Source organism: Pseudophryne corroboree, chromosome 2, assembly GCF_028390025.1.
Source record: "Pseudophryne corroboree isolate aPseCor3 chromosome 2, aPseCor3.hap2, whole genome shotgun sequence".
NCBI classification, from domain to species: domain Eukaryota; kingdom Metazoa; phylum Chordata; class Amphibia; order Anura; family Myobatrachidae; genus Pseudophryne; species Pseudophryne corroboree.
In genome coordinates, this window is record NC_086445.1 from 700,178,457 (window position 1) to 700,250,545 (window position 72,089).

The following is a 72,089-nucleotide window of genomic DNA, read 5'->3' on the forward strand; positions in this document are numbered from 1 at the left end:
ACTGTTCAAATGTGTTTATGATGTGTCCCTTGATATGTTGAGGATAGAATGTAGATTGGGGTTTGTAGTCAGTGTGTTTGAATTCTGGTGTTTTAGCAGTTGGTGTGTATTGTAAATGTGTTTGTGCAAAAAACTTTTTAAGAGTTATTTTCCTAGTGAAAGCCTGTATATCCATGTATGTGTCAAATTTGTTCATTTTTTTGGTGGGTGCAAATTTCAGTCCCTTGTTCAGCAGTGTTTTGTGGTCCTCCCCCAGTTGGAAACTACTTAGGTTGAAAGTCCCTTCTAACTGTCTTGTACAATTTGTGTTGGAGTTTGTTTTGTTTTTTTGGGCCTCCCCTGCAACCTCGTCTGGTTCTGTGAGTTTTCTTTTGTTTGTTTGTGTTTGTGCTGCTGGTGACCGGCAGGACGCAATTCCTGCCTCTAGATCTAAAAAATCTATGTCCCAGCTTATTCCACTTCTTGTGGTGGTGGTAGGGTTGTGGTCTGATTGGTGTCCTGCTTCTGTATTGATCTCTTTCATGGTATCCCTTTGGTTTTCTGTGTGTGTTCCTATACTTGGTTTTGAACCTCCATTCTTTATTGATTGTCTTGATGTGTCCTCGTACTGTGTATCCTCTGTCTCGTGAACAGAAAAGGATGAGTCTATTTCTCTCATGCATGATGTGTCTGTAATGTCTGACTCTGTTTCGGAATCTACCTCATGTGCTGTTGGTGTTTCCGAGTGTGTCAATGTCATATATTGTTGATAGGTCAGGAGTTTACCAGTGTTTGGGTGTTTGTACTTTTTGGGTGCAATGTTGTGATTGATTGTCTTTCTAGTGTGCGTTTTGTTCCTAGGTGTGGTGGTTAACTTGGGTGTTGTTGGTGTGTTTGTCTTACAATTACGTGCTGTTTTCACACCCCACCTATCCCTGAGGAACTTCCTCTTTTTCCTCTCAATGATGGTGTCTTCCCCCTTTTTCAACCTGTTCTTCGTGAGTGTTTCTATTTTCTGATATTCCTGGTCTTGTTGATACTGTTCTAAATGACTGTGTAGTGATATAATGTCGTGATCTATTTTCTCCAGATCTTTCTCGTGTTGTTCTATGATGATACGTATAAGTTGTAAGGAGCAGTTCTTAAGGGTACTGTTCCACTTGTCAATGAATGTTTTGTTTTCTCTGTTATGTGTAGGTACTTTCTTGATAGTGAGTCCCTTAGGTACAGTGTCCTGATCTATGTACCACTGGAGTGCAAACGTGTCCCACCATAATTTGGCCTCTTGTTTCAGAAGATGTTCTAGTTTGAATATGTGTGTGCAGAATTCCTGTCCTTTGTTCAGGGATGTTGCAGTCTGTTCAAATGTGGAGAATGTCTGTTTTGCCCTATCTATGCGGTCATTTCTGTATTATAAGATTCCCATGTGTGATGCCTATATGTTGGGGAATCTGCGTATGATGATATTTGACTGTGTGTGTAAAAGAAGTAGAGGATAGGTTTGGGAAGAAGGATGGGGGAGGGGGGGGGAAGTGTGCTGCAGTCTGACGAGGACAGTATTCGTAGATAATTGGAGAGAGACTGCGCTCACTGGGATGGGAGGTTAGTGCTGCTAGGCCTAGAGGTGTCCTACCTCCGTACTAATGTTAAGCAATGGTGAGGTCAGCGCACTTGTGGGAGAGAAGGAATGTGAGAGAAAGGGTGAAGATGGAAAGGGATGGAGAAAGAAGGGATGAAAGAAAATGGGAAGAAAGTGATGTGACAATTTGATGTATGATAGTGTTCACAAATGACCATATGTCGTAATATAATGATGTTTATTAGGGTGGTATGTTCCCACTGTCAGGTGTGTCATGCAGACCACCCTTTTCAGTGTACCCTCCTGAATGGTACACTTCTGCTCAAAACTTCTAGAATTAATAATAAGAGTGGTGGGTAAAAGTATGTGCCTCTCCGTAAATCTGGCACAATGTCTGTGTCAGTGTTATGTCCTTAGGAGTCCTAATGTTCAGAGGTCCCTTGCGGGATGAATGTCAGGTATGCCCAAGGGTGCACCTTTACCATAGGTATGGTATCACCTATGTGGCTCTGAAACTAGGTAAGTATCAGTCGTGGTGGGGTGTGTGACAGTTTGCGGCGTCCCGCCTGTCAGACCTCCCTGTGTGCACCAAATGAGGAATCGGGGGTACGGGCTTGGTTCTTACACTTACCGCCGGGGGTGCGTTCCGCGCGCCTGTGCCGGCTCAGCTTCCGTTCCCGAGTCCTCCGGTGTCCTTTGATGTCCAGGCCGTCTCGTCTCGGTCCCCGTGGTCGGTCAGTGGCCGCCGCTTTCCTCCTTCCTCCGCCGGGTCCCGTCTGTGACTTCCTGCTTTGCCGCTCACGTGATGTGTCACATGAGCGGGAGTGTTCAATTAGCCCCTGTTGCTCAGGGATACCTCTCTCCAGCCGGGGAGAGGTGTCTGTAGAATGCAGTGTGTAGTGAGACAAGTCCTCCAACGCGTTTCAGCAATCTGCCTTTTTCTAGGATTACAAGTCTTGAGGCCTGGATCATTATATGCTTGTTACATGGCACTGATTGGTTCCCAATGTATGTGCACGCCCCTTTATGTTAATGGCCAGTATTATATAATCTGCTTTCTCCAATGTTGATAGGAAGAGACGTATTCTTTGTCCCTAATTTGGGATGTCTGTTAACACTGATTGATTACTAATAATGGGTAATTCTTGTGTGAAAAAAGATGGGGGATAATGTATGATAGAACTGTCGGTGCATATATTGTATAGATTGAAAAAGTTATGATAATTACGTAGGTGGATGGGATAAACATGGTTTGGGGGGGATAACATGATTGGTTTGGATAGTATGTGATGATATTAGGTAATTGTCTGTAACGTGGGATATCGATGTATGCAATTGCATGACAGGATGAAAGAGATGTGAAAGGAAAAGATAGTAACGATGAATGAAAAATGATTAATGAATGAAAAATGAATAGTAGATATGATTGATATGTGATTGAAAATAAATAAATATAAAAATAATAATAAAATAAAAATAAATATAAATAAAAATAAATATGAATAATGAAAAAAAAAAAATATAAAAAATATAAATAAAAATAAAAATAAATACATTAAAAAAAATATATATATAAAAATAAACATAAATAGGAAAATAAACAAATATAATAAAAATAAATATAAATAAAATTAAAATTAAAAAGAAAAAAATAAATACAAAAATAAATATATTAAAAAAAATAAAAATAATAATAATAATAATAAACAAAAAAAAAATATATATATATATAAAATAAATAAATATAAAAATAAGAATGAGGAATGTATTAATGATCATAGTGTGTGTGAGTACTTTAATGTATATTGGTAGTAAGAGCTCAGGAGGCGGATACATTCCTGATTTAATGATGTTACACTGACCCTAAATGTTTATGGCTTTCTAAGGATGAGTGGATTGCCTCAGTGTAGGACTAATATAATGGTACTGACCATGTGTTTACTTATGAATTAATCTAAGTCCCTAGACGTCTTGTCATACCCCTACATTTGTAGTCCCATCACCCGAGGTATGGGTTCATCATACCGTGTTAAATGAGCTTAATTCGTACGGTGATTATTTGCTAGATGGTGAGTGTCCACTATAATACTGAAGAAATGTATTACTCTATGTTGAGCCCCTTCGGTGTGAGGGTTTTGAGGGTAAAAATCCATCTGAGTTCTTCCCTGTTAATTCTTTTTATGAAGTCACCTCCCCGCCAGTTGTTCGTCACCTGTTGTATGGCCATAGATTTCAATTGTGTCGGATCCTGTGTGTGTTTGTCTCTAAAGTGTTGAGACACACTATGTTTATCGTAACCTTTTTTGATGTTTTGTATATGTTCCGATATTCGGACTTTTAATGTCCTAATTGTGCGTCCCACATATTGGAGTCCGCACGGGCATGTGATGAGATAAATGACTCCCTTTGTGTGGCATGATAATTCTTCTCTGACTTTGAATGTCTGTCCTGTATTTGAGGATGAGAATTCTGTTATGCTTTTGGTTGATCTTGCATTAGTAGTCCTGCACCCTATACATGTGCCGCAATGATGAAAGCCCTGTCTCTTTGTGATACCATCTATTTTAGTCTGCTGAGTTTTGGGTGGTGGTATGTGGTTGTGTACCAATTTTGATCTCAAGTCCGGAGCTTTTCTATATACTATTTTGGGTTGTGAGGGTAGGATCTTAGCTAATGTTTCATCCTGCATCAGTATTGCCCAGTGCTTCTGTATGCTTTGTTTAATTTTTCCGGCTGCAGTGTTGTACTGTGTTACAAAGTATAAGTCGTTACCCTGTTGTGTGGTGTTTTTCTCTTTGTATTTGAGTTGCTGTTGTCTATCAGTGTCTTCCAATTTCTTGTATGCCTTATCCACAATCTGTTTGTCATACTTTTTGTCCATGAATTTCTGTGTCAGATCCTGTCCTTGTTCTCTGTAGTACTCCAGCTGTGTGCAGTTCCTCCTTAATCTAGTGAATTGACCTGTAGGGATGCTTTTCAGCCAGTTGGGATGGTGGCTACTGGTTGATAAGATATAGCTGTTGACGTCTACTTTTTTGTGGTATGTCCGTGTTTCTATCTTGCTGTTATGAATGTGTATGTCCAGATCAAGAAATTCTACTTTATCCTTACTGTATTGTGTTGTGAAGTGTAGATTCCGGTCATTATCATTAATGTATGCAATGAATGCCTGTAGGTCGTGCTCGGTCCCTTTCCAGATGAATATTATGTCATCGATGTACCATCGCCAGAGGACCAGGTGCGCCCCGAAGCCATGCCCCTGGTCCTCTGGCAACGGTACATCGATGATCCAGCATATAATGATCCAGGATTAATGATAATGACCGGAATCTGTTAACAGACATCCCAAATTAGGGACAAAGAATACGTCTCTTCCTATCAACATTGGAGAAAGCCGATTATATAATACTGGCCATTAACATAAAGGGGCGTGCACATACATTGGGAACCAATCAGTGCCATGTAACAAGCATATAATGATCCAGGACTCAAGACTTGTAATCCTAGAAAAAGGCAGATTGCTGAAACGCGTTGGAGGACTTGTCTCACTACACACTGCATTCTACAGACACCTCTCCCCGGCTGGAGAGAGGTATCCCCGAGCAACAGGGGCTAATTGAACACTCCCGCTCACGTGACACATCACGTGAGCGGCAAAGCAGGAAGTCACAGACGGGACCCGGTGGAGGAAGGAGGAAAGCGGCGGCCGCTGACCGACCATGGGGACCGAGACGAGACGGCCTGGACATCAAAGGACACCGGAGGACTCGGGAACGGAAGCTGAGCCGGCACAGGCGCGCGGAACGCACCCCCGGCGGTAAGTGTAAGAACCAAGCCCGTACCCCCGATTCCTCATTTGGTGCACACACGGAGGTCTGACAGGCGGGACGCCGCAAACTGTCACACACCCCACCACGACTGATACTTACCTAGTTTCAGAGCCACATAGGTGATACCATACCTATGGTAAAGGTGCACCCTTGGGCATACCTGACATTCATCCCGCAAGGGACCTCTGAACATTAGGACTCCTAAGGACATAACACTGACACAGACTTTGTGCCAGATTTACGGAGAGGCACATACTTTTACCCACCACTCTTATTATTAATTCTAGAAGTTTTGAGCAGAAGTGTACCATTCAGGAGGGTACACTGAAAAGGGTGGTCTGCATGACACACCTGACAGTGGGAACATACCACCCTAATAAACATCATTATATTACGACATATGGTCATTTGTGAACACTATCATACATCAAATTGTCACATCACTTTCTTCCCATTTTCTTTCATCACTTCTTTCTCCATCCCTTTCCATCTTCACCCTTTCTCTCACATTCCTTCTCTCCCACAAGTGCGCTGACCTCACCATTGCTTAACATTAGTACGGAGGTAGGACACCTCTAGGCCTAGCAGCACTAACCTCCCATCCCAGTGAGCGCAGTCTCTCTCCAATTATCTACGAATACTGTCCTCGTCAGACTGCAGCACACTCCCCCCCCCCTCCCCCATCCTTCTTCCCAAACCTATCCTCTACTTCTTTTACACACACAGTCAAATATCATCATACGCAGATTCCCCAACATATAGGCATCACACATGGGAATCTTAGAATACAGAAATGACCGCATAGATAGGGCAAAACAGACATTCTCCACATTTGAACAGACTGCAACATCCCTGAACAAAGGACAGGAATTCTGCACACACATATTCAAACTAGAACATCTTCTGAAACAAGGGGCCAAATTATGGTGGGACACGTTTGCACTCCAGTGGTACATAGATCAGGACACTGTACCTAAGGGACTCACTATCAAGAAAGTACCTACACATAACAGAGAAAATAAAACATTCATTGACAAGTGGAACAGTACCCTTAAGAACTGCTCCTTACAACTTATACGTATCATCATAGAACAACACGAAAAAGATCTGGAGAAAATAGATCACGACATTATATCACTACACAGTCATTTAGAACAGTATCAACAAGACCAGGAATATCAGAAAATAGAAACACTCACGAAGAACAGGTTGAAAAAGGGGGAAGACACCATCATTGAGAGGAAAAAGAGGAAGTTCCTCAGGGATAGGTGGGGTGTGAAAACAGCACGTAATTGTAAGACAAACACACCAACAACACCCAAGTTAACCACCACACCTAGGAACAAAACACACACTAGAAAGACAATCAATCACAACATTGCACCCAAAAAGTACAAACACCCAAACACTGGTAAACTCCTGACCTATCAACAATATATGACATTGACACACTCGGAAACACCAACAGCACATGAGGTAGATTCCGAAACAGAGTCAGACATTACAGACACATCATGCATGAGAGAAATAGACTCATCCTTTTCTGTTCACGAGACAGAGGATACACAGTACGAGGACACATCAAGACAATCAATAAAGAATGGAGGTTCAAAACCAAGTATAGGAACACACACAGAAAACCAAAGGGATACCATGAAAGAGATCAATACAGAAGCAGGACACCAATCAGACCACAACCCTACCACCACCACCACAAGAAGTGGAATAAGCTGGGACATAGATTTTTTAGATCTAGAGGCAGGAATTGCGTCCTGCCGGTCACCAGCAGCACAAACACAAACAAACAAAAGAAAACTCACAGAACCAGACGAGGTTGCAGGGGAGGCCCAAAAAAACAAAACAAACTCCAACACAAATTGTACAAGACAGTTAGAAGGGACTTTCAACCTAAGTAGTTTCCAACTGGGGGAGGACCACAAAACACTGCTGAACAAGGGACTGAAATTTGCGCCCACCAAAAAAATGAACAAATTTGACACATACATGGATATACAGGCTTTCACTAGGAAAATAACTCTTAAAAAGTTTTTTGCACAAACACATTTACAATACACACCAACTGCTAAAACACCAGAATTCAAACACACTGACTACAAACCCCAATCTACATTCTATCCTCAACATATCAAGGGACACATCATAAACACATTTGAACAGTTAGTGGTCAACGATCTGGATAAGATCGGTGATACAAGATTTAAACAGCAGAATCTGACCAAGGGCGAGGCACAGGCCTTGGAGGAATTGAAGAACATCGACACATTAATTTTCAAACCGGCAGATAAGGGGGGAGGGATTGTGCTACTTGATAAAATTGATTATATCCATGAATGTAGGCGTCTTTTGGGAGACACACACACATACAGCAAACTAAAGGGTGATCCCACACAGGAATATAAACACGAATTACAAACATTACTCAACGAAGGCATATCCCTGAGGATCCTAAACAAAAAAGAATTTGATTTCCTTAACCCTACAAATCCAGTAATACCAGTTTTTTACTACCTACCTAAAATCCACAAGAACAAGGAGCATCCACCGGGGCGACCTATCATTTCAGGCATCAATTCACTGACTTCGAATCTATCCAGATACATTGACTTCTTCCTTCAACAACATGTGACCAAACAAAAGTCATACCTCAGAGACACTACACACATACTACAACTTTTACAAGACATAACATGGACAGAAGACATGATATTGGTAACGAGCGACGTGACATCTCTCTACACAGTCATAGAACACACACAGGGCACTGAAAGTATTAAACATTTTCTCTCAGGGGACGACACACTTCAACAAATACAAACAGATTTTATTATAAAGGCCATCATATTCATATTGGAACACAACTACACCTGGTTTGATAACGACTACTACAAACAACTGACAGGGACAGCCATGGGGACCAGGTTCGCCCCGAGCTATGCAAACCTGTTCATGAGTACGTGGGAGGAAGATAACATCTGGCAGGGGCATGGCTTCGGGGCGCACCTGGTCCTCTGGCGACGGTACATCGATGACATAATATTCATCTGGAAAGGGACCGAGCACGACCTACAGGCATTCATTGCATACATTAATGATAATGACCGGAATCTACACTTCACAACACAATACAGTAAGGATAAAGTAGAATTTCTTGATCTGGACATACACATTCATAACAGCAAGATAGAAACACGGACATACCACAAAAAAGTAGACGTCAACAGCTATATCTTATCAACCAGTAGCCACCATCCCAACTGGCTGAAAAGCATCCCTACAGGTCAATTCACTAGATTAAGGAGGAACTGCACACAGCTGGAGTACTACAGAGAACAAGGACAGGATCTGACACAGAAATTCATGGACAAAAAGTATGACAAACAGATTGTGGATAAGGCATACAAGAAATTGGAAGACACTGATAGACAACAGCTACTCAAATACAAAGAGAAAAACACCACACAACAGGGTAACGACTTATACTTTGTAACACAGTACAACACCGCAGCCGGAAAAATAAAACAAAGCATACAGAAGCACTGGGCAATACTGATGCAGGATGAAACATTAGCTAAGATCCTACCCTCACAACCCAAAATAGTATATAGAAAAGCTCCGGACTTGAAATCAAAATTGGTACACAACCACATACCACCACCCAAAACTCAGCAGACTAAAATAGATGGTATCACAAAGAGACAGGGCTTTCATCATTGCGGCACATGTATAGGGTGCAGGACTACTAATGCAAGATCAACCAAAAGCATAACAGAATTCTCATCCTCAAATACAGGACAGACATTCAAAGTCAGAGAAGAAATATCATGCCACACAAAGGGAGTCATTTATCTCATCACATGCCCGTGCGGACTCCAATATGTGGGACGCACAATTAGGACATTAAAAGTCCGAATATCGGAACATATACAAAACATCAAAAAAGGTTACGATAAACATAGTGTGTCTCAACACTTTAGAGACAAACACACACAGGATCCGACACAATTGAAATTTATGGCCATACAACAGGTGACGAACAACTGGCGGGGAGGTGACTTCATAAAAAGAATTAACAGGGAAGAACTCAGATGGATTTTTACCCTCAAAACCCTCACACCGAAGGGGCTCAACATAGAGTACAACATTTCTTCAGTATTATAGTGGACACTCACCATCTAACAAATAATCACCGTACGAATTAGGCTCATTTAACACGGTATGATAAACCCATACCTCGGGTGATGGGACTACAAATGTAGGGGTATGACAAGACGTCTAGGGACTTAGATTAATTCATAAGTAAACACATGGTCAGTACCATTATATTAGTCCTACACTGAGGCAATCCGCTCATCCTTAGAAAGCCATAAACATTTAGGGTCAGTGTAACATCATTAAATCAGGAATGTAACCGCCTCCTGAGTTCTTACTACCAATATACATTAAAGTACTCACACACACTATGATCATTAATACATTCCTCATTCTTATTTTTATATTTATTTATTTTATATATATATATATATATATTTTATTATTATTATTATTATTTTTTTAATATATATATTTTTGTATTTATTTTTTCTTTTTAATTTTAATTTTATTTATATTTATTTTTATTACATTTGTTTATTTTCATATTTATGTTTATTTTTATATATATATTTTTTTTAAAGTATTTATTTTTATTTTCATTTATATTTTTTATATTTTTTTTTATTTTTTTTCATTATTCATATTTATTTTTATTTATATTTATTTTTATTTTATTATTATTTTTATATTTATTTATTTTCAATCACATATCAATCATATCTACTATTCATTTTTCATTCATTAATCATTTTTCACTCATCGTTACTATCTTTTCCTTTCACATGTCTTTCATCCTGTCATGCAATTGCATACATCGATATCCCACGTTACAGACAATTACCTAATATCATCACATACTATCCAAACCAATCATGTTATCCCCCCCAAACCATGTTTATCCCATCCTCCCACATAATTATCATAACTTTTTCAATCTATACAATATATGCACCGACAGTTCTATCATACATTATCCCCCATCTTTTTTCACACAAGAATTACCCATTATTAGTAATCAATCAGTGTTAACAGACATCCCAAATTAGGGACAAAGAATACGTCTCTTCCTATCAACATTGGAGAAAGCCGATTATATAATACTGGCCATTAACATAAAGGGGCGTGCACATACATTGGGAACCAATCAGTGCCATGTAACAAGCATATAATGATCCAGGACTCAAGACTTGTAATCCTAGAAAAAGGCAGATTGCTGAAACGCGTTGGAGGACTTGTCTCACTACATACTGCACTCTACAGACACCTCTCCCCGGCTGGAGAGAGGTATCCCCGAGCAACAGGGGCTAATTGAACACTCCCGCTCATGTGACACATCACGTGAGCGGCAAAGCAGGAAGTCACAGACGGGACCCGGCGGAGGAAGGAGGAAAGCGGCGGCCGCTGACCGACCACGGGGACCGAGACGAGACGGCCTGGACATCAAAGGACACCGGAGGACTCGGGAACGGAAGCTGAGCCGGCACAGGCGCGCGGAACGCACCCCCGGCGGTAAGTGTAAGAACCAAGCCCGTACCCCCGATTCCTCATTTGGTGCACACACGGAGGTCTGACAGGCGGGACGCCGCAAACTGTCACACACCCCACCACGACTGATACTTACCTAGTTTCAGAGCCACATAGGTGATACCATACCTATGGTAAAGGTGCACCCTTGGGCATACCTGACATTCATCCCGCAAGGGACCTCTGAACATTAGGACTCCTAAGGACATAACACTGACACAGACATTGTGCCAGATTTACGGAGAGGCACATACTTTTACCCACCACTCTTATTATTAATTCTAGAAGTTTTGAGCAGAAGTGTACCATTCAGGGGGGTACACTGAAAAGGGTGGTCTGCATGACACACCTGACAGTGGGAACATATCACCCTAATAAACATCATTATATTACGACATATGGTCATTTGTGAACACTATCATACATCAAATTGTCACATCACTTTCTTCCCATTTTCTTTCATCCCTTCTTTCTCCATCCCTTTCCATCTTCACCCTTTCTCTCACATTCCTTCTCTCCCACAAGTGCGCTGACCTCACCATTGCTTAACATTAGTACGGAGGTAGGACACCTCTAGGCCTAGCAGCACTAACCTCCCATCCCAGTGAGCGCAGTCTCTCTCCAATAGTCTAGAGGGTTACACGCTGTACAGGAGAGACAGACTAAATAAACGGGGTGGAGGGGTATGTCTTTATGTAAAGCCATTTCTAAAACCTGTTATACGGGAAGATATTCAAGAAGGGACTGTAAATACTATTGAGACGTTATGGGTAGAAATTGCATGCGGGGGTAAAGGAATAAAGAAGTTATTATTGGGGTTATGCTACAGTCCACCTGGTATTAATGTGTCTGATGAGAAATTGTTACTGAACCAAATTGAAAGAGCAGCAGGAATAGGAGACATAGTAGTGATGGGAGACTTTAACTATACCGATATAAACTTGAAAATCAATTCATGTGATACTGCTAAGGGCAATATGTTTTTAAACATGCTAAATGATAATTACTTAGTTCAATTAATCGAGGAACCAACTAGGTACAATGCAATCTTAGACCTGGTATTAACTAACAATGGGGAATTGGTATCAAATATTGAAGTAGGAGAGCCCATACGTAACAGCGACCACAATATGGTCACAGAAATTGCATGCGGGGGTAAAGGAATAAAGCGACCACAATATGGTCACAGAAATTGCATGCGGGGGGTAAAGGAATAAAGAAGTTATTATTGGGGTTATGCTACAGGTCGCCTGGTATTAATGTGTCTGATGAGAAATTGTTACTGAACCAAATTGAAAGCGCAGCAGGAATAGGAGACATAGTAGTGATGGGAGACTTTAACTATACCGATATAAACTTGAAAATCAATTCATGTGATACTGCTAAGGGCAATATGTTTTTAAACACGCTAAATGATAATTACATAGTTCAATTAATCGAGGAACCAACTAGGTACAATGCAATCTTAGACCTGGTATTAACTAACAATGGGGAATTGGTATCAAATATTGAAGTAGGAGAGCCCATAGGTAACAGCGACCACAATATGGTCACATTCAATATCAGTTTTCATAAGCAGTCCTATACTGGCTCAACTAGGACTCTAAACTTTAGCAAAGCCAACTTTGACATGATGAAGGAAGCGTTAAGGGACATTGAATGGGAAATTCTGTTTCAAGGAAAAAATACTACAGAGAAATGGGATGTATTAAAATTACTGCTAATTAATAATACTCGTAAATTTATTCCCACCAGCAGCAAAAAAAGGAATAAAAATCCCAAACCAATGTGGTTTAACAAAAATATAAAGGAATTAATGGACAAAAGACGAGCATTTAAAAAATACAAATCTGAGGGGGATGCGGAGTCTTTTTAACACTATAAGGACTGTAACAAAATATGCAAAAAAGGAATGAGTGGCTAAAGTAGAAACTGAAAAACTAGTAGCAAAGAAAAGCAAAGCGAATCCCAATTTTTTTTAAGTACATCAACAGCAAGAGACTAAAGAAGGAAAGTATAGGTCCTTTAAAGGACAAGAGGGGAGTCTTAATCAAAAATTATAATGACATAGTAAACAAACTAAACAAGTTTTTTCAACGGTAATTACTAGAGTGGACCAAATGCTGGGTCTAACACAAAATCTCAACAAAGATAATGTCCCACTGCTAAATGCTTATTTATGTGAGGAGGTAGTTTGTGACCGATTAAAAAAGTTAAAGATTAATAAGTCACCTGGTCCCAATGGAATTCACCCGAGGGTTTTTATGGAGCTGCATGCTGAACTAGCAAGACCTCTATTTTTGATCTTCATGGATTCAGTTAAATCGGGTATGATTCCCAAAGACTGGCGTATAGTGGAGGTAGTGCCGATATTTAAAAAGGGGAGCAAAGCTGAACCAGGTAATTATAGACCAGTTAGTCTTACATCTATTGTGGGGAAAGAATTGGAAGGTTTTCCAAGGGACAGTATTCAAAAGTTCCTGGAAGCAAATAAGGTCATTAAAAGGAACCAACATGGATTTGTGAAGGAAAGATCATGTCAGACCAACTTACTTGGCTTTTATGAAACAGTAAGTGCGAACCTGGTTCAGGGTAAGGAGGTGGATATAATCTTTTTATACTTTGCCAAAGCTTTCAACACTGTACCACACATGCATCTTATCTACAAGCTACAAGAAATAGGGCTAGGAGAACAATATGCACTTGGGTCAGTAATTGGTTAGATAATAGGGAGCAGTGCGTTGTTGTCAATGGATCATTTTCAAATTGGACTAAAGTTCTAAGTGGTGTGCCACAAAGGTTTGTACTTGGACCACTTTTGTTCAACATTTTCATCAACGACCTAACAGTAGGTCTAGAGAGCATGGTATTAATTTTCGCAGACGATACCAAATTGTGTAAGGTTATAAATACTGAGGGGGATGCTGAGTCTCTTCAGAACGACTTAACTAAACTGGAAGCATGGGCAGCAAAATGAAGAATGAGATTCAACGCAGACAAGTGTAAGGTAATGCACTGTGGGGGCAAAATAAAAAATAACATTAACACCTACATACTAAATGGGGTAATATTAGGGGATTCTGTACTGGAAAAAGACTTAGGGCTTCACATAGATAACAAACTAAGCAGCAGTACCCAAAGTAGGAATGCAGCAAAGAAGGCTAATCAGATATTAGCATGCATAAAGCGGTGAATTGATGCAAGGGACGAGAGCATTACACTCCCATTATAGAAATCACTAGTGAGGCCTCATCTTGAATACTGTGTGCAATGTTTGGGCACCATATTACAAAAAGGATATCCTGGAGCTAGAAAAGGTTCAGAGGCAGGCGACCAAACTAATAAAGGACATGGAGACGCTGGAATACGAGGAAGGCTTGCAAGGCTAGGCATGTTTACATTGGAAAAAAGGAGACTAAGAGGGGACATGATCAACATCTACAAATATATAAGAGGTCAATACACAGAGCTTGGGAGGGACCTGTTTTCTATAAGATCAGCACAGAGAACACGTGGTCACTCGCTTAGGTTAGAGGAGAGGAGTCTCCGCACATTGAGGCAAAAAGGTTTTTTCACAGCAAGGGCAATACATGTTTGGAATTCCCTGCCTGAGAGAGTAGTAACTGCGGACTCAGTCAACACCTTTAAGAATGAGTTAGATAAATTCCTATTGGATAAAGATATTCAGGGTTATGGTGCGTAGGCACGCATTATAGTTAATATAACTAGTCCTAACATAAAAATAACTAGTCCTATAATTAGACTGCATAGGAGACCACAAATAGGTTGAACTCGATGGACAATTGTCTTTTTTCAACCTTAGTTACTATGTTACTATGTTACTATGTTTAATATGCTGTAGAAAAGCCATCGGGCCCTGGAATTTTGCCTAAAGGAGAAGAATCAATGACTTTAAATACTTCCTCAGTGAGAAAGGGTTCATTGAGATAATTCACATCTTCCTGAGAAAGAGTAGGAAAGTTCAAACATTGTAAATAGGTGATCGACGTTTGATGGGTCAAGTCGTCAGTTGCCCTCTTTCCTCCTGATAGATTATACAATTTAGTTTAGTAGGAACTGAAAGTCTCAGCTATTTTTCGTGTTTCATGGTGTGTGCGGCCCTGATCGTCTTTTATGGTGTGAATGAAAGTGATCGCTCATTGTTCCCGAAGCGCTTTGTTTAACAGTCTAACAGGCTTGTAGTAATTCACAAACCAGAAGTAGGTAAAGAATTGTGGTAGAATGAAAAACAAAAAGTAGAGTTGAGCTGCAATTGGACCAAGAGAGGAATCTAGCCTACTCCCGGCCCAATTACATACCAGGTGCAGCATATAGTGGGTATGAAGGGGGTCAACAATGGTTACAATCCATACTGTAACAATAGTAAGTGAATAAACCAGGATAACTGAGCTAAACAGTATGCGCACAATGAGAATGTGACTGATTTAAAGTCAAAAGGTACAGTGTTAAGGCTAGAGAAGTTACAATGTAAGACATACTCAGGTCGGCAAACCTGTGAGGGATTACCACAGACAAATCTAACAAATCACACAAAGGAGAAAACAGGCATATAAATGTCAGTAACATAATCGGGCTACGTACATATCGGGAAGATAATAATACATATAAGAGTAATGCACTACAGCCCAACAGGGTTAATATGTAATACAAAGCACAATATGTAAGACATCTTACCAACCCATATAGAATTTAAGAAAATCAAGTCACTGCGGAGGTGGTTGGCTGGAAAGACGACCTGGCACAGCGTCTAGAAAAGTGAGCTTGTTGCCAAAGGTTGGTCTGGAACCCGAGGGTGGGCATCTCTGGCTGGTTATGATAAGCTTCCCAATCGGCAAGGGCTATTGGAGACATGCCCAAAGCAGTGAAAAAAGCTGGTATATCCGCTGGTTTACAGAGGGCAAACACTTTACCGTTATGAGCGACCTGTAGAGAGAATGGATAGCCCCAGCTGTATTTTAAGTCGAGTTTATGAAGGGCATCAGTAAGGGGTTTGAAGGCCCGTCGATGTTGCAGAGTAGACCATGCCAAGTCAGGAAACAGTTGTATCTTATCTCCATTAAAGTCGATGCCCTCAAGTCAGCGAACTTTCCTCAAAATGTCCTCCTTTTGATAGTAGTAATGGAGACGACAAATTATGTCTCGCGATCTCAGGAACGATGTGCCCTGTCAAATTGGATTTCGGTATTTGGGTTTAGGCCTAAAACTTTACCAAAAATCTTGGTGAGGATGTCTGTCAGACTAGACTGTGGGATGTCTTCCGAGAGACCTCGAGCTCTGATATTATTGTGTTTACCGTGATTGTCCAAATCTTCCAGTCGCGACTTTAACAAAGTAATCTCATTAGTTTGGTGAGAGATCACATCCTTGAGTTGGGTAAAAGCATCAGCTATTTCCATCTCGTGGTCCTCATTCTGGCTCCAAGCTGGGACATGTCAGCCTGTAGAATCAAGACTTCCTGTTTGATTGTAGATAAGAGACAGGATTCATAAGCCAGGAAGTCTTGGGTAGCGACTTAATATGGGTCAAGATTTCACTTATCTCTCTGTTTAAAGAAGGGGTCGGCAAAGACGTTGCGTCCCCAGTGGCAGACATGCTGTCAGATGGTATAGATGGGGCAGGTGAAGAAGGTTGGGGGCTGTTGAGAGGTATGTCCAGAGTGGGAGTTGTAAAATATTGCAGCATAACAGACATAGGGCCCCCCCACTTATTTCGGAGACCTCTTGGGCTTAGTTTTGGATTTGTGAATGTGTCAGGCAAAAAAAATATGTGCAATAATTCCGAAGATAAAAATATCAAGGAGTAGCACGGACTCTAATCAGTCTCCGGGACATGATGTGATCATGTGACTGTAATGAGATGAAATTAACAACTATAGGTCAGTATGGAGTGGATGTGAAAAACATATACATGTAGCATCCATTCGAGGGCGACCCCGTCACATAAAGGAATAGCAGGAGTTCCAATATTATACACTATAAATCAAGGGAGGTATGATGAAGTCTGTAGTAAATGTTTGAGCAAAAAGTATCAATACCACATTATCAGGGCCGTAGCTAGGGCATGTGCCCCGGGTGCAGGATTTGAGGGGGCGCCAAGGAGTTACAGAGGAGCAGTTTTTTTTTTGTTTTTTTTTACTGGCAGTGCTGTGCTGCTTAAGTGAGACAGCAGACGGCTTCCAGGGCAATGTATCTGACCCACCTGTCTGCCTGCAGCTGGTTCTGACGCTGTGCGGGTGAGCTCCAGTACCTGGGATCTCTCCCATGTTGGCTACTGTCTTAAACTCTCTTCTTTGCCATGCAATGCTGCGACTAGCATGCGGTGCACCATACAAGCTACTATAGAAGCGCACTGTGCACCCAGTTAGCAGTATCAACCCCCGCCTTGCCTCCCAGATGGGGGGATTAGGGTATGTAGTGTAATCATGTATTGCAGTATATAGGGGCATGCAGTGCACCGATGTGGTGTAGCATATAAGGGGATGTAGTGTAGTGATGAAGTGTAGCATATAGGGTATGTAGTGAAGTGCATAGGGGCATGTAGTGTAGTGATGTAGTTCAGCGTGTAGGGGATGTAGTATAGTGTTGTAGTGCAGTGGATAGGGGAGTAGCGCAGTGATGAAATGTTATGATATAGTGCAATGTATGAGGACACACAGAGGAGCAGGTAATTGAACACGCTGGTGGGGCATGTGACGCATTGGGCATTTGAGGCACAAAGGGGAATATTGTCCAGTAGTATCCCCTTTTTTTCAAAATGTTTGATAATCTGATTATGTTAGTCTGATAGGGTTTTTGTGTGTGTGTGTGTGTGTGTGTGTGTGTGTGTGTGTGTGTGTGTGTGTGTGTGCGTGCGCGCGCGTGGGGGGGTTCTCCAGATTACTGCCTTGCCCCGGGTGATGAAAATCCTAGTTTCGGCCCTGACATTATAAGCTAAATGGCAGAGAGGAACTTGCTGTGCAGAAGACTGCAGTCTGCAGCTCCATTCAGAGCCTGGGCTCAGGATCAGGGTGATGCATCCACTGGGAGTCACTATAATGGGAGAGCAGATCACAGGACGCACATGAACTACAGGCTGTATAGGACCTGTAATCAAACTGCTTCCTAATCCACAGGGTGCAGCAGACACCAGAGCAACACAAGGGGTCCAGTTGCAGGCGGGAGATCACCCATGGAATATACACATATAAGGGGGCAGACACTGAGGGGCTGGCTACTCTGCCGCTGACAGCTGTGTGTGCGGTCCTGGGAGGCAGCGGATCACTCTGAGAGCGCAGCTCACCTCATTTATCGCGGCCACGTGGGACCCGGAGATACTAGTGCAGCGGGCGTCTTCCCGGTATCGCAGGCGGATGCAGGAGGCTCTGGGCAGGCGGCACGGTGAGTAGGGCACCAGGAGGGAGCGTGCAGTGTGCAGGGGTCGCATCTGCTTGATGCTACCATGACCCACAGGAGCAGGTGGTCCAGAGGTCCAGATTGGGTCTTTAATCAAGGTCCCGACGTGAGAAGGAGGGTGAGGCCACAACCCGCAAAGAGGCATAAATCCTCCCTGGGCTCCACAATCCTCAATCCCTACCAACAAAGCAATGCAGAGTCCCAGGGGGTACTAGTGAATGGCAAACTGAGCATGGGCAGCGTGGGTGGAAGCAGGGCCGAAAGTAGGATTTTCGTCACCCAGGGCAAGGCAGTAATTTGCCCCCCCAAAAAAACAAAAAAAAACAAAACAAAAAAGGGGATACTACTGGACAATAGTCCTTTATGTGCCTCAAATGCCCTAAGCGTCACATGCCCCACCAGCGTGTTCAACTACATGCTTCTCTGTGTGTCCCCATACATTGCACTCTAGGGGTAAATCAGACCTGATCGCTAGGCTGTGATTTCGCACAGCGGGCAATCAGGTCTAAACTGCACATGCGTATGCACCGCAATGCTCAGGCGTGTCGCTCGGGTACAAAGCGGATCGCTGCTCAATGCTGGGTTTGTGTGAAGAATCCATTTGCACGAGCATTCGGAAGGAGATTGACAGGAAGAGGGCATTTGTGGGTGCCAACTGACCATTTTCAGGGAGTGGTTGGAAAAACACAGGCGTGTCTAAGCGTTTGCAGGGAGGGTTCCTGACATCAATTCTGGTCCCAGACAGTCTGATGTAATCGCAGCGGCTGAGTAAGTCCTGGGCTGCGCACAGACTGTACAAGATTTGTTTGTTCAGCTCTGCTACACATGCGTTCGCACACTTGCACAGCTAAAATATACTCCCCCTGTAGGCAGCAACTATCTGATCGCAGCAGTGCAAAAATCGCTTGCTAGCGATCAGATCGGAATTACCCCCAATATCATAACACTTCATCACTGCACTACATTTCCCTATCCACTGCACTATATCACTATACTTCATTCCCTACACGCTGAACTACATCACCACACTACATGCCCCTATGCACTGCACTACATACCCTATATGCTACATGACATCACTACACTACATGCCCCTATGCACTGCACTACATACCCTATATGCTACATGACATCACTACACTACATCCCCTTATATGCCTATACTGTAGATTTTAAGCTTGCGAGCAGGGCCTTCCTACCTCTGTCTGTCTGAATATGCTGCGCTATATAAGAAACTTAATAAATAAATACATAAATAAATAATGCCCCTATATACTGCAATACATTACTACACTACATACCCTATATGATACACTACATCACTGCACTACATCCCCCTATAAGCTACACCAAATCTCCCCATCTGGGAGGCAAAGCAGAGGTTGATACTGCTAAAAGGGATACAGTGTGCTTCTATAGCTTGTACGGTGCACCGCACGCTAGTGGCAGCACTGCATGGCAAAGAAGAGAGTTTAAGACAGTAGCCGACATAGGAGAGATCCCAGTTACTGGAGCTCACCCGCACAGCGTCGGAGCCAGCTGCGGGCAGACAGGTGGGTCAGATACATTGCCCTGGGAGCTGTCTGCTGTCTCACTGGAGCAGCACAGCACAGCCGGTAAAAAATAAATAAAAATAACCTTCTCCTCTGTAACTTCTTGTCGCCCCCTCAAATCCTGCACCCTGGGCGCATGCCCCCTTAGCCCCCCCCCCAGTAACGGCCCTGGTGGAAGCGGTTAAAAGTGGCTGAATCCCGGAACTCGTCCACTCAGGACGGCTGCCCCAAGAGCCCATCAATTTAATTGCTGCCTCTTTGAAATTCAAGAAGGAACTCACAGGAAGTTGTAGTCTTAATAAACGTAACTGAGTTATAACATTTTCACTCTCAGCACCTTCTATGAAATTGTTAATCAATGTTTCATCAACATTTCTTACTTCAGTGTTATTCACCGCTTGTATCTTCCGTAATGTTTCTGGTACGCCTAGAGCCTAGCCACGTAGGGATTCCCCATGCGGTTGTTTTCTTGCATAGAATTTCATTTTTAGTTCACAAATGGTACTAATATCTAAAGTATCAGCTAATCTCTACAGAATTTGATCGATATTCTGATGTTCTTCTTGTGGCCATGAAGTAACTTCTCATAATGCAGATACCTTTAGTTGTCCGATTAGAGTCTCCACTTGCTGACCATCCGTTAAGGAGTAGAGTCAAAAAATACCCTTCATCTTTTTCTTGAACTCTATCAGAGAGTTGCCATCGGAATCTGTATCGTCCCCTGTGTAGGTTGCAAGCCATGGGGCCCCGAAGTAGTAAAGTAGCGTTATAGGGTTCAGTTGAGACATCACAGGAGGGTCTTGTCTTGAACTGTTAGTTGAATTAGCTGCATCTCCTGCCGACTGCTGGTCCTGCGACATGTTGTCTGATATTAAATGTTCTGGACACTAGGTCCCGAATCCTGTTTGTGAAGCCAAAATTGAGTGTAACGACCTGGAGATGTGACAAGTTACCTTTTCTTCGGTGAAGGTCGGAGGGATGCGCAGATAAGCTCAATTCCAAGAAGTCACACAAAGGTTTGAAGAGAGGACTCAATTTATTGGGTGGAAAGATTGTTACAACACTTTAATAGTCCTCGGAAGGAAAGTTAAAACACAACTAGCGACATTCAATAAGCATACAATATGACATTTTAAACATGGAGAATCAATAAAACAGAGGATGCTTATATATTAATCTGGAACTGGAGGATAGTTATTACCTCTCACTCTGCGTTGTGTTCCTGCAAGAGAGTTAGCATTTTCTATAAACTTTCCTAATATATGTGAACTCTTCCCTAAGAGAAATGGTTACTCTTTACTGCTAAAGTGAATACTGGTCATTATAGACTATGATGCACCATCAGCTAAACTTGTCATTCCAGATTTAGGTTAGCATAACTACGACATTAAACATGTATTTAACCATAAAATATGCACATGATGCCAAGACAACAAGTTCCACAAAAAATTCCCCTTTCTACCCCTTCTAGGGTATGCATACAACACGCTTAAAGTCCTCTAAAGTTTATGCACGTTAAATGAATGTTATTAAGAGCTCTCTTGCTAATTGTTGCCCGGGTTAAACAGATAAACAGTAGTTAACTGTTCCTGAAGGTTATCCCTTGGCGATACAGTCTACATAATAAATAAGTGCTCACGAGGAGAATAATCTGCTGCAGTAAGCTGTTTTTCTCCTTGTTGGCTAATTAGAGAGTTCCTGCGACATTAAACTCCTGAGTCCTTATGCACTGTCTCTAAGCTGTGGTCTCAATTGAGTGGGCATCATAATTGATACTTTGTAAGTCTGAGCTTACCGCCACTCAAACTACGGACAATTTAGTTTATATGAAGCCTGTCTATCTGTGTATATTGCAACGTGTTTTGCAGTCATGTAGAAAAGGTCTCTACTTCCGGAAACTAACTTTCCCTGGTTCTCTCTGTCTCCTTCAGTTCTCAGTCTGAAGTGTAGAATTGGCACTGTTACAATAATTGGGGCAATTAGCTAACTCCTGTTTCGCCCTATTCCTACAGCTGGTGTAATAGAGCTGCGGCTGAAGGGTTATATGGTTAGGGGTTTGTCTGTACTGGGGTTGTATTGTATACAGTACTGCAGGGCTGTGCAGGGTGATTTTACTACAGACCTCTCTCCAGCACTAATCCAGCTCTGATCTCCCTTCAGTCCCTCCATCCAGTGGGACGGCTACTTTCACAGCAGTTCATCCAGAGGCCGAGGCTATGCATTAAGATGCCGCCCACTGGTTGTAAGTCACAGTATTGGCCCACCTTTATTCAGCCTCCACGATCCTGCCTCACCGCCGAGAGCCTCTTGAGGGGAAAGCGCTGCCTATGGACCCACCTCTGTACCGCCTCCACCCCGCCTCTGTGGGAGAGTATCCTCTGAGACTTCCCCTCCTTCAGCTTGATCATAGACTGGGCCCCGGGGTGGGGAAAGCCGCATTGTCTCCGCTTAGCTCCGCCTGTCACCTCTGCCCACTAGGATGGTGGGGGCCGTGGATACGCTGGGGATGCACTTCAGGACCCAGGACTGATGAGCACCAGGAGACACACCACCGAAGTTCCAAAACTCTGTCACCAGTGCCGGGGATTACCAGAGCCGCACCTCCTTCCCTCGCAGCCAGATCCTCAATTGCGCAGCATGGAACAACCTCTCCCCGTCCCAATGGAAAGTCCCCGCTCTCCTTACTTCCTGCTCCACGAGCCTATTGCTGTTCCCAGGGACACCTGATGGAGAGCTGCGCATGGCAGTCCCAGAACTTTCTCCTCAGCGCTTGCTCCATTGGGGATGGTTGTCCCTGATTGTCCAGTATTACAGTAAATTAATAAGTATTACAATACTCAGGCTCGGAGGGAGAGAGGGGGAGGGAGAGAGAATTAGTTAGTTTCAGGTGGCCCTCAGGAGACTTGTAAGTTTAAGCGATATTTATTGCATGCATAAAAAAATCCAACACATGTTTAGGCCAGCTGCCCGTCGTCAGTGATCCCTGATGACGGGCTGCTGCCCGAAACGTGTTGGATTTTTGCCATGCAATAAATATTGCTAAAACTAATGTCTCCTGAGTGCTAACTGCAACTTTCTCTCTATATACAGATACCGGTACCAAGGGAAGGCACAGGAGCAGATGCTATTATGAGGTGATAGGAGTGCCGGGTTATTTGCTGTATATATATATATATATATATATATATATATAAAACAAGTTTTATGGTAAGAACTCACCTTTGTTAAAACTCTTTCTGCGAGGTACACTGGGCTCCACAAAGATAGACATAGGGGTGTAGAGTAGGATCTTGATCCGAAGCACCAACAGGCTCAAAAACTTTGACCTTCTTCCCAAGATGCATAGCGCCGCCTCCTATATCACCCCGCCTCCGTGCACAGGAGCTCAGTTTTGTTAACCAGCCCAATACAGTAGCAAGTAAAAGAGACGACAACTGCCAGTTGCCACAAACACCACACTCTCCTGACAGGAGAAGTGTCAGCGGCTAATGCCATACCTACCCAAAGAAGCTAAGTGAGTATGGGTGGGTGCCTTGTGGAGCCCAGTGTACCTCGCAGAAAAAGTTTTAACAAAGGTAAGTTCTTACCATAAAACTCGTTTTCTGCTGCGGGGTACATTGGGCTCCACAAGGATAGACATAGGGGATGTCCTAAAGCAGTTCCTTATGGGAGAGGACGCACTGTAGCGGGCACAAGAACCCTGCGTCCAAAGGAAGCATCCTGGGAAGCGGCAGTATCGAAGGCATAGAACCTTATGAACGTGTTCACAGAGGACCACGTAGCCGCCTTGCACAATTGTTCAACGGTCGCACCACGTTGGGCCGCCCAAGAAGGTCCAACAGACCGAGTAGAATGGGCCTTAATGTGATCAGGAGCAGAGAGACCAGCCTTCACATAAGCATGTGCAATCACCATTCTAATCCATCTGGCCAGAGTTTGCTTGTGAGCAGGCCAGCCCCGTTTGTGAAACCCAAACACAATAAAAAGAGAATCAGATTTCCTAATAGGAGCAGTTCTCTTCACAAAGATACGGAGAACCCGTACCACATCCAAAGACCGCTCTTTGGGAGACAGATCAGGAGAAACAAGTGCCGGAACTACAATCTCCTGATTAAGGTGGAACGAAGAAACCACCTTAGGTAGATAGCCGGGACGAGTCCTAAGAACCGCCCGGTCACGGTGAAATATCAGATATGGGGAACTACAGGACAAGGCACCCAAATCCGACACTCTTCTAGCTGAAGCAATAGCCAGCAGAAACACCACCTTAAGGGAAAGACACTTAAGGTCAGCTGAACCAAGAGGTTCAAACGGAGACTCTTGTAACGCCTCCAAAACCACCGACAAGTCCCAAGGAGCCACAGGCAGGACATAGGGAGGTTGTATACGCAACACGCCCTGAGTAAAGGTATGCACATCAGGTAAGGTCGCAATTTTTCTCTGAAACCACACCGACAAGGCAGATATTTGAACCTTGAGGGAGGCCAGACGCAGGCCTAAGTCCAGGCCCTGCTGAAGAAAAGCCAACAACTTGGCTATACTAAACTTGGAAGCGTCATAATCATTAGATGCGCATCAAACAAAGTAAGAATACCAGACCCTATAGTAAATCCGAGCAGAAGCCGGTTTCCGTGCCCGCAACATAGTTTGAATCACCGCCTCAGAAAACCCTTTACCCCTTAAGACGGAAGCTTCAAGAGCCACGCCATCAAAGACAGCCGGGCTAGGTCCTGGTAGACACAGGGGCCCTGAACGAGGAGGTCTGGGCATTGTGGAAGTAGAATTGGACGCTCTGACGATAGGCCTTGCAGTTCTGAGAACCAGTGCCGTCTGGGCCACGCTGGAGCTATGAGAAGCAGAATTCCTTTGCCTTGCTTTAACTTCCGAATTACCCTGGACAGGAGTGACTCCGGAGGGAACACGTACGGCAGCCGAAACCTCCACGGTACCGCCAGCGCATCCACGAATGCTGCTTGAGGATCCCTTGTCCTTGCTCCTTGACCGGAACCTTGTGATTGTGTCGAGACGCCATCAGATCTACGTCTGGAAGGCCCCACCTTTCCACTAGGAGTTGAAACACTTCTAGATGGAGGCCCCACTCGCCGGCATGCACGTCCTGACGACTGAGAAAGTCCGCTTCCCAATTCAGGACTCCCGGAATGAATATAGCCGATATGGCCGGTAGATGGCGTTCTGCCCACTGTAGAATCCGTGAGACTTCCTTCATTGCTAGGCGGCTTCGAGTGCCGCCTTGATGATTTATGTAAGCCACTGTGGTGGCGTTGTCCGACTGTACTTGAACAGGATGGTTCTGAATTAAATGCTGGGATAGGTTCAAGGCATCGAAGACCACCTGCAACTCCAGAATATTGATCGAGTGGAGGGACTCCTCCTTGGTCCACCGCCCCTGAAGGGAGTGTTGCTCCAGCACCATGCCCCAACCTCTTAGACTGGCATCTGTCGTCAACAGAACCCAGTCGGATATCCAGAACGGACGGCCCCTGCACAGTTGTTGGTCCTGGAGCCACCAGAGCAGTGACAGACGGACCTCCGGAGTCAATGAGATCATTTGAGACCTGATCCGGTGAGGCAGCCGTCCCATTTGGCTAGAATCAGCCTCTGGAGAGGGCGAGAGTGATATTGAGCTTACTCCACCATGTCGAATGTTGACACCATGAGGCCCAGCACCTGCATCGCCGAATGTATCGACACTTGCGGACGAGATAGGAAGCAACGAATCCTGTCCTGAAGTTTCAGGACTTTCTCCTGAGACAAGAACAACCGCTGGTTGTGAGTGTCCAATAGTGCTCCCAGATGCACCATGCTCTGAGCAGGGATCAGGGATGACTTCTTCCAGTCGCTGAGCCACCCGTGGGCTTGCAGAAACCGGACTGGCACATCTAGATGACGCAGGAGAAGTTCTGGGGAATTTGCCAGGATTAACAAGTCGTCCAAATACGGCAGTATCCTGACCCCTTGACGGCGGAGTACTACCGTCATCACCGCCATGACATTTGTAAAGACTCCCGGAGCCATTGTTAAACCAAAAGGTAACGCCCGAAACTGGTAATGGCAGTTGCCAATCGCAAATCTCAGGTATTACTGATGAGACATTGCTATAGGAATATGCAGGTAAGCATCCTGTATATCCAGGGAGACCATGAAGTCCCCAGGTTCCAAGGCCAGAACTATAGAGCGAAGGGTTTCCATCCGGAACTTGGAAACCTTCACAAACCTGTTCAATGCCTTGAGGTTGAGAATGGGCTGGGAGGACCCATTCGGTTTCTGGACTAGAAACAGCGGACAATAGTACCCCCGGACCCTCTGCGCAAGAGGCACCTGTACTACGACTCCTGTATCCAGGAGGGTCTGTACCATCGAATGTAGAATGTTTGCCTTTGTCTTGTCCAACGGGACATCTGTCTGGCAAAATTGATGAGGGGGTCGGTTTTTGAAGGCTATGGCGTAACCTCGAGTGACGACTTCCCGTACCCAGGCATCTGAAGTGGTCTTCAACCATTCCTGTGTATACCTTAGAAGCCAGCCCCCCACCCTGCGATACCCCAGAGGGAGGCCCGCCCCATCATGCGGCAGGCTTGTCTGTCTTGGAAGCTGGCTGACGGGCCGCCCAGGCTCTTTTGGGCTTAGGCTTACCAGGTTTGGAAGTGCGGGCCTGCTTGTTGTACGCCTGACCTTTTGCTTTACCTGAAGGACGAAAGGGGTGAAAGGAAGTACCTTTAGCCTTCGACACAGAAGGAGCAGTACTTGGCAGACAGGCAGTTTTGGCAGTAGCCAAGTCAGCCACAATCTTATTTAAATCCTCCCCAAACAGAATATCTCCCTTAAAAGGGAGTACCTCCAGGGTTTTTCTAGAGTCCAGATACACAGACCAGGATCTCAGCCACAATATCCGGCGAGCCAGGACTGATGTAGTAGAGGCCCTGGCTGCCAGGATACCGGCATCAGAAGCCGCCTCTTTAATATAACGATAAGCTGTGACAATATAAGACAAGCATTGTCTAGCATGGTCAGAGGAGATTTCAGCATCTAACTCCAAGGCCCATGCTTCAATGGCCTCCGCAGCCCAAGTAGCTGCAATAGTGGGCCTTTGTGCAGCACCCGTGAGGGTGTAAATCGCTTTCAGACAACCCTCCACACGTTTGTCCGTAGGCTTTTTTAGAGACGTGGCGGTGGTGACCGGTAGAGCTGAGGAAACCACCATCCTAGCCACATGTGAGTCCACTGGAGGAGGCGTTTCCCAATTCTTAGACAGTTCCGGCGCGAGGGGATAGCGAGCCAGCATCTTCTTTTAAGGCACAAACTTCGTACCTGGGTTTTCCCAGGGTTCCTGACGTATATCAATTAGGTGGTCAGAGTGAGGTAAAACTTGTTTAATCACCTTCTGACGCTTGAACCTATCTGGTTTCTTAGGAGGAACGGATGGCTCGGGATCATCCGTAATCTGTAAAATTAATTTAATAGCCTCCAAAAGATCAGGAACATCCACATGTGAACCACCCTCCCCATCAGCCGCATCTGAGTCAGAACCTGTGGGGTCAGTGTAAGTGCCGTCTTCATCCGACTAGGTGTCAGTGACAGCAGTGGATTGTGAGGAGACAAGCGCTCGCTTAGAGGACCACTTGGACGTAACGAGCGACGGTCAGACTATTTAGTAGACAGGGACTGGTTCAATTTCTTTATTTGAGCAGATAAATCATCTGCCCACGGCGGGTTAGCTGCAGGGACCACAAACGGTTGCACCGGCATCGTGGGTCCGATAGGGGGTGTTAGTTTATGAACTAGTGTATGCAGAAGCGTGGAAAAAGCGGCCCACGGCGGGTCATTATTTGCCCCCGTTGCCACCGTCCCACTGGGGGGCAAGGAGCCCCCAGATCCAGAGCCCAAAGCTGCTATATTCTCCTCATAGGTATCTGCGGCTTCAGCAACACCGGCAGTGTGTTCAGCCCCAGAACCGTTACCCTCAGAAGCAGACATGATATAACTTGCAGTATCAGGTAACACAGTACAATATGTCAGCAGCACAATACCTCTAGCCCAAACCCCTGCGCAGTGTAGTCAGCATCAGCAGAGATAAAGGAGAGATATGGTGACTAAATCACAGAGAAAAATACGTAATACAGTATATCTTTGTGAAAATCCTATATTAGATAAAACCTGATGCACCAAGCCCCCTCAGATTATAGAATATAGGGATAGCAGGTTGAGTGAAAGACACGAAATGGACACCACTCAGCTATCAAATGCACACACAAATAGTCACAGTCTGTACAATGCAGAGGTTATTACTAACAATAATACTGCACTGGACTAGCTTACACAGCTATATAACAATAGATATAACAGTACACAGTAAGAACTGGATGTATATCACAGGGTAATTGTACTAGGAAACCCTGACTAAGTGCACTTTTTCTTAACTAACACTGACTAAAAAAGCAAGTAGAATACTTAAGTGTCTTGTAGAGTCACAGCACTGACAACCAGGCGGCTTTACATAGGAGGATTTGCCCAAGCATTCCCAGGAACAGTAAGCTGAGGGATAATGGCGCCGCAGACACTGCCAGGGAGTGAGGGAGAGACAGATATGCAGCTCCAGGGCGGGAACATTTGCGGGAAATGGTGCTCTGGGGCTGGGGGAGGAGCTCCAGGTCTAAGCATTATCCCCTCTGCTGGCAAAACCACCGGGTACTGCGGGCTACTTGTAAAAAAGGTTTAGAAAGAAAACCTGACCTGCACCCATGCCCTGGTGATCTAGTGGGATCGCCTGTACTGCCACAGTGTCCACCGCCAGCGCGCACGGCCCGCCTCCCAACGGCCGCGCCGGATCACGATAAAGTGCGGGTCCCGCGAGCGGGACCCACTTACCTCCTCCCGAAGTGCGGCCACGTGATCCTGGAGAGCCCCAGCCGTGTGTGACTAACTTGGAAGAAAACCGGAGCCTCCTGCTGTAGGTACCTGGCAACCAGGGCACGGGAGTGCACAGCGCCGCTGGGGGAGAGATGGAGCTGCAGCAGGCAATGTCTACTGACATCCAGCACAATCTGTGCCTCTGCTGCAGCCCTTGTAGTCTGCTTTTTTCCTCAGAAAAAGCTTTTTTCTAGATCTTCTGTGAGCTGCTCTTCCTGTTACATGCTTGCACTGCAAGCACCAACTACAAACTGAGCTCCTGTGCACGGAGGCGGGGTGATATATGAGGTGGCGATATGCATCTTGGGATCAAGATCCTACTCTACACCCCTATGTTTATCCTTGTGGAGCCCAGTATACCCCGCAGCAGAAATATATATATATATCTGTAATACAAGTTATGTTGCTTCATTGAACCTGTCTCCAGTGCCGTGATTTGTGAGAGGTGTATGTTGGACTACACTGGCACGGGAACCTGTTGTGATTTCAGAGCAGGAGTGCCGGCTGCGATGGACAGTATATATATATATATATATATATATATATACACTGCTCAAAAAAATAAAGGGTACAAATAAACAACACAATGTAACTCCAAGTCAATCACACATGTGTGAAATCAAACTGTCCACTTAGGAAGCAACACTGATTGACAATCAATTTCACATGCTGTTGTGCAAATGGAATAGACAACAGGTGGAAATTATAGGCAATTAGTAAGACACCCCCAATAAATGAGTTGTTCTGCTGGTGGTGACCACAGACCACTTCTCAGCTCCTATGCTTGCTGGCTGATGTTTTGGTCACTTTTGAAAGGCTGGTGGTGCTTTCACTCTAGTGGTAGCATGAGACGGAGTCTACAACCCACACAAGTGGCTCAGGTAGTGCAGCTCATCCAGGATGGCACATCAATGCTAGCTGTGGCAAGAAGGTTTGCTATGTCTGTCAGCATAGTGTCCAGAGCATGGAGGCGCTACCTGGAGACAGGCCAGTATATCAGGAAACGTGGAGGAGGCCGTAGGAGGGCAACAACCAGCAGCAGGACCGCTACCTCCGTCTTTGTGCAAGGAGGAACAGGAGGAGCACTGCCAGAGCCGTGCAAAATGACCTCCAGTAAGCCACAAATGTGCATGTGTCTACTCAAATGATCAGAAACAGACTCCATGAGGGTGGTATGAGGGCCCGACGTCCACAGGTGGGGGTTGGGCTTACAGCCCAACACCGTGCAGGACGTTTGGCATTTGCCAGAGAACACCAAGATTGGCAAATTCGCCACTGGCGCCCTGTGCTCTTCACAGAAGAAAGCAGGTTCTCACTGAGCACATGTGACAGACGTGACAGAGTCTGGAGATGCCAAGGAGAACGTTCTGCTGCCTGCAACATCCTCCAGCATGACCGGTTTGGCAGTGGGTCAGTAATAGTGTGGGGTAGCATTTCTTTGTGAGGCTGCACAGCCCTCCATGTGCTAGCCAGAGGTAGCCTGACTGCCATTAGGTACCGAGATGAGATCCTCAGACCCCTTGTGAGACCATATGCTGGTGCGGTTGGCCCTGGGTTCCTCCTAATGCAAGACAATGCTAGACCTCATGTGGCTGGAGTGTGTCAGCAGTTCCTGCAAGACGAAGGCATTGATGCTATGGACTGGCCCGCCCGTTCCCAGGCCTGAATCAATCCAATTGAGCACATCTGGGACATCATGTCTCGCTCCATCCACCAACGCCACGTTGCACCACAGACTGCCTAGGAGTTGGCGGATGCTTTAGTCCAGGTCTGGGAGGAGATCCCTCAGGAGACCATCCGCCACCTCATCAGGAGCATGCCCAGGCATTGTAGGGAGGTCATAAAGGCACGTGGTGGTCACACACACTACTGAGCTTCATTTTGACTTGTTTTAAGGACATTACATCAAAGTTGGATCAGCCTGTAGTGTGTTTTTCCACTTTAATTTTGAGGGTGACTCCAAATCCAGACCTCCATGGGTTAATAAATTTGATTTCCATTGATAATTTTTGTGTGATTTTTTTGTCAGCACATTCAACTATGTAAAGAACAAAGTATTTAATAAGAATATTTCATTCATTCAGATCTAGGATGTGTTATTTTTGTGTTCCCTTTATTTTTCTGAGCAGTGTATATATATATATATATATATATATGTAATAAGCCCCCTGTTTGCAAGTGGAATTGTGCCTGCTTTCTCCAGATGACGCTTGCAGCTTTGAGACCTCTCACGACTTCATCCTCAGGAGCCTGTGGCAAAAGAATAATCACCCCAAGGAGGACCCCACGGATAAATGAAATGCAAATGGATGGTGACAACATGTTTATTAAATCAGGGGAGAGAAACGTTACAGCTTAATGTTTTCAAATGCCGGCTATTCAGTCGCCCCTACTTCCAAAGGCACAGGGTGGAACATCACATATCATTTGCATAATAGGCATTAGTATTATCACATATCATTTGCATAATAGGCATTAGTATTATTACATATCGTTTGCATAATAGGCATTAGTGTTATCACAAACTCATCATAAATGCTTTTCAGAACCTTGAGGAAAACCCAAATGTCATTTAACCAGGAGGATTCGGGAATGTTCAAACAATATGTTAAGGTGCCACTAGGTGGCGATAGAAACTTGAATAAAGAATGTCTCTTAACGTGATACACAATCCGGCGAAGTTCAATTATTACTTTAGATCAGGGGTTCTCAAACTCGGTCCTCAGGACCCCACACATTGCATGTTTTGCAGGTAACCCAGCAAGTGCACAGGTGTATTAATTACTCACTGACACATTTTAAAAGGTCCGCAGGTGGTTCTAATTATTTCACTTGTGATTCTGTGAGGAGACCAGCAAAACATGCACTGTGTGGGGTCCTGAGGACCGAGTTTGAGAACCTGTGCTTTAGATGAATCACCAAAGTCACCTTGTTGATAGAAACCAGTTATGAATGGCTAAAACGGTAGTTAGCATAAGGACGGTATTTGGACATGGTGAAGATCCTCTCACAGTGTGGCATGGGCTATCAGGTGTCCCTGTGGCAGACTGGACAGGCTTGGCCGACAGGCCTGTTGGGTATAGTGCGGCTGGCACATAATAGGGTTCAGTGGGGTGCAAGATACATAAACCGGACCTTGGACGTGGAAGAGTAAAGAAACAACGTGTCAGGTCTCTAGGTTTGTCTGTCCCCGGCGGGGGCGCTAGTGGATCAGTGTTGGTCTGATGGATAAAATGTGGAGGCAATATAATAGTCCTGCGCATAGGCGCTGATGTTTTATTGTTACTGAGCAGATCGGATAACACAGTATAAACAGAAAACCGGTAATGAAATGACAATGGTTGATAACTGGATTTGAATAACTGAGGTCTCTTGCAAATGAAATGTGAAACAACAAAACTGAAGGCAGATGATATAACTAAAGTCCAATAGTACTTGATAGCACACAGTCTCGGTATAACGTAAGATAAAGTAACTTGAAAGGCAGAACTCCGGTATGTATAAGAAACACTCAGTCTCTATAAAGCACACAAGTCCAGATAGCTTTACTAGGCTCAAGCAGGAAACAGTCTCTAAGCCATCAATAGTAATACTGCTGAAATGCACAGATGGAATACAGATAGCCAGTGTACAAGTGAAATGGTAATACGAACACCTGAGGAGAGTCTCTGCTGCTGGTGATTGTGGCTGGATGGAATTGGAGTCCGGAGTTAACAGGAGAGCTGTGAGAATGAAGACTGGAACAAATGGAAGTAACCACGGGGATCGCTGGAAACAGGAACCAGAAGAACTTAGGCACACGGTGTGTGACTTGTTGTCCGAGGCAATGTGGGAGAGCCACAAGCTGGAAGTTATACCTCCTGCCCAGCAGTGATTGGACACAAACTGCAGATACAGAGCTGGATTGAACATCAGAATCAGCTGCGTGCAGGTGTCATGGTAACGTCCACACAGGCTGGACATCGGCACGCCGCAAAACCCACACAGGACCAGACTCAGGAGTACTCAGCAATGTGAAATAGAACGCTCGCGGTCACTACACCCATGCAGCCGCAACTGGGGCCAAGACCTCCGGAGGCCCGCACACAAGCGCGCTGGTAAGTGAGACGTAGCAGAGCACCGATTCCTGACAGTAACCCCTCCTTTATGGGTGAGCACCGAACACCCACGAGGCTTGGCAGGGAAGAGTCTGTGGAAGGCTTGGATCAGACGTGGAGCATGTACATCCGTGGCGTCGACCCAACTCCTCTCTTCAGGACCATATCCAGACCAGTCAATGAGATATTGCAGATGACCATAACGATGTCGAGAGTCTAATATCTTTTCCACCTCGTATTCCACGCCCCGATGAGTTCGTACCTTTGGAGCTGCTGGAAGCGTTCTCTGGAAACGATTGAGAATTAGTGGTCTGAGGAGAGAAATATGGAATGAGTTGGGTATTTTCAAAAAAGCAGGCAGTTTCAATTTATAAGCCACCGGATTAATAACACTTTCTACTGGAAAAGGTCCAATAAACCGTGGAGCAAACTTCATTGAGGGGACTCTGAGCCAGAGATTACGGGTAGATAACCAGACCTTATCGCCCGGTTTCAAACTAGGAACTGCTCGCCTCTTCCGATCAGCGAACATTTTGTACCGTTGAGAAACTTTCTTAAGAGATGAATGGATCTATTTCCAAATTTGAGTTAACCGCTGAAGAGCAGAAGCAGCTGCAGGCACGTCTATGACGGGTAATTCTTGGAAATCCGGTACTCTAGGATGCTGACCATGAACTGCGAAAAAAGGAGTTGTATCAGTTGAAGTATGATAACGGAAATTATGAGCAAACTCCACCCATGGCAACAATTCTACCCAGTCATCCTGTGAAGAAGAGATATACAGTCTCAAATAGGTCTCAAGTTCTTGATTTACCCTCTCTGTCTGCCCATTTGTTTGAGGATGATAGGCCGTAGAGAACTTCAGTTTTACCTGTAGCGCTGAACACAGAGCCCTCCAAAACTTGGCCACAAATTGTACTCCTCGGTCAGATATGATTTCTGTTGGAAGTCCATGTAACCTGAATATTTCACAAAGAAACAACTGAGCCAACTTTGGAGCAGAGGGTAATCCCATGAGTGGAATGAAGTGTGCCATTTTTGAAAACCTATCGACTACTACCCAGATAGTGTCATACCCTTTGGATGGAGGGAGATCAGAAATAAAGTCCATCGACACATGAGACCAGGGGCGCCTAGGAATGGAATTGGGTATCAATTGGCCTGCGGGAGCCTGACGAGAATTTTTATGCTGAGCACATTTGGGACATGAAGCTATGAACCCTTGAATATCTACCTTCATACGAGGCCACCAATACGTTTGAGACAGAAACTTAAAAGTCTATAGAACCCCAGGGTGACCAGTAAACTTGGACGTATGAGCCCAAGACAGAAGGTTTGGACGAAGCTCCGGAGAGACAAACATCTTGCCTGGAGGCGGGACTTGCGACTTCCCTGTAGCTGCGAAAACCACCGGGTTTAATACTGGTCGAGCAGCCTGTTCTACTGATTCCTCGTTTGAGCTCATGGAGCAAGACAAAGCATCCGCTTTGACATTTTGTGAACCCGGTCTAAACATCAACTTAAAATCAAAGCGAGAAAAGAATAGAGCCCACCTTGCTTGCCGAGGATTCAGACACTGCGCGGCTTTCAAGTAGAGAAGGTTCTTGTGATCCGTGTAGATGGTAATGGGAAATCTCGTACCCTCCAGCAGATACCTCCATTCTTCAAGGGCCAATTTGATTGCTAACAACTCCTGGTCGCCGATGGTATAGTTAATTTCTGCAGATGAGAACCTACGAGAAAAAACCCCACAGGGGTGAGTCTTACCATCACTGCCAACCTGGGACAGGACTGCGCCCACGCCAACCGTTGAAGCGTCCACTTCTAAGATGAAGGCTTTACTGACATCCGGCTGCTGTAACACAGGAGCTGAAATAAAAGCTTGTTTTATTTTGTGAAAAGCGGACAGTGCGTCGTCAGACCATTGGGAAGGATTTCCCCCTTTCCGGGTAAGGCAGGTAATTGGAGCTATTAGCATGGAAAAGCCTTTAATAAACTTTCTGTAGTAATTAGCGAAGCCAATGAAGCGTTGAACTGACTTGAGTGTTGTTGGAAGAGACCAGTTTTCTATAGCTTCCAGTTTAGCTGGATCCATTTGAAGATCTGTTCCGAAAATGATGTATCCTAAGAAAGATATTGAAGAAGCTTCAAATGTGCATTTGGACAACTTGCCATACAGATGATTCCGTCGAAGACGTTGCAGAACCTCCTTCACCTGTTGGCGATGAGAGACTAAATCACGGGAGAATATCAAGATGTCATCGAGGTAAACCACCACACATTTATACAGGAGATCTCTAAACACTTCGTTGACAAAGTTTTGAAACACGGCCGGGGCATTACTTAAACCGAAGGGCATCACTAGATATTCATAGTGGCCGTCACGAGTATTGAAGGCGGTTTTCCACTCATCACCACTTCGAATCCTGATAAGGTTGTAAGCCCCGCGAAGATCCAGTTTCGTGAAGATGGAAGCCCCTCTAACTCTGTCAAACAGCTCTGTGATAAGAGGTAACGGGTAGCTATTTTTGATCATGATGTCATTTAAACCCCGATAATCGATACAGGGGCGAAGTACTCCATCTTTCTTCTTGACGAAGAAGAATCCAGCACCAGCTGGGGAAGTGGATGGACGGATGAAACCTTTCTGTAAATTTTCCTTTATGTATTCACTCATAGCTTGAGTTCTGGGACTGAAAGAGGGTATGTACGCCCTCTAGGCTGCTTGCTCCCTGGAACCAGATCGATGGGACAATCCCACTCTCGATGGGGAGGCAAGACATCCGCTGCTTTCTCACTGAAGACGTCAGTGAATTCCTGATAGGCCTCCGGGAGGCCAGACTAAGACTTTACACCAGAAGACTTTATTGGAAACACTTGAGCCAGACAAGACTGACGACAGGAGGAACTCCATGATGTTAACTGCAATGTGGACCAGTCAAATTGCGGATTGTGCAGTTGGAGCCAAGGCATACCCAGTACTATCTCATAGCCCGCTTTGGGTATAACCAGGAACTCAATGAGCTCAGAATGCAGGAAGCCTACTACTAGAACTACCGGCTTGGTTTGCTGAAAGATGGAACCTTCAGAAATACGGCTTCCGTCCACGGGCGTGAGATAAACTGGACGACACAGCTTAGTCACTGGGAGATGAAGTCTATCCACTGCAGCTTGCGTGATAAAATTCCCAGCAGCTCCACAATCCACTAAGGCAGACAAAGATTGGAGTCCCTCAGACCTTTCCAAGGTGACAGGTAATATAAGAATCTGAGATGAAGGAGCTTTATTCAAAAGCCCTAACTTGACTCCTCCTCTACAAGTTAGGACCTGGCGTTTCCCGGCCGAGCAGGGCAGGAACCAATCAGATGACCAGCAGCAGCACAATAGAGACACAGTCTTTCCTTTAATCTTCTGGACCGCTCCTCAGGTGTTAAACGAGATTTGTTTACCTGCATGGGTTCATCAGTAATAATAGGCAGAGACTGTACAGGAGGCATAGCTCGGTGCTTGCGAAGATCACCTCGAGAGCGTTCACAGGTCCGCTCGCGTAGACGTAGATCCAATTTGACACATAGGGAAATTAGAGCTTCCAGCTGCTCTGGTAAATCTCGAGTAGTCAGTTCATCCTTTATGCGGTCAGATAGACCATGCCAGAAGGCGGCAACCATTGCCTGGTTGTTCCACTTCACCTCCGATGCCAATGTCTGGAACTGGATAACATACTGACCCACAGTACGTGTTCCCTGGCGGATCTGAAGGAGGTCAGAAGAAGCAGAGGTCGTACGCCCAGGTTCGTCAAAGATGCGTCGGAATGAGGCAACAAATTCAGTATAGTTGTTCAATATTGCATCTGCTCGCTCCCACAGCGGAGAGACCCAGTTCAAAGCAGAGCCAGCTAGAAGAGAAACAATATAAGCAACCTTTGTTCTAGGTGTTGGAAAGTTCTGTGGCTGCAATTCAAACTGAACTTCGCATTGATTTAGAAACCCACGACACATCTTAGAATTACCATCAAATTTACTCGGAGTAGGAAGATGGATGCGAGACATTGGAACAGGAGCAACTGGAGAGCTGGAAACTGAGGAACCTGGAGCAGGAACTGTAACTGAAGAGGACACTGGGGAAACTGGAATTGGAAGTGATTGTTGCAAAGTATCTAATCGTAAAGACATTCCTTGCAGATATTGCATAATCTGCTGCTGCGCAGCCTCTTGACCATCCAGTCGTGACACTAGGTCTTGGAGTGTCCCTGACCCCACACTTTGACCACCGTCCGGGTCCATGGGCCTCGGACAAACTGTCAGGTCTCTAGGTTTGTCTGTCCCCGGCGGGGTCGCTAGTGGATCAGTGTTGGTCTGATGGATAAAACGTGGAGGCAATATAATAGTCCTGCGCATAGGCGCTGATGTTTTATTGTTACTGAGCAGATCGGATAACACAGTATAAACAGAAAACCGGTAATGAAATGACAATGGTTGATAACTGGATTTGAATAACTGAGGTCTCTTGCAAATGAAATGTGAAACAACAAAACTGAAGGCAGATGATATAACTAAAGTCCAATAGTACTTGATAGCACACAGTCTCGGTATAACGTAAGATAAAGTAACTTGAAAGGCAGAACTCCAGTATGTATAAGAAACACTCAGTCTCTATAAAGCACACAAGTCCAGATAGCTTTACTAGGCTCAAGCAGGAAACAGTCTCTAAGCCATCAATAGTAATACTGCTGAAATGCACAGATGGAATACAGATAGCCAGTGTACAAGTGAAATGGTAATACGAACACCTGAGGAGAGTCTCTGCTGCTGGTGATTGTGGCTGGATGGAATTGGAGTCCGGAGTTAACAGGAGAGCTGTGAGAATGAAGACTGGAACAAATGAAAGTAACCACGGGGATCGCTGGAAACAGGAACCAGAAGAACTTAGGCACACAGTGTGTGACTTGTTGTCCGAGGCAATGTGGGAGAGCCACAAGCTGGAAGTTATACCTCCTGCCCAGCAGTGATTGGACACAAACTGCAGGCGGAGATACAGAGCTGGATTGAACATCAGAATCAGCTGCGTGCAGGTGTCATGGTAACGTCCACACAGGCTGGACATCGGCACGCCGCAAAACCCACACAGGACCAGACTCAGGAGTACTCAGCAATGTGAAATAGAACGCTCGCGGTTACTACACCCATGCAGCCACAACTGGGGCCAAGACCTCCGGTGGCCCGCACACCAGCGCGCTGGTAAGTGAGACGTAGCAGAGCGCCGATTCCTGACACAACGCTGGCATGTGTAAGTAAGCTGATGTCTTTAGAGCACCACAGAGTTGTGACCGCTTGGACCACTAAATCCAGCAGGGATCAATGGATTTGACTCAGACCGGGTCCTCTGGATTTACTGTCACGCCAGTAGTTCTAGCAGGGCTAAAAGTCTGGTTCCTAATTGGAGCTGAGGAGCAGGGGAGTAAAGGGTTAATCACCCCAGTGGCTTGTCCTGACTAATATGGTCCACATAGGGATGTGGTGGTGCAGTGTGGGTGCAATTCTCCTTACCAGCTCACTGGCGGTTACTTGCAGTGTTCAAACCCCAGCTCCCGGCACCTGATCGCGGCTGCTGGGCTCCCCCTGGTGCTGCTGCGGCTGCTGGGCTCCCCTCTGGCTCGGCTGCGGCTGGCGGCTTCTCCTCAGCCTGACGTGGCTGTATCATGGTCCTGTCGCTGACCCCTGTAGCGGGCGACGTGTGGCAGCTCAGGGCTCAGTTCTCCTGGCGGTGTCTCTCTTCTTGGTGGCCAGCGGCAACTGGCTCAGCTCTCCCGGCGGTCAGCGTGACGTCACACCTCTGCGCGTCATCCCGGCTCTCCCGCAGCTCTGCATATAGCCACGAGGTGGTTCGATCTCCACTGCTCTCCGTCACTCAGTCCACTTTATAACTTTTAAGTGGGTCCCTCCTCTCTTCTTCCCGTTCCTCTCCTCAGCCAATCCCCGGCGCTCTCGGGATCCCGCTCTCAGGACTCTGACCGGATAGCCCTGGGTCTTAGTGCCCCATAGCTCAGTTCTCTCCCCGGCCCGTTGCTAGGCAACCAGGTAAGGGACTTAACCCTTATAGCACCTCACTAGATGTCTTCCAGGCAGCGCTGACTGCTATTTTAGGGCTGCAATGGTATTCAGCAGGGGTACCCCAATCGTGGGTATCACACACATATATATATATATATATATATATACCTGAGCAGTTACCCTGGCACTCTGATTATCCACTGCGGGATACGTCTTGCTCCGGTGCCCTCCCCTACCGAGGGTCTCCCCTCTGATGTAGACAGCAACAAAGAACGAGGCGGCACTCGGAGACTGTACAATAAACGTGTATTCGAAGAAAGTGCAATCAACGTTTCGGGGACCAGTTCCCCTTCTTCAGGATAAAGTGACAGTGCAAGAACAAGTGTTTAAATAACAATCCCAGTACTTACCCACCCCTCAACGTGCAAACAATCCTTCTGGCGTTTCCAGCTGGTCACTCCGTCGGAGCTTCCGCCGTCGCCTCCGCTCGCGTCAGCGTAACCAGGAAGTGACGTCGCGGGAACCCCCCGTGCGACCATGGAAACACTGTAAACAAAAACATACGTACATGAAAACATGTACGTATGTGCCATATAACATAATATAAGATGACGTATGTGCCATATAACATAATGTACGTATGTGCCATATAACATAATATAAGATGACCGATCAGGTCAATAAAGTGCTAAGTGCTTATTACTTCAGCAATGTTGAAGCCTGCATTAATCCCATATACCAATTAGAGATGAGCGCCTGAAATTTTTCGGGTTTTGTGTTTTGGTTTTGGGTTCGGTTCCGCGGCCGTGTTTTGGGTTCGACCGCGTTTTGGCAAAACCTCACCGAATTTTTTTTGTCGGATTCGGGTGTGTTTTGGATTCGGGTGTTTTTTTCAAAAAACACTAAAAAACAGCTTAAATCATAGAATTTGGGGGTCATTTTGATCCCAAAGTATTATTAACCTCAAAAACCATAATTTACACTCATTTTCAGTCTATTCTGAATACCTCACACCTCACAATATTATTTTTAGTCCTAAAATTTGCACCGAGGTCGCTGTGTGAGTAAGATAAGCGACCCTAGTGGCCGACACAAACACCGGGCCCATCTAGGAGTGGCACTGCAGTGTCACGCAGGATGTCCCTTCCAAAAAACCCTCCCCAAACAGCACATGACGCAAAGAAAAAAAGAGGCGCAATGAGGTAGCTGTGTGAGTAAGATTAGCGACCCTAGTGGCCGACACAAACACCGGGCCCATCTAGGAGTGGCATTTTTGTTCTCCATATTTTAATAGGCACAACTAAAAGGCACCTCAGGTAAACAATGGAGATGGATGGATTGGATACTAGTATACAATTATGGACGGGCTGCCGAGTGCCGACACAGAGGTAGCCACAGCCGTGAACTACCGCACTGTACTGTGTCTGCTGCTAATATATAGACTGGTTGATAAAGAGATAGTATACTCGTAACTAGTATGTATGTATAAAGAAAGAAAAAAAACTACGGTTAGGTGGTATATACAATTATGGACGGGCTGCCGAGTGCCGACACAGAGGTAGCCACAGCCGTGAACTACCGCACTGTACTGTGTCTGCTGCTAATATATAGACTGGTTGATAAAGAGATAGTATACTCGTAACTAGTATGTATGTATAAAGAAAGAAAAAAAAACCACGGTTAGGTGGTATATACAATTATGGACGGGCTGCCGAGTGCCGACACAGAGGTAGCCACAGCCGTGAACTACCGCACTGTACTGTGTCTGCTGCTAATATATAGACTGGTTGATAAAGAGATAGTATACTCGTAACTAGTATGTATGTATAAAGAAAGAAAAAAAAACCACGGTTAGGTGGTATATACAATTATGGACGGGCTGCCGAGTGCCGACACAGAGGTAGCCACAGCCGTGAACTACCGCACTGTACTGTGTCTGCTGCTAATATATAGACTGGTTGATAAAGAGATAGTATACTCGTAACTAGTATGTATGTATAAAGAAAGAAAAAAAAACCACGGTTAGGTGGTATATACAATTATGGACGGGCTGCCGAGTGCCGACACAGAGGTAGCCACAGCCGTGAACTACCGCACTGTACTGTGTCTGCTGCTAATATATAGACTGGTTGATAAAGAGATAGTATACTCGTAACTAGTATGTATGTATAAAGAAAGAAAAAAAAACCACGGTTAGGTGGTATATACAATTATGGACGGGCTGCCGAGTGCCGACACAGAGGTAGCCACAGCCGTGAACTACCGCACTGTACTGTGTCTGCTGCTAATATATAGACTGGTTGATAAAGAGATAGTATACTCGTAACTAGTATGTATGTATAAAGAAAGAAAAAAAAACCACGGTTAGGTGGTATATACAATTATGGACGGGCTGCCGAGTGCCGACACAGAGGTAGCCACAGCCGTGAACTACCGCACTGTACTGTGTCTGCTGCTAATATAGACTGGTTGATAAAGAGATAGTATACTACTAATATTATATACTGGTGGTCAGGTCACTGGTCACTAGTCACACTGGCAGTGGCACTCCTGCAGCAAAAGTGTGCACTGTTTAATTTTAATATAATATTATGTACTCCTGGCTCCTGCTATAACCTATAACTGGCACTGCAGTAGTGCTCCCCAGTCTCCCCCACAATTATAAGCTGTGTGAGCTGAGCAGTCAGACAGATATATAATATATATATAGATGATGCAGCACACTGGCCTGAGCCTGAGCAGTGCACACAGATATGGTATGTGACTGACTGAGTCACTGTGTGTATCGCTTTTTTCAGGCAGAGAACGGATATATTAAATAAACTGCACTGTGTGTCTGGTGGTCACTCACTATATAATATATTATGTACTCCTGGCTCCTGCTATAACCTATAACTGGCACTGCAGTAGTGCTCCCCAGTCTCCCCCACAATTATAAGCTGTGTGAGCTGAGCAGTCAGACAGATATATATAATATTATATATAGATAATAGATGATGCAGCACACTGGCCTGAGCCTGAGCAGTGCACACAGATATGGTATGTGACTGAGTCACTGTGTGCTGTGTATCGCTTTTTTCAGGCAGAGAACGGATTATAAATAAAAGTGGTGGTCACTGGTCACTATCAGCAAAACTCTGCACTGTACACTACTGAGTACTCCTAATGCTCCCCAAAATTAGTAAATCAAGTATCTCTCTAATCTATTCTAATTCTAAACGGAGAGGACGCCAGCCACGTCCTCTCCCTATCAATCTCAATGCACGTGTGAAAATGGCGGCGACTCGGGCTCCTTATATAGAATCCGAGTCTCGCGATAGAATCCGAGCCTCGCGAGAATCCGACAGCGTCATGATGACGTTCGGGCGCGCTCGGGTTAACCGAGCAAGGCGGGAAGATCCGAGTCGCTCGGACCCGTGAAAAAAAACATGAAGTTCTGGCGGGTTCGGATTCAGAGAAACCGAACCCGCTCATCTCTAATACCAATACATATCACCAAATACAGTTTAAAAGCATATAATGAAAACATATCTTCACGAAAAACATATTACATCATGTAAGATGTAACTCTATGCATCTCTATTAATTATACATGATGGCATCCATGGATCACATTTAAATGATGTATACCTCAAATGATCATATATTCCTAACGCCTCACATATGCCGGACTTATTATTGAACACTAAGCTGAGACCTGCGGGATAGCTCACGTAATTATAGACCTAAAGTAACGGATCTCACTGTGACCTGTGTCATAACCCTATGGTCACCATAGTCTGGGAAAAACTGGTGTTGTTTCCACCATTCTGTGGATGCTCCCGAACTTATAACAAATTATAAACAATTGAAAAATTGTGAAGAATAATGAAAAATTATATAAAATTAATAAGGCCTAGATTTTCATTGAGACCCCCAGGTTTCAAGGTATTTAATCTGTGGATCCAAATGGACTCCAATTGTAGGAGCTTTTTACCCCTATTCCCTCCCCGGGCTAATTCCGGAACATGGTCAATAATACAGTGTTTTAAGGTGGCCATGCTATGTCTGTGTTCGACAAAGTGCTTGGCCACTGGCTGTTCTCCACTGCCTGAGGACAAGGCATTTCTGATTGCCTGCCTGTGCTGTGCCATTCTCACCTTAAATTGGCATTCGGTCTTGCCAATGTAATAGCGCCCACATGGGCACATGATGGCATATATCACAAATTTAGAACTACAGGTGAGAGGCCACTTAATTTTTAAACTCTTGCCTGTAAACGGGTGAGAGATGGTGTCGCCCGGTGACATATATGAGCAGGTCGTGCACCCCGTGCACTTGAAACACCCATTCTTCCTGGTCAGGAAATGGGTGGGTGTCACTTTAAATTTTGCCATGTCGGTTCTGACCAAGATGTCCTTGATACTCCTGCCTTTTGTGTAACTAGGCATAACCCGTTTATCCTGGAAAAATTTTAAATCAGGGTCACGTGCCACCATAGGCCACAGTCCCCGTAGTTTTTGCTGCACTTGCCTGCTGTTTGTTCTATGCTCGCACACCCAAGGGATTACCTTGGACATATCTTTGGACCTTCTTAGTTGGAGGGAGTCTTCCCTTTTAACTGCTAGCGCTTTTTTGCGTGCTGTTGCCAGCAGCTTATGGGGATAACCTCTATCCAGGAACTTGCGTTCCATTTCGTCAAGCTGTTGGTTCCTGACTTGCTCTTGACTATTGGTCCTGCACACTCGGAGAAACTGCGAGTATGGCAGACCTCTGATGGTAGAGGGTGGATGGAAGCTGTCATGACGTAATAATGTATTACGATTTCTGGGTTTTTTGTATAGACATGTGTCTATTCTCCCATCTTGTAATTTAATCAAGATGTCCAAGTAACAGATTTCATGTAAATTACTGGTCATGGTTAATTTAACCGGACTATCTGACTGATTGTGGGTATCTACCAGGCTCACCAAATCCTGTACATCTCCTTGCCAAAAAAACAACACGTCGTCTATATAACGATAGTATAAAAATAGACGTCCGCTACAACGGGATTGGCTAGGAATAACTCACGTTCCACTTCCCACATAAAAGCATTTGCGAACGAGGGTGCCACGGAAGACCCCATGGCACACCCCGTTCGCTGCCTATAAAATTTGCCATCAAAGATAAAAAAATTGTGTGACAATGTAAACTGTAACAGATTCATAAAGAAATCTATGTCTGAGCCTGTATACAGAATGTTACCCGTAATCAACCTCCTCACCGCCTGTAACCCTGATTGGTGCGGAATACAGGTATACAGGCTGGTGACGTCAATGGGGGCCAGAGAAACATCCGATGGAACCTGTTCAATGGTTAAAAATTTACTCAACAAGGTACTGGAATCCTTCAAATGTGTGCTAGTCCCTTGCACACAGGGTTGTAAGTATGCATCGAGGTATATAGCCACCGGCTCGCACAGAGACTCCCGGGCCGAAATAATTGGTCTGCCCGGAGGTCTCTGCGCGTCCTTGTGGATCTTTGGTATAGTGACCAGCTGGAAACGCCAGAAGGATTGTTTGCACGTTGAGGGGTGGGTAAGTACTGGGATTGTTATTTAAACACTTGTTCTTGTACTGTCACTTTATCCAGAAGAAGGGGAACTGGTCCCCGATACGTTGATTGCACTTTCTTTGAATACACGTTTGTTGTACAGTCTCCGAGTGCCGCCTCGTTCTTTGTTGCTGTCTACATCAGAGGGGAGACCCTCGGTAGCGGAGGGCACCGGAGCAAGACGTATCCCGCAGTGGATAATCAGAGTACCGGGGTAGCTGCTCAGGAATATATGGAGTCTCATGCATTGTGTTTGCATTAAGGCCCCCAGCTCAAGGCACCTTACAAGGTCTGTTTGGACCAAGTATTCCTCCATTTCTCCAGGACTAACCTTCTCTCACGGCACACGAGCACAGCACGGAGAGCGTGTCGGCTAGGCAGCTCCAAGCTCTGTTGTTTTGCTGAGTTTAAAGCACTTTCTTCACTACATCATGGCAGCTTCTGCACCTGACCAAAATGACGTTTCGTCATTTCTACTGCATTGTGACACCCATGAGACGCTGAGTTTTTCAGACCTTGAAGCAGAAGTGATTTTGCACAAGGAACCAGCCCTCACAGAAGGAACAGTTACCACCAGTGAAGAGGCCTTCAGAGAACTACTACGTCTCAAGAAACGGGAGATAGATTATATTTATCACAGTCGGACTCTATCGGACTATTTTAGAGCCAAACAACTACCACGGGGCTTTAGGGTCCATAACGTACCCACCATTGGGCGTTATAACATGGAATTCTGTAAAAAGTGGGTCTCGGTACTCAATAAGTGCTCTATGGACCTAATCCTCTTGGTGGTAGAGGAATACACCAAGGAAGTTGAGAAAACAAAATTGCCTATCAATAATTTTGAGTCCGAGCATGTTGAGTTGCTGGCATCTGAACAGTCGAAGAACTGGTTTGAGAAACTGTAGGATCAGGTGGAACAATACAGGATCAACCTGTTAAAATTCAAAAAAGAAAAATTCAATAAAGTACAAATGGACTATGCGCACCACAGGGTGTACCCGTGGTTAGGCAATACCTCCAATTCTAGTGCCAGATCCCGACCATATCAGAGCCGCAGGCATAAGAGGGCAACGGGATACAACACTACCTCAGCCAGTGATTCTGACAATGTCCGAGGGTCCTCATTGTCTTCTACTCAACGGGAAACCCCTTTAGGGGCAAGAACCCGTGCTGGGATCGCGGCACAGGGAAGAAACGTTGCAACACAAGACGAGGGGGACAAAACAAAAGGCAAAACCAAAACAAAACCCCCGAAAGGGAAGAAACATTAATCTTTAACCTCTCGACCACACCGTTGACACAGGCCGAGGAACGTGTGCTCAACAAGGGCCTATCTTACGTACCTACCAATTTTGGAGATGACTTCAGATGGAAAGTCAATATGTATAAACTACATCGCACTTTAAAATTAAAGGAGCACTTTAGTAAACAACCCATAATGCCAGCTAAGATACCACTGCCGCAAAGAATACAGAAACTAGGCCCTAAATCAAGATTCGATCCAGTGTCCCACAATGCCTCCATCAAAACTTTTCACAGGATGCTGGAGTCTACTAAGGATGAGGACAAGCTCCACATATACCATAATCTACAATATGAAGAGAGACAAGCATTAAGGGCATTGAGTAAAAGAAAGGACATAATAATACGGGGGGCAGACAAGGGTGGGTCCATAGTGGTCCAGGACACTGTGGACTACACTGCAGAATGCCTCAGACTGTTGAATGATCAAGACACGTATAGTATTTTAAGTAAAGATCCATCACAGGACTATAAAGATGAGTTAAGGCTGCTTCTTGAGCAGGCCCGGACTGAAGGCACCATTTCTTCTGAGGTGTTTACAAAGCTGTCCCCTGAATTCCCTGTTTCTCCCCTTTTTTATACTACACCAAAGATCCACAAGGACGCGCAGAGACCTCCGGGCAGACCAATTATTTCGGCCCGGGAGTCTCTGGCTATATACCTCGATGCATACTTACAACCCTGTGCGCAAGGGACTAGCACACTTTTGAAGGATTCCAGTACCTTGTTGAGTACATTTTTAACCATTGAACAGGTTCTATCGGATGTTTCTCTGGCCAACATTGACGTCACCAGCCTGTATACCTGTATTCCGCACCAATCAGGGTTACAGACGGTGAGGAGGTTGATTACGGGTAACATTCTGTATACAGGCCCAGACATAGATTTCTTTATGAATCTGTTACAGTTTACGTTGTCACACAATTTTTTTTATCTTTGATGGCAAATTTTATAGGCAGCGAACGGGGTGTGCCATGGGGTCTTCCGTGGCACCCTCGTTCGCAAATGCTTTTATGTGGGAAGTGGAACGTGAGTTATTCCTAGCCAATCCCGTTGTAGCGGAATGTCTATTTTTATACTATCGTTATATAGACGACGTGTTGTTTTTTTGGCAAGGAGATGTACAGGATTTGGTGAGCCTGGTAGATACCCACAATCAGTCAGATAGTCCGGTTAAATTAACCATGACCAGCAATTTACATGAAATCTGTTACTTGGACATCTTGATTAAATTACAAGATGGGAGAATAGACACATGTCTATACAAAAAACCCACAAATCGTAATACATTATTATGTCATGACAGCTTCAATCCACCCTCTACCACATCAGAGGTCTGCCATACTCGCAGTTTCTCAGAGTGTGCAGGACCAATAGTCAAGAGCAAGCCAGGAACCAACAGCTTGAAGAAATGAAACGCAAGTTCCTGGATAGAGGTTATCCCCATAAGCTGCTGGCAACAGCACGCACAAAAGCGCTAGCAGTTAAAAGGGAAGACTCCCTCAAACCAGGAAGGTCCAAAGATATGTCCAAGGTAATCCCTTGGGTGTGCGAACATAGAACAAACAGCAGGCAAGTGCAGCAAAAACTACGGGGACTGTGGCCTATGGTGGCAAGTGACCCTGATTTAAAAATTTTCCAGGATAAACGGGTTATGCCCAGTTACACAAAAGGCAGGAGTAGCAAGGACATCTTGGTCAGAACCGACATGGCAAAATTTAAAGTGACACCCACCCATTTCCTGACCAGAAAGAATGGGTGTTTCAAGTGCACAGGGTGCACGACCTGCTCATATATGTCACAGGGCAACACCATCTCTCACCCGTTTACAGGCAAGAGTTTCAAAATTAAGTGGCCTCTCACCTGTAGTTCTAAATTTGTGATATACGCCATCATGTGCCCATGTGGGCGCTTTTACATTGGCAAGACCGAATGCCAATTTAAGGTGAGAATGGCACAGCACAGGCAGGCAATCAGAAATGCCTTGGCCTCAGGCAGTGGAGAACAGCCAGTGGCCAAGCACTTTGTCGAACACAGACATAGTATGGCCACCTTAAAACACCGTATTATTGACCATGTTCCGGAATTAGCCCGGGGAGGGAATAGGGGTAAAAAGCACCTACAATTGGAGTCCATTTGGATCCACAGATTAAATTCCTTGAAACCTGGGGGTCTCAATGAAAATCTAGGCCTTATTAATTTTACATAATTTTTCATTATTCTTCACAATTTTTCAATTGTTTATAATTTGCTATAAGTTCGGGAGCATCCACAGAACGGTGGAAACAACACCAGTTTTTCCCAGACTATGGTGACCATAGGGTTATGACACAGGTCACAGTGAGATCCGTTACTTTAGCGTTATAATTACGTGAGCTATCCCGCAGGTCTCAGCTTAGTGTTCAATAATAAGTCCGGCATATGTGAGGCGTTAGGAATATATGATCATTTGAGGTATACATCATTTAAAAGTGATCCATGGATGCCATCATGTATAATTAATAGAGAAGCATAGAGTTACATGATGTAATATGTTTTTCGTGAAGATATGTTTTCATTATATGCTTTTAAACTGTATTTGGTGATATGTATTGGTGTATGGGATTAATGCAGGCTTCAACATTGCTGAAGTAATAAGCACTTAGCACTTTATTGACCTGATCGGTCATCTTATATTATGTTATATGGCACAGGCACTTCATGTTTTCATGTACGTATGTTTTTGTTTACAGTGTTTCCATGGTCGCACGGGGGGTTCCCGCAACGTCACTGCCTGGTTACGCTGACGCGAACGGAGGCGCCGGGCGGAAGCTCCGACGGAGTGACCAGCTGGAAACGCCAGAAGGATTGTTTGCACGTTGAGGGGTAGATAAGTACTGGGATTGTTATTTAAACACTTGTTCTTGCACTGTCACTTTATCCTGAAGAAGGGGAACTGGTCCCTGAAATGTTGATTGCACTTTCTTTGAATACACGTTTGTTGTACAGTCTCCGAGTGCCGCCTCGTTCTTTGTTGCTGTATATATATATATATATATATATATATCAGGAAAATCGGCACTCACTTCATGAAATATATACTGCCCTGGGCAGTGGCGGAACTAGCGAGTGGTGGGCCCAGGTGCAACAAAATGCTTTGCCCCCCCATCCCATCCAAGTCCACCCCCTCACCCCTGGGGAGGATCTGATGAGGGGGACCTGCTCAGGGCCAGAGAAATGGATACCTAGCAACAGTGCCGTAACTAGACATTTTAGCACTGTGTGCAAGAAACTGCATCGGAGCCCCACCCCTGCATGCAAAACAGGGGCAGTGCGTGCCGTAGGCACGTGCAAAAATACATAGGGGTGTGGCTTCGTGGGGAAGGGGTGTGGCCACAAAATAATACCAATTCATAAAACCGTGCACAGTAGTTTCCATTATTCAAATTACGCCACACAGTAGCACCACTACACCAGGTAGAGACCCTTTAACACTTTACGGCGGACAGATTCCCCTTTTTACACATTACGGCAGACAGCGTTCCCTTTTTAAACATGGCGGCAGACAGCGCCCTCTTTTTACACATTACGGTAGACAGCGTGCCCTTGTTACACATTACGGCAGACAGCGTCCTCTTTTTACACATTATGTCAGACAGCGTGCCCTTGTTACACATTACGGCAGACAGCGTCCCCTTTTTACACATTACGGCAGACAGCGTGCCCTTGTTACACATTGCGGCAGACAGCGTCCCCCTTTTTACACATTACGGCAGACAGCGTGCCCTTTTTACACATTACGGCAGACAGCGTGCCCTTTTTACACATTACAGCAGACAGCGTGCCCTTGTTACACATTACGGCAGACAGCGTCCCCCTTTTTATACATTACGGCAGACAGCGTGCCCTTTTTACACATTACGGCAGACAGCGTGCCCTTTTTACACATTACGGCAGACAGCGTGCCCTTGTTACACATTACGGCAGACAGCGTGCCCTTTTTACACATTACGGCATACAGCGTGCCCTTGTTACACATTACGGCAGACAGAGTGCCCTTGTTACACATTACGGCAGACAGCGTGCCCTTTTTACACATTACGGCAGACAGCGTGCCCTTGTTACACATTACGGCAGACAGCGTCCCCTTTTTACACATTACGGCAGGCAGATTCCCCCTTTTTACACATTACGGCAGGCAGATTCCCCCTTTTTACACATTACGGAAAGAAAGAAAGAAAGAAAGAAAGAAAGAAAGAAAGAAAGAAAGAAAGAAAGAAAGAAAGAAAGAAAGAAAGAAAGAATGAATTATACTTACCGTCTCCGCTGGCTCGGGCTCCTCGGTGCAGCTTCTGGCAGAGATCACGATTCCCAGCCAGGAGAGAAGGAGGAGGAGGGAGGTGGAGGAGGGATCCGCAGCAGCGCTGTGTTATAGGTTGAGGAGCTGCTGCTGCTGTCCCAGTCCTTCACCATAGGCTGTCCTCCGCCACTGTGAATGCTGGGATGCGCTTCACAGTGGTGGAAGACAGCCTATAGTGAAGCAGAGGGACAGCAGCAGCAGCGCCTCAACCAAAACAGCGCTGCTGTGGCTCCCTCCTCCACCTCCCTCCTCCTCCTTCCCCCCGTGTCTGCTGCGCTCCTCTCTCCGGGCGTCTGTGTGCTGCAGGCAGTGGTTGCCCGCAGCACACAGCGGCATGTAATGAGTCAGTTTGACTCATTACATGCTTTGGGCCCCTGGACAGTGGCGGGCCCCAGAGCAACGCACTGGTTGCACTGGCGGTAGTTCCGCCTCTGGCTCCGGGGCCCTCCGGTACGCTCCATACACATATATTACCCAGCAAGTGGCGACACTCAGAGACTGATGTCAGCAGGTAAGCAAATAAAGTGCAAAATGTGTATTTATTCCATCACTCCTTTGCAGTGTTTCGGTGTAGTGGCGCCCCTTTTTCAAGGTGATACATACAACAAGTGAAAAAAAACATACCTTTATATGATGGAAGACCCGCAAACAGGACGAGCTCCCGGCAGCGGAGGTGAGGATCACTTCCGGCCCGGCCCTCACATGTGATACGATGACGTAGTTTAGCCCTGAAGTCACAGCAGCGCCGGCTTCCTGCTAACCGAAACTCACGTCGCAGCCATAGCAACCAACGCTTCCCAGCAATAGGGCATCGAAGAAGCCGGGTCCCGGGGCTGTGCATTACAAAAAGTGTTTACAGTGCAGTGCAGACATATTTAAAACCATACAGTGACAATAATAAAGATAAAATGTATATATAATTACCAACCTCTATAAATACAAGGACCTCGTGCTTATAAAAATATGGGGAAAGAACCTATGACATAGGACAGCAAATTATCTACCATGTTCAATGGCATGTCAATTAATTATGCTTTGAAATGTATTACTAAAACTTAAATTACGTCTGTGGGTCCCTGACATACGATCCCCCATATTGACCAACAGTACATCTCATTTAAACACCTTTCCAGCTAATCAGATATATATCCTAGTAACCAGACAGATGATAAGACTATTCAACAGACAAAGGTAGCACATTATAATTGCTGTCCAAAATTTACTGAAACACACTCAATTGATTCTTATCATTTAAGACAATGGGTCTGGTCGTGTTAAGGGTGTAAATCCACCTGGCTTCCATGTGCAGGAGTTGCCCCCCGCTGTCACCCCCCCTCAAAGTTTTCGAGACATGGTCAATAATTTGAAAATTTAAATCATTCAGGTAGTGTTTAGATTCTGCATAATGTCTGGCAACAGGCTGATCAGACAATTTCCCTGACAGGGCCATCTTAATGGCTGATCTGTGCATCGTGTGTCTTTCCCTAGCACTCCGTATAGTTTTGCTTACGTACTGTAACCTACATGGGCAAGTAATTAAATATATGATATATACGTTGTAGTGCAGGAAAGGACATGTTTTATTTTAAACGTTTTGCCCATGGCACTGGACTTAAATGAGGACCCTATCTGCAGACTACTACATGTTTTGCATCCTAGGCACCTATAGCATCCTGGTGCCTTAGTTGAAAAGTTAACTGGTGTAGCAGCGTCAAAACTCTGTGATGTCTGTATGCACTATATGATCTTTAATACACCTGCCTTTGGTAAAGCAGGTTAAGGGCCGCCTGTTCTTGAATATCGGTAAACTACTGTCATTGGAAACTATAGGCCATAGGGCCTTAAGTGCTCCAGGTACTACAGGGCTGGAGGTATTATACTTAGTAATGAACCACTAGAGAAAGTGCCTCATCTAGTTTATTACAGTCACTGGTAATTCTTGTTGCCCTTATTAGCTGCAATCGAGGGAGACGCCTCTTTTGCACCCTCGAATGATGGCTATTGGAGAGCAATAAAGTATTCTTATCCGTGGGTTTGTAATTTAACTTCCGTATTAATCCTGTTGTTGTCCAGGTTCACTCTAACATCCAGATAATTAATAGACTTGCTGTCACTCTGTGCTGTAATTCTAATCGGTGAATGCCTATTATTGATCCTGGCTACCAATGAATCAAACTTCTTCTGTCCACCAGTCTAAAGGATGCAGATGTCATCGATATATCTCGAATAATGCATGATATATTGACTGTAACCTGGAGCGTCAAAAAACATCTCTTGTTTTTCCTGCAGCATAAAAATGTTAGCAAAAGAAGGGGAGACATTGCTCCCCATTGCACACCCACTTGTTTGACAAAAGTATTTCCCATCGAACAGAAAATAATTTCTGATGAGGGTGAGTTCTAATAACTTAAGGAACAAGTCCACATCAATAGAAGTCACATTCTCATTGATAAGAAAAGTACTCATAACGGATAGACCTTACATATGTGGTATGCTTGTATATAGACTACAAATGTCTATGGTGCAAATAGTTGCGTCATCAGGGATATTGCTCAGTGCATTTAACCGTGTCAAAAATGACGCAGTATCCTTTATAAAATTTGGTGGTTTTAAAATCAGAGGCTGGAGAATGCTATCCAGAAAAATGGAGATGGGCTGATAAAGTGACTGATGTGCCAAAATTATTGGCCTGCCTGGTGGCCTGACAAGGCTTTTATGAATTTTCGGCACCGTAAAAAAGACTGGTACCTTAGGAAACTCCTGTTTCAAAGCTTGACATAATTTATCCAAAATTTTATTATACCGATGAGCTTGACCAAGGATGCTATCAATCTCCACTTTGAAACCCAGCATTGGGTCTGATGACAACAGTTTGTATACTTGTGTGTTGGCCAGTTGCTCAGAAATTTCAGCTTTATAATCGGATACATTTAAAATAACAATCCTGTCCCCCTTATCGGCGGGGTGAATTACGATGTCTCGGTATGATCCTAACTGTTTAAGGGCTCTGAATTCAAAATTGGATAGATTCTGATGGGTTTTAGTAGAAGCGGACGTATACCTTGTCACAGCATTACCCAGTAGTCATGTCATTGATTAAATAGAGGGATTGTTGGACTGTGGATCAAAAGTGGTGGATCTGTGCCTTTGTTTGATGAAATCTTGATGCGGATCAGTTGATGGAATGGATTTGAAAAAACTCCTGTAAATGCATTTTACGGGCAAAGTTATGCAATTCTGTTTGCCATGTGTTTCCCAGACAAGGGCAGCAAAGAAGCCACTTCTCACCAGGAAAAACATCAGGGACAGACTGATATTCTGCAAAAGGAACAAGGATTGGACTGCTGAGGATTGGGGTAAAGTCATTTTCTCTGATGAATCCCTTTTCAGATTGGGGCATCTGAAAAAATGGTTGTCCAGAGAAGGAAAGGTGATCGCTACAATCAGTCCTGTTTCGTGCTAACAGTAAAGCATTCTGAGACCATTCATGTGTGGGGTTGCTTCTCAGACAATTTTGCCTAAGAACACATCCATGAATAAAAAATAGTACCAAAACATCCTCCAAGAGCAACTTCTCCCAACCATCCAAGAACAGCTTGGTGATGAACAATGCCTTTTCCAACATAATGAAGCATCTTGCCATAAGGCAAACGTGATAACTAAGTGACTCGGGTAACAAAATATAAAAATTTTGGGTCCATGGCCTCCCCAGACCTAAATCCCATTGAGAATTTATGATCAAAACTCAAGAGGCGTGTGAATAAACAAAAACCCACAAATTATGACAAACTCCAAGCATTGGTTAGACAAGAATGGGTGGTATGAGGCCCAGAAGTTTATTGACAGCATGCCAGGGCGAATTGCAGAGGTCTTGAAAAAGAATGGTCAACACTGCAAATATTGACTCTTTACATAAACTTAATGCAATTGTCAATAAAAGCCTTTGACACTTATGAATTGCTTGTAATTTTACTTCAGTATACCATAGTAAGATCTGACAAAAAGGTCTAAAAACACTGAAGCAGCTAACTTTGTGAAAACCAATACTTGTATCATTCTCAAACCGTTTGGCCATGGCTGTAGTTGTGTGGGGCTGCTTCTTGTAGCGCAACTAGATATTTTCCCATTTGTTTATTGCATTAACCTAGTATATCTGTGCCGGGTGTGTAAGACATTACTGGCGGACAGGATCCCAGCGAACACCCACAAGTGAGAATAGTCCCTGTTGGTCGGCATGCCGACCATCGGGATAGTGAGGGGGTGGGATGTACGGGATGGCGTTGTGACTGCCGGTCACATAAATTGCAACCCTCTGTGCCAACTGCCCATAGATTCATACTGCAGGTATTTTATGTGAATTTCGATCAAAGTTTCTCCTACTCTGTGACAGTTTGATTGTCAACCAGTGTTATTGTTAAATACATTACAGTTAGCCCTCGGTGGCTGCAGTCGGGGTCCACTCTCGTAATATTCTTCTGAAAGGGTTAAAAGTCCTCTTTGAAGTCCAACGTCCCTCAAAAGACAAAAAATGGAACAGCAATATCGTGTGATATACAGTATCTCTACTCTTATTCTGCTTCAAGTGTTCTTTAGAGGGTATGGAGGTTCTTAGTACCGTACTCACGTCTTAGCGTGTTAATCTCTTCATATAAAGACCTTGATAAAGACTGTGGTGAAACTCGTTGGTGTGAGGGCTATGGACACCTGAGGACTATCTACAGATGGGTCCTCCGTTATCTTGGCTGACTGAGGTGTTAGTCGCGATCAGGCATACGCAGTGTACCTGGGCACAAGGAGGCGCACCTAGTCGAAGGAAGGCGCACAGAGCGTTTGGGGTTACCTTTGAGTGTAATACCTAAGATCATCCACCAGAAGGTGCTTTTTAAAATCACCAATGCGCAAGCGTGTGGTCTCCATTAAAATACAATACTGAACTACAGCGTAAGAATTACTTTACTGGTGCGTCTCATTACGCTACATTATGCTACAGTATGTCATACAGTATATAACAGTATATACAAGTTTAATCTTTCTATGTATAATGGAGAGAGATAAAAGCTCAACCCTAAGTTTCTGGATGCCAAATCACCATCCTTAGTATCTCTGTACAGTATTTTCTATTAGACTACTAATTAGCACGAACAGCTAATTAGTACCATAATAGAAAATACTGTACAGAGATACTAAGGACAGTGATTTGGCATCCAGGAACTTAGGGAGGGGCTTCTATCTCTCTCCATTATACATAGAAAGATTAAACTTGCCACTCTACATTACAAGCTGTTCGTGCTAATTAGTACACCAGTAGAACATACTGTACAGAGATACTAAGGACGGTGATTTGGCATCCAGGAACGTAGGGCGCTTTTATCTCTCTCCATTATACATAAAAAGATTAAACTTGCCACTGTATGTTAGAAGCTGTTCGTGCTAACTAGTACAATCGTAGAGCATACTGTACAGAGATACTAAGGATGGTGATTTGGCATCCAGGAACTTAGGGAGGAGCTTTTATCTCTCTCCATTATACATAGAATGATTAAACTTGCCACTCTACATTACAAGCTGTTCATGCTAATTAGTACACTAGTAGTGTACTAATTAGCATGAACAGCTTGTAACAGAGTGGCATGTTTAATCTTTCTATGTATAATGGAGAGAGATAAAAGCTCCACCCTAAGTTCCTGGATGCCAAATCACTGTCCTTAGTATCTCTGTGCAGTATGTTCTATTAGGGCGTGCTAATTAGTACTCTAATATAAAATACTGTACAGAGATACTAAGGACGGTGATTTGGCATCCAGGAACTTAGAGAGGGGCTTTTATCTCTCTCCATTATACATAGAAAGATTAAACTTGCCACTCTACGTTACAAGCTGTTCGTGCTAATTAGTACACTAGTAAAACATACTGTACAGAAATACAAAGGACGGTGATTTGGCATCCAGGAACTTAGGGCACTTTTATCGCTCTTCATTATACATAAAAAGATTAAACTTGCCACTGTAGTAGAACATACTGTATGGAGATACTAAGGTTGGTGATTTGGCATCCAGGAACTTAGGGAGGAGCTTTTATCTCTCTCTGTTACACTTAAAAAGATTACAATGGAGAGAGATAAAAGCTCCTCCCTAAGTTCCTGGATGACAAATCACTGTGTGTATAGTTTATACAGACACAAATGAACGTGTTAAAACACTTGTGTATGCAGACGCAATTAATGTGTGAAAGGAATAATGTAGCTCATTGACTTTACAGATTGTATAGTGTACTATCCTAAGAGCATAAACGAACACCTATGGGAAGGAATCGCTCTTTGCAGTACTTTTATACATGACATATTAATCTTCCATGCAGTATTGTGGGCTAGCAATGAAGGCTCCCGTCTGCCATGCTGAGAGTCCCGGGTTCAATTCCCAAAGTGCTGATTTTTTTTTGTTTTCCCGTGACATTCACTTTATTATTATTACAAATTTTTTATGTGTAATCCATTGTAAAACATTTAAAGGAAGGGTGCACACAGGTTTCACACAAATCAGGGTAAATCTGCAGGAGTAACTCATTCGCTATCTAAAATACACAGCGGTAATGAGCACCTATAGATATACCATTAAATATAAATTTGTGTATTCTGACGCAACTAACTGTTCGAGCAAAACAGTACTGTAGATCGTCGGTGTTAGAGAATCTGTGTTGTGAGAATCGGTGTTGTACTTAATGAGAAGGGATCACTGTACTGTACCATTTACACATCTACTGTATCAACGTGACTGCAATTCTCTGTGATTTTCATACACAGTATACTGTTGCACATGTCTTGTAACCTGACCTGTCTACTGCATGAACTGTGCAGGCTCCCAGTGGGGCAGGGCGATGGGGGTAGGGGGAGGCAGGTGAAAATACAGTGCTTTTGAAATACAGTATGTGCGTCCGAGTCCCCTAAGGCATAAACCAACACCAATGACTATAGCCCTGAGGAAGCACTATAATGGAGGGAAATGTGCTATAACGTCCTAAATGCATATGTAATGAAATAATACATCTCTAATTATATAAATGTATGTTGATAAATCCTGTGTGCACTTTGTATCGCTGCGGTCTTTATTAAGATAGCGGTGGACACAGTCCCCTGAGAACGCAGGAGTCCATAGCATATCCGATCATAACGGCCGAGCTAGCGGGGACACCCGCAATACAGAATAGAAAGGACACACAGGGAATTTTTTTTAACACTTTTAACTCTTTTAACTCTTTTAAAACTGTACACAATGAAGCCCTGCACGAATCTCACTGATATGGCCGGGCTTCATTGTGTTATGTCCGGCATAACACAATGATGGGGGATGGGGGTAGGGGGAGGCAGTGGGAAAGGGGATGGCAGTAGGAAGAGGCTGTGGAAAAAAACTTGTTTTCCAATATGAACGTCCGAGTCCCGTAACAGCATAAAGAGAAGGGGAAGGGTGAGATGGGAGGTGGAGATTAACCAGCGGAGGTCAGAGACGCTGTTGAAAATATTAATTGTCTGTCAGGCCCCAAAAGAAGAAACCAATAAATCAATAAATAAAAGTAGTGTGGACAGATACAAACAAACGTGTTATAGCAATGGTCCATTGACGTTCGAATTATGTGAGCTATTAAATTAAATTCAATTAAAATGGTCTTAAAGCTTAATGTCTGGCTCTGAGGGACCAATCGGCTCAGAATTAGGTTGGTATGGAAGGGGAGACAATTAGCTACTAGAGGATACCAACCCCAAGTTTCTGTGACCCCCACAAGGCTCATGGCAAGCGTCGGACTCCATGGTGGGTCTGAATTAACGGGCCCATTATAGTCTATGGGAAAATGGGTCCATTTTGCATACTGATGTCTCTGGTTCTGGGTGTCCAAGAGACTCAGGACTGGTACCATACAAAAGAGGAGACTCTTGGCTTTCAGGGCAGATCAACCACTAGTTTATGTGATACTGCAAAGGGAAGCAAGCAACCGTGTGTTGGGTCCCCTTGAGTTGTTCGCCCAGCTTGCACGGGATGCGGGGTTTCTGGCTAGATAGGAAATACTGTACAGAGATACTAAGGACAGTGATTTGGCATCCAGGAACTTAGGGAGGAGCTTTTATCTCTCTCCATTATACATAGAAAGATTAAACTTGCCACTATACACTACTAGTGTACTAATTAGCATGAACAGCTTGTCACATAGAGTGGCAAGTTTAACCTTTCTATGTATAATGTAGAGAGATAAAAGCTCCTCATAAGTTCCTGGATGCCAAATCACTGTCCTTCGTATCTCAGTGCAGTATGTTCTATTAGGGTACTAATTAGCTGTTCATGCTAATTAGTTCTCTAATAGAAAATACTGTACAGAGATACCAAGGACAGTAATTTGGCATCCAGGAACTTAGGGAGGAGCTTTTATCTCTCTCCACTTTAATCTTTTTAAGTGTAACGGAGAGAGATAAAAGCTCCTCCCTAAGTTCCTGGATGGCAAATCATTGTTCTTAGTATCTCTGTGCAGTATGTTCTATTAGGGTACTAATTAGCTGTTTGTGCTAATTAGTACCCTAATAGAACATAATGCACAGAGATACTAAGGACAGTGATTTGGCATCCAGGAACTTATGAGGAGCTTTTACCTCTCCATTATACATAGAAATATTAAACTTGCCACAATACATAACAAGCTGTTCGTGCTAATTAGTACACTACTAGTGTACTAATTAGCCCGATGGTCTACAGTACTGTATTGCTCGAATGGTTAGTTGCGTCAGAATACACTAATTTATATTTACTGGTATGTCTATAGGTGCTCATTACCGCTGTGTATTTTAGATAGCAAAGGAGTCACTCCTGCAGATTTACCCCGATTTGTGTGAAACCTGTGTGCACCCTTCCTTTGAATGTTTTACAATGGATTACATGAAAAAAAAAATAATAATAAAGTGAACGTTACGGAAACGCAAAAAAAAATTGACACTTTGGGAATCGAACCCGGGACTCTCAGTGTGGCAAACGGGAGCCTTCATCGCTAGCCCACAGCACTACAGGGAAGATTCTCAAGTTCATGTGTAAAAGTACTGCAAAGAATGATTCCTTCCCATTGGTGTTTGTTTATGCTGTTAGGGGACTCGGACGCTCATTTTGTGCACTGTACATACTGTAAAGTCAATGAGCTACATTATTCCTTTCACACATTAGTTGCGTCTGCATACACAAGTGTTCACACATTAGTTGCACCTACATACACAAGTGTTTTAACATGTTCGTTTGCATCTGAATAAACTATATTTTCTTTTTTACTCTGTCCGTCTGACCATTGTTCACCATTTGTGTGTACACTATGCAGTACAGGACTGTATATTAACATTACAGTCGTCACTGACCATTTGCCAGAGCTTGTACTGTAGATCAATATGCCACTATTCAAACTAAAGTACTGGATTAGTGAAGCATTAGCCACCCAGTGGTGGAGATGTGTATTGCATGCTGAGTATCCAATCATGCCTCAACGCGCCTGTCCGTGATTAAACTCAGCAACCTAAGCTATCGCCTAGACGTGACTAAACCTCCGTCTAGGCACAGAAACAGTCAAGATAACGGAGGACCCATCTGTAGGTCACCATTTCTTGAGGTGAGATAATCCGGATTCTTTTCTTGTCTAAGAAAGTGTGCTCGACATCTTCCTAGACGGACTTTACAGGTGGAGCCCATCCATTTTTTTATATCTTCATGTGGATTTATTTTTTTAAATACATTTATTTTTTGTATTACAATGTATAATCCTGATACATAATTTTGTTTACATATATGTTGGATACCAATGAGATTGGGAGAAAATATCTGCTGCTATTAAGGACCTTAGGTGGCTTAAAAGAAACCGCTATGGCCGTGTCTTTATGAGGAACATTGTGAGTGGGGTACACCCTTATTCAGTGTTTCTTCACCTCTACTTTCTTATCCATAATGCGTATATCATTGAGAAGCCCATTAAAGATACCTTTATGTGTTTACATGAGTACTTACGGATGTGAGTACGGTACGCTTACTTATGCCCACACTGAAAGATATTATAGGAAAGAAAATAGACCCCTTCATTATTCTTTGATCTGATTGTTGTTCTTCTAATTCCTTTTCCCCATATGCGAGATTCTGTGAGACGTGAGGTACTGCTTGTGACCATTTACCTTGGTGGGAGGATCCAAACTATAAAGATACCTTTATATGAAGAGAGTAACACGCTAAGACATGAGTATGGTACGAATAATCTCCATACCCTCTAAAGAACCCATTGAAGCAGAATAAGAGTAGAGAAATATCACACGATATTGCTGTTCCATTTTTTTGTCTTTTGAGGGATGTTGGACTTCAAAGAGGACTTTTAACCCTTTCAGAAGAATATTGCGAAAGACTGAGAGGGACTCTGAACACATTGGTGTTGTCAGTTATCATACTTTTCTGCACTTTGAGCCCATCGTTGTTTTCTCCCCCATATTGATTTAAATCATCAGGCAGTGCGCAGTTGGGTAACACTCAGTTTGTTTTCTAGGATTATTGTTGGCAATTAATAGAGATGTGACTCAAGGTAAGTAAACAGTTATCAATGATAACATGATTTTTTTTCTTTATATTTCTTGTGTACAACTCATAACTATCTGACATTTAGAGAATTTACACTAATCACATACGGGTTGGTACCGGGATGCTGGCGGCCGGGAACCTAGTGGTCGGCATCTCAACGCCGGGGGGGGCGAGTGCAACAAATCCACTTGTGGGCTGCGCTCTCCACAGGTTCTTTTCCCAATCTATGGGTGTCGTGGGAATCGGTGAGAATAGTCCCTGTTAGTCAGCATGCCGACTATAGGGATTGTGAGGGGGCGGGATGTCGGGGTCACCGCCGGTCACATAACTACATCCCTCACATACATGTATATTCTGGGATGATTGTTAAAGATAAGCATAAAAATGCATTATTTTATGGGTAAACTTGAAGGTTATGCTGAATGTATGGATGTTGGAGTTATATCTCTGTGAAGCATTAGAAGAAATTTATAGAATAGCAAAGGGTGATGGTCCTTTATTTGACTCAATAATTCACATCTAGGAAACATTTCCCACATTAGCATCTAAACTGCCTTTCTCATTGCCAGCTCAGTGGAAAACATTTTTATACCATTTTAATAAAATGACAATTTGTAGAACTGTTGATTTTATTTCCACCTTGTTACAGATACACAGATTATAGTAAATAAGTGATATATCTACATTTTATCCCTTTTGTTTATGACTGGGGGGTAATTCCAAGTTGATCGCAGCAGGAATTTTATTAGCAGTTGGGCAAAACCATGTGCACTGCAGGGGAGGCAGATATAACATTTGCAGAAAGAGTTAGATTTGGGTGGGTTATTTTGTTTCTGTGCAGGGTAAATACTGGCTGCTTTATTTTTACACTGCAAATTAGATTGCAGATTGAACACACCACAACCAAATCTAACTATCTCTGCACATGTTAAATCTGCCTCCCCTGCAGTGCACATGGTTTTGCCCAACTGCTAACAAAATTCCTGCTGCGATTAACTTGGAATTACCCCCTGTATCTGCATTTGTGTTTGCTGGACAATGCTATAAGCTTGACTGTATCATTATTAGCATGGAAGCACAGGCTGTGATTCTGGTGTGTCAGCTCTTAACTAATAGAGCATAGTATGTATCAGCTAGTACATTTCTGCAACAATGTGTTTTGAAGGTCCTACTGCCCTCATTCAAAGTGTTCACAGAAATAGTAGGTGTGTATAAATGGGAAAGATCTGTTTTGGAGGTTATTAATCCAATCAGTAACCTGTTGAGAAGGTGTTGGCAAAACTGAGTGCTGAATCCTGTGTGCTGAATCCTTTACAGTAAAGATCCATGTTAGAGATGCAGTGATGGCATCTTTTCATGACAACTGGAGGTATATGTACTACAGGTCAATTTTCATCAAACTATTAGATGCCTTGCTGTTGGCGTGATCATTGTTGGTCGACCACTCCAGGGGAGGGTAATAATGGTCTGGGATGTCTTCCATTTGTACATAATATGTCTGACTGTTGATTAGTGGAGTCCAATCTCTTTAGAGATGATTTTGTGACCTTTTCCAGCCTGATGAGCATCAACAACTCTTCTTCTAAGGTCCTCAGAAATCTCCTTTGTTCGTGGCATGTTTCACTTCCACAAACATGTGTTGTGAACATTAGACTTATACAGATTCCTGTTCTTTTAAAAAGACAGGTTGTCTACTCACACCTGATTGTCATTCCATAGATTGATCATACAGTACATTACTCTAATTACACCTTAAAAAAATCTGCTAAACCTAAAGATTGACATACTTTTGCCACTCACAGATCCACTATCAAAAAATGAGCACGTCTATTTTTTTTGTCTCATTTGTTTGATTTGGTTCTCTTTATCTACCTTTAGGACTTGTGTGAAAATCTGAGGTAGTTTTCGGTCAAATTTCAGCAGGAATATAGAAAATTCTGAAAGGTTCACAAACTTTCAAGCACTACTGTAAATGTATTGGTTTAAATAATTACTGATATTAAAAATAGCATCTAACCTTTTCAAGGGTTATAAGGTCACCTAATGCAGTTACCAATGTTTTCCTCTTAAGCTGGGCAAACACTATACAATTATCTGGCAATTGTAGGGTGGCGAGAAAATCATAGCTCCGCAGCTTTTCACGGACCTTATGTATTTTTGCAAGGAAATGGGGAGGTTTCTGGTGAATGAATTGGATAGTGGCGATAAAAAAATCAGTGATAAACTATAAACAAATCGCCAAAAAATCCTGGGTTTTATTTGCAGCTAATTGTCAAACTGTTTAAATCAGTGTTTTAACAAATTTGCCTGAACATCAGATTTTGTCCATTTTCTAGTGTTTGGGGGCAAATTTGCTCTCATCCATTACCAGCAGTGGTGCCAAGAGAGGGGGGAGAGGGTACAAATTACCCGGACCGAGGTCTGATGGAGGGGCCCAGTGAGGGTCCAGTAGGGGCCCAGGCCCCCTCCCCTGTACTCCCCCGTACCTAGCAGCAGCAGCTGCAGCTCTTTTCCTCAACCCAGCACACTCTGCTGTGTACTGGGCTGCAGTTTGGTCATGGAGGTGCTTAAAATACAATTTTTTCCCAGTATTTTTTTCTAAGGGTACATGACCACACCTCCTGTGATTAGGCCACACCCCTTGAAAAGTACCTGGGCCCAGCCCGGCTCTCGACTGCCCTGATTACCAGATTTTCATTCCAACCAGATTTTCTTTTCATCCAGCCAGATCTGGCAGCTGATCTGCCAGATAATTGTATAGTGTATGTCCAGCTTTAGAAAGGGCTTATCTTCCTTTAAGAAACAGAGCAACAAATCAAGAATAGGCTAATGCTGGACATACACGGTCAGATTAAATGCCTGTCAGATCGACAGTCATTTTATCTGATCCGGGACATACACTGTCACTACGCCTCTCACAGTGCATGTCACCTGATATCGACATTCCACCCCTGGGGAGGAGACATTTCCCCGTTCCTTCCCATGTGAAGGAATAGGGGAATGTCTATCAGTCGGCCACGGCAGGGCATACACTGTTCAATGCGGCCAACCAAACATTTTGAAACTATTGAATCGGAGGGATATGCTAGTCGATCCGTCATGCCCAACCAATCAATATTTTTGGATCGGCCGCCCGCGTACATACTGCAATTATCTGAGCGATCTGCTAATATCGGGCAGATCGGTAAGATAATTGTAGTGTGTATGCCGAGCATATAACTTGAAAGAGTAGTCAAGCTTATCTCACACAGGACCAGTTTCAGTTTCAGAAATTCGCGAAGAAGATGACAATAAAGAGCTAAAAGAAATGAAAATGACTTTGAGCAGTAGATTACAAAATTAGACAGAACAAAGGTTTGTGATGTGGTTCCTTTGTTTATGATTTTCCTCTGTGAGTCACATCCTTCTCTTTTCATTATTTACACAACATGAGCAACTTAAAAAATCACAGCTTAAAAAAAGCTTACACTTACACTTACACTTAGCTTAAGCTTTACAGCTTAAAAAAAATCACTGGCTGAACTAAACTTTATTTTTCATTTTACATTTAACAAAAATCTAAATATCATAAACTTTGGTAGGTATGTATTATATATACTAGGTGATTCATTGCGCCCTATGGGCGCTCTTCACACTGTCATAAGGGGCTACGCCCCATTAACCCTTGCACAACCTTTTGGCGTGTAATATTTTTTATTATATGTAGTATTACCAATCATAATTGTGTGATTGGTTAAATATTGCACGGACAAAGGGCGTGCAATGGTTAAGGGGTTGTAGCCCCTTGCAACAGTGTGAACTGCGCACGCAGGGCCTGATGAATCACCTAGTAGGTGCTGTGGTTGGGGGAGTGGCGGGTGCGGGGGAGATGCGAATGGGGGAGGGCGTCCGGGGGCACCGTGGGTGGGGGAGGGGTGGTTGTGGGGGTGCCGCGGTTGAGGGAGAGGCTGGTGCGGTGGTCGCACTGGTGGGGGAGGGGTGGGTACCACGGGTGGTGGAGGGGCGGGTGCGGAGATGCCGCGGGTGGGGGAGGGGCAGAAGCGGGGGTGCTGCGGGTAGGGGAGGGGTCCGGAGCCACAATGGGTGGTGTAGGGGGTGTGTGGGGGTGCCGCGGATGGGGCCTGGAGGTACTGCGAGCGGGAGACAGGCGGGTAATGATTTTCCTGATTCTCCTCCCGGAAGCAGCTAAGCTGCTGTCTTCCTTTTGGCTGTGGCTCTCCCGGAGACTCGTACAGCAGCCAAGCAGCCAGTCACTATTGTTAGCGCCATTGTTTCCCTTCGCTCCGGCGCTAAGGGCTGCTGGGAGCTGTAATTTATTTAGTGCGTGTACTTCCCTGTAATGTGGCGCTTTGGGTCACCGGCGCTAACTATAGTGACTGTCTGGCAGAACTGACTGACTCGCTGAATCAATGTAAAAGGTGAGAGTGCTGTGCAGTGTCAGTGACACTGCACATCCACTGCACTGCACTGCACTGCACAGCACTGTCACCTTTTACATTAATTCAGCGTCCAGACATTACCCTCTGCGATATCACCCACTCTGTTACATTAGCCATCTCAGGGCTTCCAGGCCAGCAGGCCAGGTGTTGTATTGCGGAGTCAGGGCTTCTGGGGATCTGGGCGTGGCTGTGGCAGGGAGACACTTCTGTGACATCACACGCACAGGAGGCTTCAGGGCTCAGAGAGTATGCGGCGCATGGAGGGCTGTGAAAGCTTTCCGCTGCTCCGCTTTCATACACATCTATGCCGGTGACCGCATCAGCTTTTGTTCCACCTGCGCCGCGGCTTGGGAGTGGGGATTGTTGATGCCGGAGGGGGCAGGCGGACTGGCAGCAGGAAATAGGATGCTGCTGTAAAAGGATTATTTTTTTCCCTATCTACAGCGCAGAGACTTGCTGCAGATGCAGTGGCATACCCTCCACCTGTACCTTTTTGTCAGGTACATTTTTTTTATGGTCTGAACTGATTTCTGGCTCTCCAAACTTCCATTGAAAGTATAGGAAAAGCCCCTTTTCGAATTTATACTGATTTTTATGTGTAAATTGTTGGAGGGTATGTTGCTGCAGATGCAGTGGGCCTATTTTGTGGTGTGGACCTGGAGCTGCAGCACCATCAGCCCCATTGTTAATCTTACTCTGGGAACACACAGCAGCCAAATGGCAGAGCCTCCCATTGGATGTAACCTGTGTGGGAGGGCGTTTCTCGCCCAATCAGCTGTGGACTGGGTGTGATAGACCTGCTGCTAACCCAATGAGAGCTCCTAGCCACGCCCAGCGCTATCCACACAGTCACAGGGTGACAAATCTGGGCTATTATATAGGAGATTCCATAATGTAAGAGTTAAAAAAAAAATTAGATCTGTATATGAAAAGAAAGATCTAGAAAAATATCCACCCTACATGTCACATCTCTGTGAGATGTGCAGTTTGAGGGCAAAAAAAGCAGGGTTAGGGAAAACCAAGTAAATTTCTCTTACATCCTAGAGGATGCTGGGGACTCCGTAAGGACCATGGGGATAGACGGGCTCCGCAGGAGACATGGGCACTTTAAGAAAGACTTTAGGTCTGGGTGTGCACTGGCTCCTCCCTCTATGCCCCTCCTCCAGACCTCAGTTTGATACTGTGCCCAGTGGAGACTGGGTGCTTTTCAGAGAGCTCTCCTGAGCTTTCTGACAGAAAGTATTTTTGTTAGTTTTTTTATTTTCAGGGAGCCTGCTGGCAACAGACTCCCTGCATCGAGGGACTGAGGGGAGAAAAGCAGACCTACTTCTGTGAGTTTCAAGGCTCTGCTTCTTAGGATACTGGACACCATTAGCTCCAGAGGGAGTCAGAACACAGGTCTCACCCTGGAGTTCGTCCCGGAGCCGCGCCGCTGTCCTCCTCACAGAGCCGGAAGATAGAAGCCGGGTGAGTATGAGAAGAAAAGAAGACTTCAGAGGCGGCAGAAGACTTCATGATCTACACTGAGGTAACGCACAGCGGTGAAGCTGTGCGCCATTGCTCCCATACACCTCACACACGGCAGTCACTGTAAGGGTGCAGGGCGCAGGGGGGGGGGGGGGCGCCCTGGGCCACATATAAACCTCTTTTCTGGCAAAAATAGTATATATACAGCGGGCCACTGTATATATATAAGAGCCCCCGCCAGTTTTCAGTATATTTGAGCAGGACTTCAGGGGGAACTGTCTTCAGATAAGAGGATTCCCTGAGTGTGTGGTGTGTCGGTACGCGTGTGTCGACATGTCTGAGGTAAAAGGCTCTCCTAAGGAGAAGGGGGAACAAATGAATGTGGTGTCTCCGTCGACAACGCCGACACCTGACTGGATGGATATGTGGAATGTTTTAAGTGCTAATGTAAATTTATTGCACAAAAGATGAGAAGGAACAGCCAGGGAGTCAACCCATGTCTGTCCCTATGTCGCAGGGGCCTTCAGGGTCTCAAAAGCGCCCACTATCCCAAATAATAGTCACAGATACCGACACGGATTCTGACTCCAGTGTCGACTACGATGATGCAAAGTTACAGCCAAACTTGGCTAAAAGTATTCAATATATGATTATTGTAATAAAAGATGATTTGCATATCAAACCCCCTGTCCCTGACACGAGGGTACACATGTATAGGGTAAAGAGACCTGAGGTAAACTTTCCCCCATCTCATGAACAAGTTATTGAAAAGGCTTGGAAATCTCCAGACAAGAAACTGCAGATTCCCAAAAATGGATTCTTAGGGCGTATCCTTTCCCGACTAAGGACAGGATACGGTAAGAATATTCCCCAAGAGGGAAAAAAGCTTGGAAACACTTATCCAAAAAAGATAGCGCTGCCATTATGGCTACCCTCAGGGATCCTGCTGATCGCAGACAGCAGGCTACCTTGAAGTCCATTTACACAATCTAGTACCTTACTCAACCCGGCGTTAGGGTCGGCTTGGATTTGTAGCGCTGTAGCAGCAAGGATAGGTACCTTATCGATGGAAATTAATACCCTGGATAAGGATACCGGTTTATAGACCCTGGGTCATATTAAAGATGCTGTCTTATATATGGGAAATGCTCAAAGAGACATTGGCCTACTGAGTTCTAGAAATCACTGCTATGTCGATTTCTGCTAGACGAGTCCTATGGACCCGGCAATGGACAGAAGGCATATGGAGGTTTTACCTTACAAGGGTGAGGAATTGTTTGAGGAAGGTCTCTCGGACCTGGTCTCCACAACTACTGCAACTGAATAAAATTTTTGCCATGTATTTCCTCACAGCCCAAGAAAGCACCACACTAACACATGTGGTCCTTTCGGTTATATAGAAACACGGAGTACGAAGATAGTCTTTTCTTGCCAGAGGTAAGGTCAGGGAAAACAAGCTGCCAACCACAGCTAGTTCCCAGGAGCAAAAGTCCTACCCGGCCTCTATAAAATCCACAGCGTGATGCGGGAACTCCGCTGAGGGAGTCCGCCACAGGGGGGACACGTCTTAGACTGGTCAGCCACATCTGGGTTCACTCACAGGTGGATCCCGGGGCAATAGAAATTATTTCCCAGGGTTACAAGCTGGAGTTCGAACAAGTGTCTCCTCGCCGGTTTCTAAAATCGGCCTTAACAGCTTCTCCCCCAGAGAAGGAGCTACTGTTAAATGCAATTCACAAAGTGTATCATCAACAGCTGGTGGTCAAAGTTCCCCTACTTCTACATGAGAAGGGGTAGTAAATCAACCCTGTTAGTAGTCCCGAAACCGGACGGTTCGGTCAGACCCATTTTACATTTAAAATCCTTGAACCTATACTTGAAAAGGTTCAAGTTCAAGGTGCAATCGCTCAGAAAGGTCATCGCCAGCCTAGAAAGGGGGAGATTTTATCGTATCCCTGGACATAAAGGATGCATCCTTCATGTTCCCATATATCCACCTCATCGGGCGTACCTAAGAATTGTGGAACAGGTTGTCATTACCAGGGTTTTCCACCGAGGATTTTCACCAAGGTAATGGCGGAATGATGGTGCTCCTGCGCAAGCAGGATGTCGCAATTAGTATCACTTTCACTGAAGGTGTTACAGCAACACAGCTGTTTTCTCAATATCCCGAAGTCGCAGTTGATTCCTACAACTGGTCTGACTTTCTTGGGCATGATTCTGGATACGGTCCAGAAAAGGGTTTATCTGCAGATAGAAAAGGCCCAGGAACTCATGACTCTGGTCAGGAACCTATTGAAGCCAAAACAGTCAGTGCATTACTGCACTCGAGTCCTGGAAAAGATGGTGGCGTCATACAAAGCCTTCCAATGGGACCTACTGGCAAGTGGTCCGAATCACATCTACAGATTCAACAGTTGATCGCCCTGTCCCCCAGGGCCAGGTTATCTCTCCTGTGAGGGTGCTCACCTTCTAGAGGGCCGCAGGTTCGGCATTCAGGACTGGATTCTGGTGACCACGGACGAGAGCCTCCGAGGTTGGGGAGCAGTCACACAGGAGAAAAACTTCCAGGGTCTTGGGTCAACTCAAGAGACTTGTCTTCACATCAACGTCCTGGAGCTGAGGGCCATATACAACGCCCTTCATCAAGCGGAGACCTTGCTTCGCGACTTACCAGTACTGATCCAATCAGACATCATCACCGCAGTGGCTCATGTAAACCGCCAGGGCGGCACAAGGAGCAGAGTGGCAGGAAGCCACCTGGATTCTTCGCTTGGCGAAAAATCATGTAAGCGCACTGTCAGCAGTGTTCATTCCAGGAGTGGACATCTAAGAAGCAGGCTTCCTCAGCAGACACGACCTGCATCCAGGAATGGGGACTTCATCAGGAAGTCTTCACACAGAAGTCAGTAAGGACTGCCCCAAATAGACATGAGGACGTCCCGCCTCAACAAAAAGCTGAAAAGATATTGCGCTAGGTCAATAGACCCTCAGATGGTAGCTGTGGACGCCCTAGTGACACCGTGGGTGTTCCAGTCGGTCTATGTATTTCCTCCTCTTCCTCTCATCCCAAAGGTGTTGAGAATAATACAAAAATAAAAAAAAAAGAGGAGTGCAGACAATTCTCATTGTTCCAGATTGGCCACGAAGGGCCTGATATCCGGATCTGCAGGAGAATGCTCACAGAAGATCAGTGGCATCTTCCTCTAAGACAGGACCTGTTGCAACAGGGGCCCGGTCTGTTCCAAGACTTACAGCGGCTGCGTTTGACGGCATGGCGGTTGAACGCCGGATCCTAGCGGAAAAGGGCATTCTGGATGAGGTCATTCCTACGCTGATAAAGGCTAGGAAAGACGTGACAACTAAACATTATCACCGTATATGGCGAAAATATGTTTCTTGGTGTGAGGCCAGGAATACTCCTACGGAAGAATTCCATCTGGGCCGTTTTCATTCACTTCCTATAAACTGGAGTGAATTTGGGCCTAGAATTAGGCTCCATTAAGGTTCAGATTTCGGCCTTATCCAATTTCTTTCAAAAAGAATTGGCTTCTCTCCCAGAAGGACAGACTTCTGTGAAGGGAGTGCTGCATATTCAGCCTCCTTTTGTACCTCCGGTGGTGCCTTGGGACCTTAACGTGGTGTTGAGTTTCCTTAAGGCGCACTGTTTTGAGCCACTTAAAATGGTGGAGTGAAAATATCTCACTTGAAAGGCGGTCATGTTGTTAGCCTTGGCTTCGGCTAGGCGAGTGTTGGAATTGGCGGCTTTGTCTCATAAAAGCCCCTATCTGTTTTTTTTTTCCCATATGGATAGAGCGGAATTGCGGAACCGTCCTCAATTCTTGCCTAAGGTGGTGTCATCTTTTCATATGAACCAACCTATTGTGGTGCCTGTGGCTACCCATGACTTGGAGGATTCCGAGTCCCTTGATGTAGTCAGGGTTTTGAAAACTTACGTAGCCAGAACAGTTAGAGTCAGAAAAAAACAGAAGCACTGTTTTCCTGTATGCAGCCAACAAGGTTGGCGCTCCTGCTTCAAAGCAGACTATTGCTTACTGGATCTGTAACACAATTCAGCGAGCGTGGAACGGCTGGATTGCCGTTACCTAAATTGGTCAAGGCCCATTCCACTAGGAAGGTGGGATCTTCTTGGGCGGCTGCCCGAGGGGTCTCGGCTCTACAGCTGGGCCGAGTGGTTTCTTGGTCGGGTTCAAACACCTTGCGAGGTTTTATAAGTTTGATACCCTGGCTTAGGAGGACCTCCTGTTTGCTCAATCGGTGCTGCAGAGTCATCCGCACTCTCCCGCCCGTTTTTGGAGCTTTGGTATAATCCCCATGGTCCTTATGGAGTCCCCAGCATCCTCTAGGACGTAAGAGAAAATAAGATTTTAAACCTACCGGTAAATCTTTTTCTCGTAGTCCGTAGAGGATGCTGGGCGCCCGTCCCAAGTGCGGACTACTTCTGCAGGACTTGTATATAGTTTTGCTTACATAAGGGCTATGTTATAGTTTTCATCGGTCTTGGACTGTTGCTATGTTGTTTTCATACTGTTAACTGGTTAGTATATCACAAGTTATACGGTGTGATTGGTATGGCTGGTATGAATCTTGCCCTTGGATTAGCAAAAATTCTTTCCTCGTACTGTCCGTCTCCTCCTCCACAGTTTCTCTAACTGAGGTCTGGAGGAGGGGCATAGAGGGAGGAGCCAGTGCACACCCAGACCTAAAGTCTTTCTTAAAGTGCCCATGTCTCCTGCGGAGCCCGTCTATCCCCATTGTCCTTACGGAGTCCCCAGCATCCTCTACGGACTACGAGAAAAAGATTTACCGGTAGGTTTAAAATCTTATTATTTGTTTTAAAATTATACTCCTATAGTATGACAGATGTTTTATATGTACATTAGAGATGTGCAAGTTCCCTCATGTTCTGGTTTTGGCTCTGAAATTATTTTTTGTTGTTTGCTTTAGTTGCTATATATATTAATTATTACATTTTCAAAAAATAATCATTTATGACAAGAAAGAAGAATAAAATGGTGATCCAGTTTCCAGAGCAGCTGGTGCCAACAGAGCCTTCCTATTTTTTGTATATGTGTGGTATGATATAACGTAACTGTAGGGGTGAGACAGCAAGGGAGGAGGGGGGGAGGAAGAGGAGGTTGAGGGGATAGAGAGTAATGAAATGTGTGGAATAAATGGGGAGAGAAATATGTATGTATGTATGTATATGTAAACCAAATAAAGTGAAGAGAGCGCCTACTACTGTAAAAACACATTTGGGTGAACACACCCAAATATCACCCTGTGATAATTGCAATGAATAATT